The sequence below is a fragment of the Eleutherodactylus coqui genome, chromosome 1 (assembly GCF_035609145.1).
Source record: "Eleutherodactylus coqui strain aEleCoq1 chromosome 1, aEleCoq1.hap1, whole genome shotgun sequence".
In the NCBI taxonomy this organism is placed as follows: Eukaryota; Metazoa; Chordata; class Amphibia; order Anura; family Eleutherodactylidae; genus Eleutherodactylus; species Eleutherodactylus coqui.
This window is the reverse complement of record NC_089837.1, coordinates 464,630,002-464,702,090: the sequence shown is the minus strand read 5'-3', so window position 1 is coordinate 464,702,090 and position 72,089 is coordinate 464,630,002. Positions and strand designations below refer to the sequence as shown.

General features: G+C 45.2%; 1 protein-coding gene across 4 annotated transcripts; it reads right to left on the bottom strand.

Moving 5' to 3' along the window:
* Window positions 1–34,430: 34,430 nt before the first annotated feature.
* On the bottom strand, window positions 34,431–67,280 carry ENDOU (endonuclease, poly(U) specific). Of its 4 annotated transcripts, XM_066584312.1 has the most exons (13): window positions 67,152–67,280; window positions 57,672–57,791; window positions 54,060–54,104; window positions 50,386–50,535; window positions 48,763–48,807; window positions 48,147–48,296; window positions 46,546–46,587; window positions 44,461–44,605; window positions 42,946–43,145; window positions 40,650–40,763; window positions 39,592–39,698; window positions 38,737–38,879; window positions 34,431–37,628 (listed from the first exon to the last, which is right to left on the bottom strand). In XM_066584312.1, the coding sequence occupies exons 1-13, from the start codon at window positions 67,225–67,227 to the stop codon at window positions 37,517–37,519; spliced, it is 1,449 nt and encodes a 482-aa protein (XP_066440409.1). In that variant the 5' UTR covers window positions 67,228–67,280; the 3' UTR covers window positions 34,431–37,516. The 4 variants fall into 4 exon arrangements, with proteins under 4 accessions (XP_066440409.1, XP_066440410.1, XP_066440411.1 ...); XM_066584313.1 differs by lacking the exon at window positions 50,386–50,535; XM_066584314.1 differs by lacking the exons at window positions 48,147–48,296; window positions 48,763–48,807.
* Between the last annotated feature and the right edge of the window lie 4,809 nt (window positions 67,281–72,089).

Sequence of the window (72,089 nt, the reverse complement as noted above, 5' to 3'; positions counted from 1 at the left end):
CAATGCTCGCTCTAGCAATTGCCCTTAGCGAGTATGCTCGCTCATCTGTATTCATTACTAGAATTACTATAATAACACTATGATAGAGGTTTATGCAAGTCCCTAATATAAAAGTTAAAGTCCCTAATATAGAAGTAAAATAGGGTCCAAAGTAGTACTTCACTTGAAAGAGCTGCATCCAACTTTTCTTAGTCATTGACTTTAGTTTTACCTAGAACTACAGTGTAATAATCCCACACATTTAATCCTCAGCAATAGAGATGAGGGAGCTTTGGAAAGGTTTGGCTTGGCCAGTTCATCGAATTTCATAAAAAAGTTTGGTTTGGTCCAAATTAGTTTGAACCGAACTTTCACCGATAATGATGGTGGTGGTGCCTATTCTACTCTGCCTCAGTTAGCACTGTTGCCTCGTAGTGCTGAGGTTTTAGGTTACCATCTGACCAAGGGCAACATCTGCATGGCGTTTATATGTTCTTTCTATATGTTTATGTGGGTTTCTTCTTCATAATTATCACCTTTATTTATATGGTGTATACATTTTTTGAGAAGAAGCCTCTTCCTCCTCCTATTCCTGCCAGTGAGATCAAGAAGACTTTATGGCCTAAAGTTAAAAAATATGTATAATATATGTGATATCTTCATCTGGTGCCAAATTGTAAGCACTGTATAATTAGGAATATGACTAACATTAAAGACAAATTACTACGACTAGCTTCACATCAGATTTTGGGATAATCTGGAAACATAAAAAATTGATGGTAGAAAAAAGCCATCTGGTCCATGCAAATTGAGTTCCTTTAGTCTTTCCTTATAAGTTTTGTTCTTGAGACCTTCCACCGATTTTGCAGCCCGTCTTTGGATTTGTTCTATTTTGTCAATGTTTTTCTGTGGGTGAGGTCTCCAAACCTGAGCACAGTATTCCAGGTGTGGTCTAACCAGCGCTCTATACAACAGGATCACAAGCTCCTTCTTTCCACTGGTTATACCTCTAGCTAGGCAGCAGAGCCTCTTGCTTGCTTTCTTTGCTGGCTTACTAGACCAAGACTCATTCTGAGGCTGCCAGAAATCAGAACCCCTAAATCCTTCTCAAGTCTTGGATAACACAGAATAGCCATAAATCTCTTGTAATGTAACCATAAACTTCGACTAGCCAAACAATTGCTGAAAAGTATTCTTTTGGCATATGTTTAGCTAATATGACAGTATACCATTGTCTCAGTGGTCCTGAAAGTTGCAATCGACTTACCTTTTCAATGCAACTGAATAAAATGCAGTGAATATTTGTAAATGAAATTCAATGGTAGATGTATTGCTGCTGAGCAAGAGCTCCAAACCTGTTATGAATCCAATCTTAAGGGGGTTAGTCGGGCAATAAAGAAATAATTGCAAAATGTCTTGCCAAGCTGACCAAATATGAAAGAAACCATTCTCACTTTTCCCCGGCCACTCCTGTTCCAGTAGTGCACTCCAGTTCCTGCAGTAATAATGATATCACCAACACCAGGGACATGTGACTGCAGCAGCCAATCACCAGCTCACTTCTACCATTGATTGGCTGCTGTGGTCACATGTTCCTTTGTTGGAGTGTCATGACTTTAGCAGGAAGTGGAGAGCAGCAGTAGAGCGGTCAGCATTAGAATTGGAGCTGCTGGGGATAGAATGAGGTGATCATGGCTTCTTTTATGTTTGTGCTGCATGGTGAGCAGCTTTGCAAATTTTTTTTTATTGCCTGGGTAACCCCTTTAATTATTATTTTTACACTGATTCCAAAAGTTATTGATACGAAACACTACAAGTCGTCCCAGATTGTCACCTTCTGTGATTTTCTTTGTCCATACTACTAGAAACACATTGTAACTACAGGGATAGTTTTTGAATTATGGATGGAGAACAGTAATAAATTCATTATAAATTACAAGCGATTAAATGAAGCCACTAAGCATGACCCCATGTAATAAGCATTTGGAAATAAGATGTTTAGCCCCATAAATCTGTCTCTCTTCTTTAAACTTTGAGCAGATGGTTGCAACAGGTTAATTTTTCCAGCTTCACATGATGGCAACAATAGGGCAATGGAGGTGGCTATGGAGAAGAGCGGTCTGTAAGAAAACAGCCTGCAGTGTTATGACAGAGGCTTTTTCTCCCAACTGGTGGAAGAGAACATATGGAACTGCTATTACTCGTGCATTCTGTCTAACAAGTCGGCCTGTCTTCCCTTTGTCTCACTTGCCTGTGTTTCTGCTCGTGCCTCTCATCTAAGTCCTATTGTCCTAAGGCGGTCACATCTGTTCCATGGCTGTGTCTGCAGCAACCTTTCTGAATTGAGTGCCCAGTCTTTACAAGTCCTTTATCTGCAACTTCCCCTAACTCTAAATGCAGGCATGTGACACTATTTGCATTTGAACTCCCATTACAGCTCTTTGCCAACTCTGTTTCTCTCTTGGTAGAAATCAGGGCAGCTCCTTCATGTGGTTCTATCTGAAAAGACAGAAGTCAGGAACCTCCATTGACTATAATATAAATGGAAATTACAACCTTAAACCTGAGAATAAATATCTAATATAAAATCAACTATATATATATATATATATATATATATATATATATATATATATATATATATATATATATATATATATATATATATATATATATATATACAGCACTGAGCAAAAGTTTCAGGCAGGTGTGGAAAAAATGCTCTAAAGGAAGAATGCTTTCAAAAATAGTAGCGTTAATAGTTTGTTTTTGTCAATTGATAAGATAATATGTGAATGAACAAAAGAAAAATGAAAATGAAATCATTATTTGGTGTGACCACCCTTTGTCTTTACAAGAGCATCAAGTCTTCTAGGTACACTTGCACACAGTTTTTGACAGGGAGGTTATTCCAAACATCTTGGAGAACTAAGCACAGATCTTATGTGGATGTTGCTTGCTCAAATTCTTCTGTCTCTTCACGTAATCCCAGACAGACTGGAGGATGTTGAGATCAGGCCTCTGTGGGGCCAAATCCTCACTTCCAGGACTCCTTGTTCTTCTTTATGCTGCAGATAGTTCTTAAAGGGGTTGTCTAGTGTTAGATAAACATGGCTGCTTTCTTTCAAACACAGTGCCACTCTTGTTCATAGGGCTTTGTGTGGTATTGCAGCTAAGCTCCATTGAAGTGAATGGGAGTTGAGCTGCAATACCGGAGACAATCCACGGACAAGGGTGGCACTGTGTTTGGAAGCAAGCAGCCATGTTTTTCTAACCCTGGGCACCCCTTTAATGGCATTGGCTTTATGTTTGGGGCCAATCAGATGCCTTCTTTTTAAAAACATTCTTACTTTGCAGCATTTTTTCCACACCTGCCTAAAACCTTTGCACATTACTGGGTGGAAGTTGGGTGGAACAACCCTGTTCTGGTGCCTAAAAGCTTGTAAGGCTAGCCTAGAACTGTGGAGGTGGCAAAAGTGATGCAACAATACGGAAGTGCTGCCCAACCAGATCAACACCCTACTGGCAGCTCTTCCTTTAATCTTTTAATTTTGTGATATTGGTGTTTTAACGTAATATAAAAGTCACCTTCACCCAACTCTCTAGTTCTACAACTTGTACCTCCTGACTATTATGTCTGGTCATGTATCACCATCATGTGTTGGACTTTTGTACTTTGAAGATGTATTTGAATTCTTTTTGATTTTGTTTTCATTTACTTTATTTCATTTCATTCTTATGCATTTTATTTACTTTTCCCTGTTTTCTTTGTAAACCCCTTTTTTCCACATCCATTCCCCCTTCATACATCGATCCTTGCAGTACATGTTTCACCACTACCAAAAAAAAACCTCCCAAGTAAAAAGAAAAGTTGGACCATTTTCTCACCTCCTACATTTTTTTGGAAGCTTGTTCCATCCACCAGTTTTTCTCTGCTTCCTAACTGCTGCCGCTCTACTCACTTCCATTGGGCTGATGGAGATAGCCGAGTGCAGTGGATGCATGCCACTGCTACAGTGTATTCACCCGGCAAGCTTGGAGTGCTCCATTCTCATGATTCCAGCGGTCAGACCCCGCTGATCATAGATTTATTACTGGACCTACCCCATGGATAGGGTAATAATGATTTTGGTGGTATGACCCCATTAAAGAGAAGTTGTGTTGTGGAGCTACTTTAATGAGCCCTATACAATAGGATAGCAGGGGTCATTCATGCTTGTTTTGGTGTACCAATAACATCAGTTAATTCAGTAATATCAATTTATTTTGATCATCATTATATAAAAGTAACTAGGATATGCTACATAATAAATGTGTAAGCAATTAATTCATAGTGTGCAGACAGATTCACTTAAAAGGGTTGTTCAAGTTATGAAAGGGCATCTCGCCAGGCCTCCTATGCTGTAAAATAACAAAGCAGCTGATACCCGCCTCGCCACCCACCCACTAGTTGCTGCAATTCTTCCTGGTGACATCATCTTTACAGCCTGCAGTCAGCCTGAGCCGTCTCCAAACAAGCTGCTGCAGCCAATGACAGCTGCCACTGGCTGCAGCAGCAGGTTTGTAGGATGTCTGTAAACAAACGGCACAGCAGAAACCAGAGCCGCCGATGGGGGACGAGCGGGGAGGGATGAGTATCAGCAGCTTTGCTATTTACACCACGGTGGACCCGGAGAAATGCCCTTTCATAACTTGGACAACCCCTCATAAGGAACCTATCACCTCCCTACAGCAACATAAACTAAGTTATGGTTATGTTAGGGGTGATGTATTTTTTTATACTCATCCGCTCCCTCGATCCAGTGCTGTCACCCGCCAAAAATCACGCTGCGCCTGAAAATCTGACTCTTTTCAGATTTCCATGCGCACACTCTCCATAGAAGTCTATGGGAGAGCGTGTGTACCAGAACCCAAAAAAAGTCTGATTTTCAAGCACCACACAATCTTCACCGGATTGAGGGAGCGGATGAGTGTAAAAAATACATCACCCGCCTCCCTGCTACTTCCAGCACTTAGTTTATGTTGTTGTGGGGAGTTGACAGGTTCCCTTTAATAACCATGAAGTGAACCTAAACATATATATTGGGAATCCTATATACAGCACTTTCCTATTATCCCCCTTTATGAGCAGCAGTCTAAATCTGGTACTCCATAGACTGAATACAGGTTATCGAAATGGCAAGATACTTGTTTTTGTATCACTTCCTACTCATAAAGGAAGAATAGAAATGGCATTGCCGCCTATGTACATTTCAGTTCACGACGGGCGAATCAAAATGACTACAGTGAAGACATTGCAAAAGTCGAATACATAGGGAACATTTCTGCAAGCACTGCTTTGTATAAGGGGGCATACAGATACATATAATTTGTCTTATATACTATATTAGATAATTGCATGTTATTGCTTGGTGACTCAGTGTCATTATTGGTGGATACTCATGTGCGGCGCCCCTGTTGCTTTGTCACAGCCTCTTTCCCCTAGTCTGATCAGAAGGTATTGCTTTGCTAAAGGCTTCCCAGGGGGATGCAAATTGAAAGCGGCCCATCTGTCAGCTTTTAGGTTTTCAACGGTCCCTGCATCATCGCCACACTCCCTCCCTCCTTCTCCTGCCTCCCACTTCTCAATTGCTATGTTCTTCTCATTAACCTTTCCAGTTATGTGTTCCCAACAAAAGGAGGGATCCGGGGTAGTTGGCTTACGATCTGATCACCACTAGAGACTTGAATTAGATACTAAAAGGGAGAGTTCTATAGGGAACCAGCTTATTCAGCGAAGTGCGAGATATCAATGAGACTTGAGAAACAGGATGACAAATGAAATATCTGGAGCTGTGCGGCTTACATTGTCCCATGTTAGGTATGAGGTACCAGACTGGATTCACACATGCAGATTGTAGACCAATATCAATGAATGAGTTGGTCAGATATTTTACGAGTTTTTAAAGGGAAAAAAATCACTTTTTAATTGTCATAAAAAACTTTCTTGTTTAAAATTCTATTAAAATGACAGATTGCACTGTTAATCATCGAAATAATGTTGTAGTACTAAAAATGTGCAGTTCTGACCAATAAAAATCGTCTCTACTGGTCACATACTAATCATTAATGACTAAAGACATTTCTACACCTAGAAGTATACAATATGTATCGCGAGCAGGGGTGTTGCGACTCAGGATTTGAGATACAATGCAGCAGATAGAGTAACCAAAGTACAATGCAGCAGATAGAGTAACCAAAGTATACAATCGTGGCTGAAAGTTTTGAGACTGACACAAATTTCCATAAAGTTTTGTGCTTCCGCGTTTTTTACATCTTTAAAGCCTCCTTCACACGAGCGACAAAGTCGCGGGATTTTGTAGCATTGCTACAATGCTAAAAATCGCATGTATGTGAAGCCCATGCTTTTCCATGGGTTCCTTCACACATGAGATGTTTTGTAGCATGCAACAACCCAACACAAAAATCTTGCGGGTCCGGCGATATGCCTGCGACTCGAGAGGTTTTGTAGTCCATGTTTCCCTATGGAGCCTTCCTCTCTGTTGCATCGTGGTTTTCGTGTGATGCGAAGCAACTTTGACAGTAACAAATGCTACTATAAAAGCTGTAATCTAAGCCCTAACTGCAGAAAAAAAATAAATACACATACATCACCTGTCCCGCGCTGTCAGCCCACCCGCATCTTCTCCCCGGGTCCCGGCGCTGATCTTCTTCTTCTCTTCTGGCCAGCAATTCAAAAATCCCACCTCCTGGAAGCGCTGGCTGTGATTGGCTGATGCTTAGCCAATCACAGCAAGTGCTTGATGAATGGCAGTTATTGAACCAATTTTTTCAATACCCGGCTAGAAGATGAAGAAGATAATCAGAGCTGGGACCTGGGGAGAAGTTGCAGTGGCGCCCTAGACAGTGCAGGAGAGGTGATGTACACTTTTTTTTCTTTACAGCTTATTTTCGGGCTAGGGCTTATATTTAAAGCCCCCCCCCCCCCCCCGCGCAAATCCCATGATGTGATGCTACAAAGTCGCGCAACTCTGTAGCGCTACAAAATCACAGTATTGCTGTGAGAAGATGCAACATTATCGCACAGTGTAGCGATGCGATATCGCTCCGATTTTCTCGCGACAATGCCGTTTCGCTCGTGTGAATGAGGCTTTAGTCAGATGTTTCTATGGTTACGGAAGTACATTTATTCTAAGCATTTCATACATTTTTAAGCTTTTATGGACCAAAATTTAGACTCACTACAAAATTTAAGTATTCTGTTCACTGAGCCACTTAGTTATCACTTTTGCCTTGTGACATGGGGCTCCATCACGCTAGAAATAGTATTGTTCATTACTAAATTGCTCCTGGATGGTTGGAAAAAGTTGCTCTTGGATTATTATTCAGATACTATTCTTTATTCATAAAGTGTTCTTAGGCAAATTTGTGAGTGAGCCTACTCTCTTGGATGAAGAACAACCCCACACATGGATGGTCTCAGGATGCTTCACTGTTGGCATGACCCAGGACTCATGGTAGAGCTCACCTTTTCTTCTCCGGATAATCATTCTTCCAGATGTCTCAAACAGTTTCATCAGAGAAAATAACTTTACCGTCAGTCCTCTGCAGTCCAAGCCCTGTACTTCATGCAGAATATCAGTCTGTCCTGATGTTTTTGTTAGAGAGTAGTTGCCTCTTTGCTACCGTTGACACCAGGCCATCCTCCAAAGCCTTCTCCTCCCTGTGCATGCAGATACACAGAGACTTGCCTGCTGCCTTTCCTGAGCAAGCTCTGCACTGGTGTTGAACCAATCCCACAGCCCCGGTAAGAGATGATCCTGACACTTTTTGTGGCAGGGCTGAAATTCAGTAGAAATGTTTTTTTTTGTGATTAAGTTAATTTTCATGACCAGGAACAACTTTGCAATGAATTTCAATTCATCTGATCACTCTTTATAACAATCTAGAGTTAATACAAGCTGCCACCATAAAATCGGAGGAAGCAGACTTTGTGAAAACTAAAAGTTGTGTCCGTTTCAAAACTTTTGGCCACGACTGTACAATATTTATTTAAAACACAGAAATAAAAGCAAACAAAAGACTAATAATGCCAAGACAATTGAACTTTTACCTTAGGCCGAATGCACACGGCCGGGTCGGATTCCAACTGCGAGATCTCGCACCGGAATCAGACCCTGTGCCCAGGCATTGACACCCATGTACCTGTCTTGTCTTCCTCTCTCTGCTCTTGCCGACACACTTGCGCAGTGCAGAGCGTCGCACAGGTGAGGCTCGCACTAGAATAGGACATGCTGCGATTTCCCCCCACAAGCAGAAAATTGCAGTTGATTTCCGCTCGTGGGCATGGAAAAGCGTTTTGCTTAGCATGTCTATGGGCAGTATTTGCTGCAGGATCCAGAGACAAATACGCCCGTGTGCATTGGGCCTTAGAGTACCTAGGCGATATCTACTGCTAATTATAATGTAGGAATAGTAATACTTTGTGAACAATATCAATAACACTTCGCTAACAACGGTACTATTTCACAGAGATGCAGACCATAGAATACAATACACAGCTTTCCTTTGGGGTTAACACTCTGGTACAGTTAAATCAAAAGCTTCCTCACAGTATACCCTCATGATCTTTATTTAAGGTTTGCTAGATACCCCAGGCAACATTTTACTCTTCTCTTGCCAAAAAAGGACTCAGGCCATGGACAGAGGCTTGAGCACCAGAAACTTGCCAAGAGTTCAGTGTCCTTAGAGCAAACTTTATTTCCTACATCCAGCCACATCCAGTGTCCCTTATGAGGCTGGCCTCACTTACGCATTGATGTGCGGGGGTTGTAGCTTTCACTGACTCCAATTGTCAGTAGTGCTCTTCTCTGCTTCTGCTCTCAGTCATTTAGTCAGTGTCGGTCCGGTTTCCATCCTTCCACATCACAGCAATCCTATTCCTCCCTTCCTCCAGGTGATAGCTCCTGCCTACCTAAGCTCCTGCAACCTTAAGTTTTAATCCCTTTTATGTGATGTTGGTAGGGCACCGAGAATGTTTCCGGACATTCAGGGCCATGAGCGGAGCTTCTCCCTTCACCATTGAAAATTTCTGTCTTTTCTGTGCATCAGAATCCACTGCAGGTGCACGCTTTGTCTCTACTCTCCGTGCCCTGTCTGACAAGGAGGCGGAGGTTAGCTTGGCCGAAGCTGGCACTTAGCAGCTGTGAATAGGAGGAGGGGGAGCAGGGCACTGCTCACCCTTCTTACATATTACTAAACTCAGGTTCAAAGAGTAGATTCCCACCCATTATATCAATGTTTGTCAAACTTTGCTCATTCAAAATATTAGTTCTAAGTGCTTTTTTACAGCACAAATGCCCTAAATGTTTCTGGAAATCAGTCATAGTGATTTACTATGGTCCAAAAAAAAAACATACATGTAGCACAATACAAATGCATAGTATTTCTCACAATATAAATGATGTTCCTTGGGAAAAATCATGCATATCCTAAGAAATATCTTTCACGCATCTGTCCTCCTCGATGAGCATTCGGATTAAATTATTAAAAAATCTGCAAGTCTTTGCAATCAGCTCTTTACAATGATATTGGCCTCGTTGGTTAGTATTATTTATAAATCTGTGTGTGTAAATGCCCGAAGGCCGTGTTCTCATACTGTACATCCTGCAGTCCAGCTTTATTTCCCCTCTGGCATCCGTGATGCTTTTTCTTGTGAAAAATCGTGCATCACGTCACTGATACCAACGATGAAGTCACAGGATCTTATCATGAGTATGGCGGCCTGCAGACGGCCGGGTCGAATCCTGCTGCGAGAATTTTCGCAGTGGGACCCGACCCGAGCGCCTGCAGAGAGCAGCGCAGCACTCACCCGCTTCCGCAGCTCCGGCTCTTTCGTGTGCCGGCTGTCGGGCTGCAGGCGCATGCACAGAACGGAGCCTGCGGCCGGTTAGTGACATTTATTCGCGGGGCTCTGCGAGCCCCTCACAGAAATAGAGCATGCCGCGGTTTGTTTTCTGCGCGTGATTTCGCGCATACAAACCGCGGCCCTCTGCATAGGATTGCATATTGTAATGCAATCCTATGCAGGCGTGTACGGGCGGAAATTTTGCGGGGAATCCCGCCACGGAATTTCCGCCCGTGTGCAGGAGGCCTAAGGTTGCCTGTCTACGGGTGTTGCAGTATCCTATCTGACAGATAGGCTGACCGCGGAGAATGGCGGCACATCACAGAATGCTGCAATTTGCCGTCCGTGAGCGGAGAATCGCAATGGATCTCCACTCGTGGACTGGGGGGAAGCACTCCCCATAGTAATGCTATGAAGAGCTTTCACTGTGTTCCCCGCGGCCGGATTATCGCCACGGGGAACGCAATGAAAACCCACCCGTGGACAGGCAGCGTAAGTTAATAGAAGTTTCTAATGTTAAAAATGTATCGCATCGCACGAAAATTGCAAGTTCCTGCTATGCTTTGCGATATACAAGGAGGCTCCCAAGGGAAACAAAAAATAGCACATCGCAGAAAGATAGAGCATGCTGCGATTTTTTTTTCTAGCAACATAGCATCAGTGAAACCCATTGGAAAAGCAAACATGCATTTTGTAACGCAGTCGCTAGAAAATTGCACAATTTTGTAGCCCGTGAGAAAGCAGCCTACGGGGTAATTTTTTTTAAAAAGTACAATGATTTGAGATGATGTCTACTAATGTCTGAATGAAAGGGGTCACAGGAGACCTCCTATGTTTGACTATAAGAAACTTCGCTGATAACATAATTTTGAGATATTAATTTCCTGAAAGACCTGGGGATGCCCTCAATCCCTATCAGCAAAGGGGCTAAACCTGGAAGGAAACGTAATGTCCATTCCATCATTTTCTGAATTTGGTCCTAAATCATTAGGTCATAAGAGGGCATTGCCAAAACAGATGAAGAAGAGATCCACACCTCCACAAGTTTTGATCTCAAGAAGCTATTCCCAAGATGTCTGTCTAGTGCAAAAAGTGCACCAGAGAGGCAGCAGTTGTGTCCAGCTCTGGTGTGAAAACATTTGCCAGCGCAAGGGGTCTTTTACACGAGCATATATCGGCCGCTGTTTTCACGATCTGATGTATTCGATTCCAACGCATCAGATCACATGGTCGTATTCCTGCAACATAAAAGCGCCTGGCCGGCCAATATAGCGCCAGGCGTTTTTACGTCAGGCCCAAAAGATAGTGCCATGGGAGCCAATGACAGCGGCTGGAGAAGGAAGGTGGGAGGGAGTTTAGCAGTGTGACTGCTAAACTCCCTCCTTCTTCTTTCCTCCCCTCTAGGAGGGGGCATATTTAGGATTTCAGCCGCAGTTCAGCAGCGCTGCTGATTAGAGCCACCTGATTGGCTCTTCGGCACCACGTGACTACACAGCGTGCACGCGGATTGCCTTCAGCAGCCGTGCACTACACACTACACTTAAGCAGCACGGGGTTAGGGTTTAGGGTTAGGTTTAGGGTTAGGTTTAAGGTTTACGGTTAGGTTTAAGGTTAGGTTTAGGGTTTAGGGTTAGGTTTAGGGTTTAGGGTTAGGCTTAGGTAACCCTAACCCTAAACCTAACCCTAAACCTAACCCCGTGCTGCTTAAGTGTAGTGTGTAGTGCACGTCTGCTTAACTGTAGTGTGTAGTGCACGGCTGCTGAAGGCAATCCGCGTGCACGCTGTGTAGTCACGTGGTGCCGAAGAGCCAATCAGGTGGCTCTAATCAGCAGCGCTGCTGAACTGCGGCTGAAATCCTAAATATGCTAGGAGGGGACGGGACGGGGGCAGAGCTAAGTTCCCGCCCCTTGTCACAGCCAGTAATGGGAGGAGACAGGACAGGGCGGTGCTTATCTCTGCCCCGCCCCTTCCATTGCAATCAGCCGGAGGGGAGGAGAGAGGAGGTGAGTTGGCGAGGGGAAGGGAATTGGAATGGGCAACGGCATGGCGACCTCAGTGTGTATGCATCGGGGGCCCATGCCATCTGAAGAAGTGCACAAATGTTAGATTTGTGCACCCGATCATGAGTTTTTACACCTCACATCGTAGCGTATATTGGCCGGCCGTGAAAACGCTCAGGTGAAAGAGCCATAAGGGTGGTTCACAAGGGCGAGAAAATTTAGCTCAAATCCCAATTACCTAGTTAAAGGAACTATGTTGCTCTCCTGAATTTTCTCACAGTTTTTATTTATTCTTTAGCTTTATATCCTCACCCTCCCTGATCAGCTTTTTAAAATCTCATAACTACCTTACTTTAAGCATTATTTCTAATTTTACATATTTGTATTTAAAAGGGGTTGTCCAGTTGTAAAGTATTGATGGCCTATCAGCAGGATGGGTCATTAATAGTAGATTGACGGGGTTCTGTTGCCAGGGACACCCATCATTCAGCTGCTCACTGGGCTTCTGTACTTCTGCACTCAGATGCCACCCCATTGAAAACAATGGGATAAAGGCAACCCCCGCAGGGAGGATTTTCGGGGGGACAGGGGGAGGGGGCTTGAAATATAAGCCCTACCCAGAAAATCATCTCTAGCTGTAAGAAAAAAATAGTCAAAACTCACCTAGAACTGCTGTCCGTCAGCCCTGTCCTGCCGTGTCCCCGGCAGTCTTCTTCTGTATTTCTTCTGTGCGGGGATTGAAAAATCCCCACCTTCTGAAAGCGCTGCCACTGATTGGCTGAGTGCTATGACTAATCAGCGGCAGCGCTCAGCAGTCACTTAATGAATGGCTGAGCGCTTCCTCTCATTGGTCACAGTGCTCAGCCAATCAGAGACAGTGCTTTTTGGAGGCGTAGATTTTTCAATCCACTGCCACCAGAAATACAGAAGAAGACTGCTGGGGATGGAGAAAAGAGCCAGACAGTGCTTCTAAGTGAGTTTTGATTTTTCTTTCTGCAGCTGGGATGATTTTCCGGGTAAGGCCGCCTGCAGACAGGTGGAGATTCCGCGGCAGGATTTCTCACAGAATTTCCGCCCTTGGAAGCTGCCACAGGATTGCGTTAACAAACGCAATCCTAGGCAGACGGCCGCGGCATGCAGACCCCTGCACAGAAACATCAGTCCGACCCGGCTGTCTGCAGGCGGCCTAAGGCTTATATTTCAAGCTCCCCTCAATAAATAAATCAGCGCCGCAGATGTTGCCTTCAACAATAGTGACAGCTGTGGTAGGAGATTCTTTCATCCCCGTTGGGAGTTCCATCATTACTGAACACTGTGACAGCGCTGTCACAGTGTTCAGTGATGAGGGGACTGCTCGCAGGGATTAACAAAACACTTGGGGAGTCCTCTCATTTCAACAGGGACTACGGGGTTAACAGCGGGACATTTAAAAGGTGCGTCTGGCCAGAAGCACATTTTAAATGCCCTGCTGTACGCAGCGGGGAAGCTATTCCCAGCGCAGGAGTTTCCATTAATTCCTGCTCCCATAGGAGTCAGTGGACACTCCTGCAAAACACGTATCCAAAATAGTGCGTGTCCCATCTTTTTTAGGTGCGCGCTGTTTTGCGCTTCAAATTCCGCGCATATGAACGCTTCTGTAGGAACCCATTAGTTCTTTTAGAACTAATGGGAGCTGGACAAAGAAGAGAGGGGGAGGCATCTTAAGCAGTGTCCAACGCTGCGAAAAGCTGACAGCTGCCTCTATATAGGCATTGGAAGGCATCCCGAGGATTTTTGCAGAGCGAGGGTTTTCTAGGGTGCGGCGTATTTTTTTGCTAAAAACAAAAGCTCCCAGTTGTGTGAATAAGCGAGAAAAAGCTGGCAGTGATTGCGGAAAAACGTCCATTCATGCTAATAAACAGCGCGGACGAGCAAACGTAAAAGCGCCTACGCTTGTCTGAAAGAGCCCTTAGTGCTTACTTCACACGAGCGTATGTGCAAATACGCACGTTTCATTGCAACATATTTGCGCAGTGAACAAAGTTAATACGGTTGATCTGCACATGTGGCTGTGCAAAGAATTGTACTTTTTTGCGCACACAGGGCCTATTTATACGCACCCCCCCCACCACCACCACCACCACCACCACCTGGAGTTAAAAGGCTGTTTAGCCTAATGAGGTCCAGATGTGTTTTCTTTTTTGCGGAATTGCACAGCAATTCTTCTATAAATCAGTATTGCGCATGTTCTTGCATGTTGCCTGTGCATTTGTGCATCTCCCATAGACTTTTATGGGGGCCTTTGGTGCGCAAATACGCAGGAAAATAAAGTAGGCCCTATTTTTTTGTGCGCGTGATGGATGTGGATTAGAGATGAGTGAGTATACTCGCTAAGGCACATTACTCGAGCGAGTAGTGCCTTAGCCGAGTATCTCCCCGCTCGTCTCTAAAGATTCGGGGGGCGGGGAGCAGCGGGGAAGAGCGGGGAGGAACGGAGGGGAGATCTCTCTCTCCCTCTCTCCCCCCCGCTCCCCGCCACAACTCACCTGTCACCCGCGCCAGCCCCCGAATCTTTAGAGACGAGCAGGGAGATACTTGGCTAAGGCACTACTCACTCGAGTAATGTGCCTTAGCGAGAATACTCGCTCATCTCTAATGAGGATGAGAATGAACCCACTGAAATCGAAGTTTGCGGAAATATAATCATCTGAAGGCGTCCCAAGGCTGCTTTTACATGGGAGGACTGTCAGCAGTTTACAAATTCTCCATTTGGAGGTAATCCCTCTTAGGGCGGTTTCAGACGAACGTGTATTTCTCCTGTTATGCGGCCGAAATAAACGCGGCCGTATAACAAGACAAAAGGAAACCACTGATTTCATTTTCAGAGAATCACAGGGGCAGAGCTTTGTCTGACTAAATCAAATTGGAGCCCTTCACAGTGACAGACAGACTAAAATATAACTTTTATTCAAGACTAACATAAAATAATGACTTGGGCTAACAACAAGACAAACATAAAGACAGAGAATATTACAGTTAGGTGGGTATATGGAGTTATTAGGGGTGATTCTAATAACTCCATATACCCACCTAACTGTAATATTCTCTGTCTTTATGTTTGTCTTGTTGTTAGCCCAAGTCATTATTTTATGTTAGTCTTGAATAAAAGTTATATTTTAGTCTGTCTGTCACTGTGAATGATTTCATTTTCACTATCAGTATTGTCGCCCGTTTATTGTGCCGCTGAGAAAAGTCAGGACCTGCTCAATTGTTTATTGCACACGTAGTGAATACATCATGCGGGGAAGATCTGGCGGCTGCTATCTTCCTGCAGTTATTTTCAGTCTCCTGCGCTCTGGTGTGATTGAAAAGCTGGCAAAGGGGAGGAAATTTCCCTCGTTCAGGTGCAACTACACTCCATGCCGGCGAACGTAGTTGTACCTATGCTCATCTAAATCTGCCCTTACCATGGTTTATGCGATTCCCAGTACTCTGGAAATGGCTTTTAACCCCTTCACACAAGAACATGTGGATTTGCGTGAGCCCGAGCATTTCAGATTTTCAGAATCCATTATTCTTTTGTGCGCGCTCATTGGTGTATTTAAGGCTGCCTGTCCACGGGCATTTATGCATTGGGATCTCCGCTGCAAAATCCGGCATCTCGGTACGCAGTCGACGCTCTCCATAGCGTTGCTAGCGAATTGCTGTGATTCTCCGCGGTCAGCCTATCTGTCAGATAGGTTCAGTGCGGAGATACGTCAGCTGTCTCCTGCTCCCCAGCGGCGGCTCTCCGCCACGGGATATCGTAACGCCTGTGGACAGGCAGCCTTACTGTCCTTTTTGCTTCCGCAATGCATTTTCACTTGCACATGGCAAACAGACACTGCAATTGAAATAGCTAATTAGTCTGAGTTTAAAATGTGTTCTTTTTCCTGCGCAATTACGAAGTGTTTCCCGCATCTTCCAGTTTATTTTGCGTGCATTTGCGCCCCCCACCCCATTGACTTCTATGGGGACTTTGGGTGCGCACAATTTAAATAGAGCATGGTGCGGGGGGATTTTTGTGTGCCCGAAATGCACAGGAAAAATCTGTGCATGTGAACGAACCCATTGCAATCAATGGGTTCTATTCTCTGCGTATTGCATATGTTCATTTTGTGTGTGCAAATATGCCTATGTGAAGGGGCAGAAGTATGTGAAAAGTGACAAATCAGTGCTGGAGATACTTTCTGTGGTGTGCAAGAGCTGAATAGACTTGCAGCATTCTGGAACTGTCAATTCCCCAGAAGACCTTCAATTTCTTTGTTAAAAGTCAGTCAACACAGCAAAAAGTCATGTGCTGCCAGTTCATATAGTGAAGATTAGAGTCTAATGCTCTACTGGGAGCAAACATGTCTGCTTGGAGATCGCTGCACAGACTGGCCATCATCTATCAGTGTATCACACTGCCTTACTATTTGCTACTTCATGAGAACTAACTCTGTGACTCTTCCATCTAAACTTCTGTGTATGTGGTGACCTCTAGTGGTAATAATAGAGTATAACAACATTCTAATCTATACAGAATCTATCTACTATCTACATCAATCAAAACGTTACAAAGTGGAGTAGTGTGAATGGCAGTTGGATCCAAAGCCGCTCCCCTGCAATGTTAATGATGCAAAATTGGGATTCTGCATGAAAATTGATTCAGAAAACAGAACAATTCCGAGTATGGCCCATCAGATTCTTGTGTTGAATTTCAAACCACTGATCGTTTGAAGAAATGCTACATGTAAGGCTCCATTCACAAATGGCAGTTCAGTTACTATAAAAGCCACACCAAAAAGTGAATCTGCAAAACTGCGTGTGTTCTGACGCATTTTATTACAACCATGGTTTCACCAATGCACTTTTTGCTGCGTGTGTGAATGGCTAATTGAGACTTTATGATGGGTTAACACTAGAGGTGAGCGAGCATACTCATTAAGGACAAATACTCGAGCGAGTAATGTCCTTTTCGAGTATCTGCCTGCTCGTCTGCAAAGATTTGGGTGCTGGCGGGGGGCGGCCGGGGAGAGCATGGGGGAGATCTCTCTCCCCCCCTCCTCCCACCTGCTCACTCCCGCAACCCACAGTTCACCCCTGCCGACACCCGAATCCTCGCAGACGAGCAGGCAGATACTCGAAAAGGACGATACTCGCTGGAGTATTTGTCCTTAATGAGTATGCTCGCTCATCTCTAGTTAAAACGTACAGATTTCTTTCCATTCAGATCAATTGTAATACGTGCAAATCAGAGTATATTCATATACGTAAGGGCTTAAACAGACGAACGTAAAACGCCATGGTTATGTGCGCGGGAGCGATTTCAATAGGTTCTTTCTCACTTTCTTTATTTGCACCTGTTGTTTTTGTGGGCACAAAAAATAGGACCTAAACTGTCTTTCTGCTTTTTGTGCACCAAAAACCTTCACAGTGGTCTATGGGAGGTGCGAAAACACACACATCTGCCTGCATGGGGATGCACTAAACACATAACACACCCTGATCACCATCACCTCATTAGGCAAATTAGCCTTTGAAATCAGAGCTGGATGATCCCCCGCCCGTGTGAACGAGCAGTGCCTGCATAAATATGCTCCATATTTGCGCAGGCATGAGCAATAAATATACTTGCTCACTGTGGAAACAAATTGCACGCTCGCCTGTCGCGGCCCTGAAGCTGAATACTAATGTGCAAAAAAAGAGTGCACGCATGAACTCATTGACGTCAACGGGATCCATTCTCCACGTTATGCACGCAGGAATTTCCCGCGTGTCTGTTAGAGCCCTAACACTGACAATATATGTGCAACACTGACGATATACATGTGTGCAATGCTGACTATATTCAGGCATGTGAAAATCTGGGCAATTCAAGAAAGTGATGGGAACGACACAGCAACGGATAGGGCAGGCGAGGGGCTACATGTTGGGCTGCATCTCAAGTTCCCAGGTCCCACTATTAAGCCACAATAGCGGCAAGAGTGCCCCCCCCCTCCCAACAACTTTTACTTCTGAAAAGCCCTCATTAGCAATGCATACCTTAACTAAGCACCACACTACCTCCAACAAAGCACAATCACTGCCTGCATGACACTCTGCTGCCACTTCTCCTGGGTTACATGCTGCCCAAACCCCCCGCACGACCCAGTGTCCACAGCGCACACCAAAGTGTCCCTGCGCAGCCTTCAGCTGCCCTCATGCCACACGCTGCCCTCATGCCACACCACCCTCATGTCTATTTATAAGCGCGTCTGCCATGAGGAGGAACTGCAGGCACACACTGCAGAGGGTTGGCACGGCCAGGCAGCAACCCTCTTTAAAAGGGGCAGGGCGATAGCCCATAATGCTGTACAGAAGCAATGAGAAATCCAATCCTGTGCCACCTCCATCAGGAGCTGCACACATGGGCATAGCAATGGGGAACCCATGTGCCACACACTATTCATTCTGTCAAGGTGTCTGCATGCCCCAGTCAGACCGCGGTTTTTTATAAATAGTCACAGGCAGGTACAACTCCGCAATGGGAATTCCGTGTGCACCCACAGCATGGGTGGCTCCCTGGAACCCACCGGCTGTACATAAATAAATCCCATTGCATTGCCCATCACAGCTGAGGTAACGTCAGGTTTAATGCAGGTGGGCTTCGGCCCACACTGCATGCCCCAGTCAGACTGGGGTTCTTTAGAAGTGGACACATGCAGTTACAACTCCATGTGGACTGACAGCATGGGTGGGTCCCAGGAAGCCACCGGCGGTACATAAATGTATCCCATTGCAGTGCCCAGCACAGCTGAGGTAACGTCCGATTAAATGCAGGTGGTCTTCGGCCCACAGTGCATGCCCCAGTCTGACCAGGGTTTTTAATACATAGACACTGGCAGGTACAAATCCCTAATGTAAAGTCCCTGTGGACCCACAGCATGGGTGGCTCCCTGGAACCCACCGGCGGTACATAAATAAATCCCATTGCAGTGCCCATCACAGCTGAGGTAACATCAGGTTTAATGCAGGTGGTCTTCGGCCCACACTGCATGCCCCAGTCAGACTGGGGTTCTTTAGAAGTGGACACATGCAGTTACAACTCCGTGTGGACCGACAGCATGGGTGGGTGCCAGGAAGCCACCGGCGGTACATAAATATATCCCATTGCATTGCCCATCACAGCTGAGGTAACGTCCGATTAAATGCAGGTGGTCTTCGGCCCACACTGCATTCCCCAGTCAGACTGGGGTTCTTTAGAAGTGGACACAAGTAGTTACAACTCCGTGTGGACCGACAGCATGGGTGGGTCCCAGGAAGCCACCGGCGGTACAAAAATATATCCCATTGCATTGCCCATCACAGCTCAGGTAACGTCAGGTTTAATGCCGGTGGTCTTCGGCCCACACTGCATTCCCCAGTCAGACTGGGGTTCTTTAGAAGTGGACACATGCAGTTACAACTCCGTGTGGACCGACAGCATGGTTGGCTCCCTGGAACCCACCGGCGGTACATAAATATATCCCATTGCATTGCCCAGCACAGCTGAGGTAACGTCAGCTTTAATGCAGGTGGGCTAAAAATTACTAGGATTACACTGTAGGCGAGGGCCCCAAAAAATTGGTGTACCAACAGTACAAATGTACTTCAGAAAAATTGCCCATGCCCAACCAAGAGGGCAGGTGAAACCCATTAATCGCTTTGGTTAATGTGGCTTAATTTGTAACTAGGCCTGTAGGCGGCCCAGTTAAAATAAAAATTGGTTCAGGTGCAAGTTTCAACGCTTTATTGAATTGAGAATTGAAACATTGTTTACAAAAGTTATATGACTGAGCCTTGTGAGCCTCAGAAAAATTGCCTGTTCGGCGTGATTATGTGAGGTTTCAGGAGGAGGAGCAGGAGGAGGAGGATGAATATAATACACAGATTGATGAAGCTAAAAGTTTTTTATGGTGAGAGAGAACAATGCTTCCATCCGCGGGTGCAGCCTGCTGTCCGCTGGTGGAGAAGAGAAGTCTGGGGAAATCCAGGCTTTGTTCATCTTTATGATTGTAAGCCTGTCGGCACTGTCGGTTGACAGGCGGGTACGCTTATCTGTGATGATTCCCCCAGCCGCACTAAACACCCTCTCTGACAAGACGCTAGCCGCAGGACAAGCAAGCACCTCGAGGGCATACAGCGCGACTTCAGGCCACATGTCCAGCTTCGACACCCAGTAGTTGTAGGGGGCAGAGGCGTCACGGAGGACGGTCGTGCGATCGGCTACGTACTCCCTCACCATCCTTTTACAGTGCCCCCCCCCTCCCAACAACTTTTACTTCTGAAAAGCCCTCATTAGCAATGCATACCTTAACTAAGCACCACACTACCTCCAACAAAGCACAATCACTGCCTGCATGACACTCTGCTGCCACTTCTCCTGGGTTACATGCTGCCCAAACCCCCCGCACGACCCAGTGTCCACAGCGCACACCAAAGTGTCCCTGCGCAGCCTTCAGCTGCCCTCATGCCACACGCTGCCCTCATGCCACACCACCCTCATGTCTATTTATAAGCGCGTCTGCCATGAGGAGGAACTGCAGGCACACACTGCAGAGGGTTGGCACGGCCAGGCAGCAACCCTCTTTAAAAGGGGCAGGGCGATAGCCCATAATGCTGTACAGAAGCAATGAGAAATCCAATCCTGTGCCACCTCCATCAGGAGCTGCACACATGGGCATAGCAATGGGGAACCCATGTGCCACACACTATTCATTCTGTCAAGGTGTCTGCATGCCCCAGTCAGACCGCGGTTTTTTATAAATAGTCACAGGCAGGTACAACTCCGCAATGGGAATTCCGTGTGCACCCACAGCATGGGTGGCTCCCTGGAACCCACCGGCTGTACATAAATAAATCCCATTGCATTGCCCATCACAGCTGAGGTAACGTCAGGTTTAATGCAGGTGGGCTTCGGCCCACACTGCATGCCCCAGTCAGACTGGGGTTCTTTAGAAGTGGACACATGCAGTTACAACTCCATGTGGACTGACAGCATGGGTGGGTCCCAGGAAGCCACCGGCGGTACATAAATGTATCCCATTGCAGTGCCCAGCACAGCTGAGGTAACGTCCGATTAAATGCAGGTGGTCTTCGGCCCACAGTGCATGCCCCAGTCTGACCAGGGTTTTTAATACATAGACACTGGCAGGTACAAATCCCTAATGTAAAGTCCCTGTGGACCCACAGCATGGGTGGCTCCCTGGAACCCACCGGCGGTACATAAATAAATCCCATTGCAGTGCCCATCACAGCTGAGGTAACATCAGGTTTAATGCAGGTGGTCTTCGGCCCACACTGCATGCCCCAGTCAGACTGGGGTTCTTTAGAAGTGGACACATGCAGTTACAACTCCGTGTGGACCGACAGCATGGGTGGGTGCCAGGAAGCCACCGGCGGTACATAAATATATCCCATTGCATTGCCCATCACAGCTGAGGTAACGTCCGATTAAATGCAGGTGGTCTTCGGCCCACACTGCATTCCCCAGTCAGACTGGGGTTCTTTAGAAGTGGACACAAGTAGTTACAACTCCGTGTGGACCGACAGCATGGGTGGGTCCCAGGAAGCCACCGGCGGTACAAAAATATATCCCATTGCATTGCCCATCACAGCTCAGGTAACGTCAGGTTTAATGCCGGTGGTCTTCGGCCCACACTGCATTCCCCAGTCAGACTGGGGTTCTTTAGAAGTGGACACATGCAGTTACAACTCCGTGTGGACCGACAGCATGGTTGGCTCCCTGGAACCCACCGGCGGTACATAAATATATCCCATTGCATTGCCCAGCACAGCTGAGGTAACGTCAGCTTTAATGCAGGTGGGCTAAAAATTACTAGGATTACACTGTAGGCGAGGGCCCCAAAAAATTGGTGTACCAACAGTACAAATGTACTTCAGAAAAATTGCCCATGCCCAACCAAGAGGGCAGGTGAAACCCATTAATCGCTTTGGTTAATGTGGCTTAATTTGTAACTAGGCCTGTAGGCGGCCCAGTTAAAATAAAAATTGGTTCAGGTGCAAGTTTCAACGCTTTATTGAATTGAGAATTGAAACATTGTTTACAAAAGTTATATGACTGAGCCTTGTGAGCCTCAGAAAAATTGCCTGTTCGGCGTGATTATGTGAGGTTTCAGGAGGAGGAGCAGGAGGAGGAGGATGAATATAATACACAGATTGATGAAGCTAAAAGTTTTTTATGGTGAGAGAGAACAATGCTTCCATCCGCGGGTGCAGCCTGCTGTCCGCTGGTGGAGAAGAGAAGTCTGGGGAAATCCAGGCTTTGTTCATCTTTATGATTGTAAGCCTGTCGGCACTGTCGGTTGACAGGCGGGTACGCTTATCTGTGATGATTCCCCCAGCCGCACTAAACACCCTCTCTGACAAGACGCTAGCCGCAGGACAAGCAAGCACCTCGAGGGCATACAGCGCGACTTCAGGCCACATGTCCAGCTTCGACACCCAGTAGTTGTAGGGGGCAGAGGCGTCACGGAGGACGGTCGTGCGATCGGCTACGTACTCCCTCACCATCCTTTTACAGTGCTCCCGCCGACTCAGCCTTGACTGGGGAGCGGTGACACAGTCTTGCTGGGGAGTCATAAAGCTGTCAAAGGCTTTGGACAGTGTTCCCCTGCCTGTGCTGTACATGCTGCCTGATCTCCGCGCCTCCCTTGCTACCTGGCCCTCGGAACTGCGTCTTCTGCCACTAGCGCTGTCGGGTGGGAATTTTACCATCAGTTTGTCCGCCAGGGTCCTGTGGTATAGCATCACTCTCGAACCCCTTTCCTCTTCGGGTATGAGAGTGGAAAGGTTCTCCTTATACTGTGGGTCGAGCAGTGTGTACACCCAGTAATCCGTAGTGGCCAGAATGCGTGTAACGCGAGGGTCACGAGAAAGGCATCCTAACATGAAGTCAGCCATGTGTGCCAGGGTACCTGTACGCAACACATGGCTGTCCTCACTAGGAAGATCACTTTCAGGATCCTCCTCCTCCTCCTCCTCCTCCTCCTCCTCCTCAGGCCATACACGCTGAAAGGATGACAGGCAAGCAGCATGGGTACCCTCAGCAGTGGGCCAAGCTGTCACTTCCCCCTCCTCCTCATGCTTCTCCACCTCCTCCTCCTCAACGCGCTGGGATATAGACAGGAGGGTGCTCTGACTATCCAGCGACATACTGTCTTCCCCCGGCTCTGTTTCCGAGCGCAAAGCGTCTGCCTTTATGCTTTGCAGGGAACTTCTCAAGAGGCATAGCAGAGGAATGGTGACGCTAATGATTGCAGCATCGCCGCTCACTATCTGAGTAGACTCCTAAAAGTTTCCAAGGACCTGGCAGATGTCTGCCAACCAGGCCCACTCTTCTGTAAAGAATTGAGGAGGCTGACTCCCACTACGCCGCCCATGTTGGAGTTGGTATTCCACTATAGCTCTACGCTGCTCATAGAGCCTGGCCAACATGTGGAGCGTAGAGTTCCACCGTGTGGGCACGTCGCACAGCAGTCGGTGCACTGGCAGATTAAACCGATGTTGCAGGGTGCGCAGGGTGGCAGCGCCCGTCTTGGACTTGCGGAAATATGCGCTGAGCCGGCGCACCTTTCCGAGCAGGTCTGACAAGCGTGGGTAGCTTTAGAGAAAGCGCTGAACCACCAAATTAAAGATGTGGGCCAGGCATGACATGTGCGTGAGGCTGCCGAGCTGCAGAGCCGCCACCAGGTTACGGCCGTTGTCACACACGACCATGTCCGGTTGGAGGCTCAGCGGCGAAAGCCAGAGGTCCGTGTGCTCTGTCAGACCCTGCAGCAGTTCGTGGGCCGTGTGCCTCTTCTCTCCTAAGCTGAGTAGTTTCAGCACGGCCTGCTGACGCTTGGCCACCGCTGTGCTGCCACGCCGTGCGACACCGACTGCTGGCGACGTGCTGCTGCTGACACATCTTGATTGCGAGACAGAGGTTGCGTAGGAGGAGGAGGGTGGTTTAGTGGAGGAAGCGTACACCGCTGCAGACACCAGCACCGAGCTGGGGCCCGCAATTCTGGGGGTGGGTAGGACGTGAGCGGTCCCAGGCTCTGACTCGGTCCCAGCCTCCACTAAATTCACCCAATGTGCCGTCAGGGAGATATAGTGGTCCTGCCCGTCTGTGCTTGTCCACATGTCCGTTGTTAAGTGGACCTTGGCAGTAACCGCGTTGGTGAGGGCGCGTACAATGTTGCGGGAGACGTGGTCGTGCAGGGCTGGGACGGCACATCGGGAAAAGTAGTGGCGACTGAGAACCGAATAGCGCGGGGCCGCCGCCGCCATCATGTTTTTGAAAGCCTCCGTTTCCACAAGCCTATACGGCAGCATCTCCAGGCTGATCAATTTGGCTATGTGCACATTTAACGCTTGAGCGTGCGGGTGCGTGGCGGCGTACTTGCGCTTGCGCTCAAACACTTGCGCTAGCGACGGCTGGACGGTGCGCTGAGAGACATTGCTGGATGGGGCCGAGGACAGCGGAGATGAGGGTGTGGGTGCAGGCCGGGAGACGCTCGTGCCTGTGTCCTGAGAGGGGGGTTGGATCTCAGTGGCAGGTTGGGGCACAAGGGGAGAGTCAGTGGTGCAAACCGGAGGCGGTGAACGGCCTTCGTCCCACCTTGTGGGGTGCTTGGCCATCATATGCCTGTGCATGCTGGTGATGGTGAGGCTGGCGGTGGTGGCTCCCCGGCTGATCTTGGCGCGACAAAGGTTGCACACCACTGTTCGTCGGTCGTCTGCACTCTCAGTGAAAAACTGCCAGACCTTTGAGCACCTCGGCCTCTGCAGGATGGCATGGCGCGAGGGGGCGCTTTGGGAAACAGTTGGTGGATTATTCGGTCTGGCCCTGCCTCTACCCCTGGCCACCGCACTGCCTCTTCCAACCTGCCCTGCTGCTGCACTTGCCTCCCCCTCTGAAGACCTGTCCTCAGTAGGCGTAGCAAACCAGGTGGGGTCAGTCACCTCATCGTCCTTCTGCTCTTCCTCCGAATCCTCTGTGCGCTCCTCCCTCGGACTTACTGCAATTACCACTACCTGAGTGATAGACAACTGTGTCTCATCGCCGTCGTCCTCCTCACCCACTGAAAGCTCTTGAGACAGTTGCCGGAAGTCCCCAGCCTCATCCCCCGGACCCCGGGAACTTTCCAAAGGTTGGGCATCGGTCACGACAAACTCCTCCGGTGGGAGAGGAACCATTGCTGCCCATTCTAGGTAGGGGCCCGAGAACAGTTCCTGGGAGTCTGCCTGCTCCTCAGAATGTGTCATTGTAATGGAGTGAGGAGGCTGGGAGAAAGGAGGAGCAGCAGCCAGAGAATTCAGAGTTGCAGCAGTGGATGGCGCAGAACTCTGGGTGGTCGATAGATTGCTGGATGCACTTTCTGCCATCCACGACAGGACCTGCTCACACTGCTCATTTTCTAATAAAGGTCTACCGCGTGGACCCATTAATTGTGAGATTAATCTTGGGACGCCAGAAACGTGCCTCTCTTGTAATCCCGCAGCAGTCGGCTGCGATACACCTGGATCAGGAGCTCGGCCTGTGCCCACACCCTGACTTGGGCCTCCGCGTCCTCACCCGCGTCCACGTCCTTTAGGCCTACCCCTACCCCTCAGCATGGTGTATTACCAGTAGTGCAGAAACAGAACACTGTAATTAAATGTGCCGCTTATTGGCCTGTGGTTGGAGGCTGACTTCGCTTACGGAACGCACAGCAGAGCCAGGAAAGAATTTTGCGCAAGCCTGTAGTGACTGAGCTAGTGGAATTCACAGCGCAGAAGCAGTCAAGTGCCCAAAGGCCACTAGTAGGCCTTAAGTGTTTTGCTTCTATTTTTTTAAAGGCTGAGCTGAGACAGCAGACAGATACTGTAGGCAGCGTATATATGTATACTGTTTCCCTCTGGACGGGATGACGGCGGTGATGTAACGGGCAACGCAGAGCCAGGAAAGAATTTTGCGCAAGCCTGCTGTAACACTTAGCTGCGTATTAATTAGGACTACTACCCCCAGCAGAGACGCAGTACACTCAAGACGGTCACAGGCAGCCCAAAGATAGTATTTTTCCCAAATTTTTTTGAAAAAGCCCACTGCCTATATAGACAGTATATCTCTTTCACCTTTCCCACTGTCCCTGCCTCACCACTACTGGCCCTATACTATGTAAAATTACTGCAGACTGTTTCCCTCTGGACGGGATGACGGCGGTGATGTAACGGGCAATGCAGAGCCAGAAAACACTTTTGCGCAAGCCTGCTGTAACACTTAGCTGCGTATTAATTAGGACTACTACCCCCAGCAGAGACGCAGTACACGGTCACAGGCAGCCCAAATATTTATTTTTTTCTCAAATTTGTTTGAAAAAGCCCACTGCCTGTATAGACAGTACAATGACTGCAGACTGAGGACGCAATGCTCTGCACGGCCGATATACAAAAAAAAAAAAAAAAGTGCAACACTGCTAAAAGCAGCCTCAACAGTACTGCACACGGTCAGATGTGGCCCTAAGAAGGACAGTTAGGGTTCTTCAAGCCTAAAATAACTCCTAATGCTCTCCCTATAGCAGCAGCAGCATCAGCAGCACTGTCCCTGATCTCTGTCATAATGCATCTGTGGCGAGCTGCGGGAGGGGCCGATTTAAATACTCGGGTGACACCTGATCTCGCCAGCCACTCACTGCCGGGGGGTGGTATAGGGCTTGAACGTCGCAGGGGGAAGTTGTAATGCCTTCCCTGTCTTTCTATTGGCCAGAAAAGCGCGCTAACGTCTCAGAGATGAAAGTGAAAGTAACTCGAACATCGCGTGGTACTCGCCTCGAGTAACGAGCATCTCGAACACGCTAATACTCGAACGAGTATCAAGCTCGGACGAGTACATTCTCTCATCTCTAATTATCACCAAAAACCTATGTTTCCAGTGATTATTTGGGCGATGATCGCCTCTTGTAAAGGTACCTTAAGGGCTTCTTCACACAACTGTATTTTAGCGCAGTTCTCATGGGCACAAAAAAAAATAGGACCAGCTCTATTTTGTACTCATTTGTGCACCAAAGAGCCCCATAAAGGTCTATGGGAGGTGAACAAATGCCTACATATATACGTGCGGGTATGTGCACATACCCGCACCTCGTTTGTCTTAATAGCCATTTGAATCAGTGTGGGGGTGATTCCCTTACCCATGTGAACTAGCAGTCTCTGCACACATACATGCAGTATTATTTGAAGGCACTCGTGCAAAGTACACTAATTGCGTAGGAGCGAGCAATTAGTGTACTTTTGCAATACGCTCGTGTGAAGCGGAGCTTTCACACGACAGTTTTTATGTTCAGTTTCTAGTGAGCCAAAACCAGCAGCGGGTCCAAAATATGGAAGACATGCAAATCTTTCCATTATACTTTCTCTCCATTCCTCGTTTTGGCTGAAAGCACCCTTAAACTATATACATTTTAGTACATAAAGATAAGAATCCGACTGATTACCAATTAGTTAACGATATATCTTTGCATGCATTGGAGCGGAGCCCACCGCTTCTGATGGAGCTGTGGGTCATGTGTTCCCAGGGCAGATTTTTGCAGCAGAATTTGACATTGATTCCCCATCAAAGTCTGCATTAATCTGCGCCATAGTCTAAGTAGTCTAGATTTCAAATCTACAGGTGCAGAGAAAAAAATGGCGCGTCACTTCTCGAGGGCTCCATAACACTGGTACTCACAATTTTGCCTCAAGAAAATTGATTTTTGAGCGTCACTGCTGTTTTTTCTCGCAAAAACACTGCTGCCGCTTGTGATTTTATCACACGATTTTCTTGCAAGAAAAACAATAGGAGTTTCTAATGTTAGAAACGCATCGCACGAAAATCGCAAATTTGTGCTTTGCGATGCGATAAAAAGGAGACTGTATAGGGAAACATGGGAGATTTTTTTTTAAAAAGGCAAAACACAGATAGATAGGACAGCCGTGATTTTATTTCCAGTCCACATTGCAGGAGTGAAAACATCGCAAATGGGAAGGAAACCATTGAAAATCATTGGTTTCATAATTTTGCAATTTCACTCGCTCTCGCATCGCAAGTGTGAAGGTGCCCTGAAGCAGAAGTGGATTGGAATTTGCCCATTGACAGGGCTAAATCCACATGGCAAAATCCACGGCAGAAAGATATGGATTTTGAATTGCCAGCAGAATTAAGCCAATTTCCAATTCCCATCATAATCGGCATGTTAGACACTTTTCCGCATGGCAGAATATTCCACAGCGTATTGCAAATTATTCTGTTAACTCCTGCTTCAAATTTTGGTGCTGATTTGGCCACCGTGGATTTAAAGCAGAATTGCTGCGGGTACTCCGTTATGTAAACCCTTCAGTGTTTACGGCCCATGTGAAGGTGCCTTTGTGTACCGTTACACCCTATATATACAGTAAACCCTTGAGTAGCGTTGCTCTTAAGTAACACTGTTTTCAACTTAAGTCGATGTCTCAGGGCAGCGGCGGTTCCTCAAATAAAGTTGCATTTCTCAGATAAGAGCGACGACCGCTCCATGACCCTGGGCGCCGCTCAGTGAGCCGGTGCACAGCTAATGCCGGTCACTTCCTGCTTCTCCTGCATCAGCGATCGCCTACTCCTCCCCCTCCCCTCTCCACAGTGCACAGTGGCGGCTGAACGTTGCTGTGTCTGCCTGCCTCCTGATACAGTACAGCAGCTGAATCCCCAAAGTGCCGGCTGAACGCTGCCTGCCTCCTGAATTCCCACTGTACTGCAAAATGAGTACAGTAAAGAAATGTTTGCAAATAAATACTGCAGTCCTATGTAAAACCTCAGATAACACAGTGATACCTACTGCTATAATGATGTCCCTGCTGTCCTATGTCAAACCACAGATAACACAGTGATACGTACTGCTATAATGATGTCCCTGCAATGTTAATTTATTCTTTACAGTTGTGTTTTATATTCATTCAGTATTATTATTGTTATTGCTTTTGGTATTAAAGACCAGAGTCAGGCCGCCTGCAGATGACTGGGTCGGATCTCACTGCGAGAATTCTTGCAGCGGGACCTCACCCGAGCTCCTGCAGGGACCAGTGCAGTGCTCACCTCTCTGCGGCTTCAGCTCTTTGATGTGCTGGCTGCCTGCACAGAAATAGAGCATGCCGTGATTTGTTTTCCACGTGTATTTTCACGCGGACAAATCGCGGCCGTCTGCAAAGGATTGCGTTTTGCAATGTACAGTGTGCTGCTGCCTGTGTGTGCTGCGGGTTGGCCGTCATTTCAGCCATGCTTACCCTCCCGGGCAGCGGCTGAAGACTCCCTGGCATCCGTCCTCTGACTCCTCCGTACGGGCAGCCGGCTGCGTGCTCTCTGCCGGAGGCCGACTGACTGGTTTGTCTTGCGCAGGGTGGCTCTCTGCTGGGTGATGGACACTCTCCCGGTGGCAGCTCAGAATACTGCGTCCCCCTCCCTGGTGGGTAAGGGCGGCCGGCTATGTGCAAGGGGCGACTGAGTGCTGTCTTGCGCCGACTGGCTCTCTACTGGCTGACGGAAGCTCCCCAAGTGACAGCTCACAATGCGGCAGACACCTCTCTGGTGGGTGAGGGCGGCCGCCTCTGTGACCCCGGACGGCCGCTCCACTGAAGAAACATCATAAGACGGCGGCTGCAGGTTATATTGCCCTCCCTGCTGGGGCTCAGCATAGTGGGCAAGGCAGTGCTCTATTAAGGAGGCTCCCCTGCTGACAGCTGCAAAGCTAAGTTCTATCCCTTTAGTGGGCCAGCCGTGGAACGCAGTAGCACCAGGGGCTGTGCAGAAGGTGCGCTTGCACCCCTTGTATGCGTTCTGTGATTAATTTTAGTGTCCTTGCAAAACCCAAGGAATAACAACCACTGCAGCCAATCAGGTACAGGGGGCATCACCCCCTTGTCAATCTTGACTCTACCAGGAATTCCTGGTGGCGTCAAGATGCACTAATACCGCAAAGATGAACTTGAGTGTGATAACTCTCTGTAACAAATTATCTTATCTTCAGCCATTGAACAGCCATAGTGAGCATAACTTAACGCAGGAAAAACCATTAAAAAAACATTGAAAGGGCAATTAAAGTGTTGCACAGAACTTTTTACTAATGTGTTAAGTTTCAAGTTAAGTTTGCTACATCTGTATATTCATAAAACTTAATATCACATACTGTACATAAACATAGCTTTTTCAATAGTCCATTACTGCAGAGAGCAGCAGATCCATAGTGTCACAGCGCCAATTTAAGTATACCTGAGAACTCCCAGGGCCTGAAGGAATCATTAACATGGAGGAAGGCCTCACTTCGTAAGAGAGGTTAATATGGAATATAGGATTGCAGTCTATTTTACTATCTGTGTAACCTGTATTCTCAAACATGCCCTGGATGTAGCAGCACCCCCCATGACCCAAGCCATTCGATGCAGACCACGGCAACCCTGGCTTACGCCTCAAATGTGCTTCATCTGGCAGTGCTCTTGAAGTGCTGATCGGCTGTGGAGGAAGTCGCAAACGTCCGCGGACTTTCTCCACTACAAATTCATGCTCAGAACTTACAATCTCACCCTCCACCACACCAAACAAGTCTACTTCACCTCTCTCGTCTCTTCACTATCGCACAACCCTAAACGACTCTTTGACACTTTTCATACCCTTCTCAGCCCTAAACCGCAGCCCCCTGTGACAGATCTCAGTGCTGTAGAGTCAGCTGCCTACTTCAAAAAGAAAATTAATGACATCCGTCAGGAAATAACTTCCCAATCCCAGACTAGCCCTGACCCTAGTCTTGTCAGCACTGCATCTCGCTCCTGCTCACTGCCTGTACTCAGACCAACGACAGAGGAAGAAGTCTCCAAATTGCTCTTCTCTGCTTGCCCCACCACCTGCGCTAGTGACCCTCTCCCCTCATACCGCCTCCGAACCCTCTCTGCAGTGGTCATCTCCCATCTCACCACTATATTCAACCTCTCTCTGACCTCTGGCATCTTTCCCTCTTCTTTCAAACATGCCATCATATCCCCACTGCTAAAGAAGCCGACTCTTGATGCGACTGATGCTGCCAACTACCGACCCATCTCTAATCTCCCCTTCATCTCGAAACTACTCGAACGCCTAGTTTACTACCGCTTGTAAGCTATCTATCAGAGAACTCTCTCTCGACCTCCTACAGTCTGGCTTTCGACCCCAACACTCGACAGAAACTGCCCTTACAAGGGTATCCAATGACCTACTGACAGCCAAATCGAGGGGCAATTACTCCCTATTGATCCTCCTCGACCTCTCCGCAGCATTTGACACTGTTGACCACAAACTCCTTCTCAGTATGCTTCGCTCCATGGGCCTAAAGGACATTGCTCTCTCCTGGTTCTCCTCCTACCTATCTGACCGCTCTTTCAGTATCTCCTTTGCTGGCTCTTCCTCCCCTCCTCTTCCCCTTGTTGTTGGGGTCCCGCAGGGCTCGGTCCTCGGCCCCCTCCTTTTCTCTATCTACACAGCCCCTATTGGACAAACCATCAGGAGATTTGGCCTCCAATACCACCTCTATGCTGATGACACCCAGCTGTACACCTCTGCCCGTGACATCTCTGCACCTTTCCTCCAAAACATCACCGACTGTCTGTCCGCTGTCTCTAACACTATGTCCTCTCTCTACCTAAAACTAAACCTCTCTAAAACTGACTTATTGGTATTTCCACCCTCGACTAACTGACCTCATCCTGACATCTCCATCTCAGTGTGTGGCGCAACCAAAACTCCCAGACAGCATGCCCGCTGCCTTGGGGTCGTATTCAGCTCTGATCTATCATTTACTCCCTACATCCAATGTCTCGGCCGAACCTGTCAGCTGCACCTCAAGAACATCGCAAGAATATGCTCTTTTCTCACCGTGGACTCGCTAAAAGCGCTTACTGTTGCGCTCATCCACTCACGGCTCGATTATTGCAACTCGTTGCTGATGGGCCTTCCCTGCTCCAGACTCTACCCCCTCCAATCCATCCTGAATGTGGCAGCCAGACTCATCTTTCTGTCCAGCCGCTACTCGGACGCCTGTACCATGTGCCAGTCAGTGCACTGGCTGTCCGTTAAATACAGAATTCAATTTAAGCTCGCTACCTTCATCCACAAAGCCCTCCACAGCGCAACGCCCCCCTATATTGCAGAGCAGTACCGATCCTCTGGAACGCACTACCCGGGCAATCCAGGACTCGCAGAACTTCAGGTGTGCTCTAAAACGCACCTCTTCAGGGAGGCATGCCACATACCCTAAACAAACCCCTCTGTACTCCGCCTGATAACATGCTCCCTGACCTACTGACTGCAATCCCTGCTAGCCATAATAAACTGCTCCTGCAGTCATACCGATTCTGCCGTCACATGGCTAAATGTCTGACCATTGTCTATATGTATAGCATCCCTCACTCTCCACCTCGCCATACCGTGCACATCTCCAGCCCCTTTACCTTCTGTATCACCCCATTACTTGTAGTATGTAAGCTCGTTGGAGCAGGACCCTCACCCCTATTGTTTCCATCAACTGATTACTATGTAACCGTGGTTCTGTAATGTTTGTACTTTTGTCTTTCTGTATTCCCCCTGTCTATGTAAGCGCTGCAGAATATGTTGGCGCTATACAAATAAAGATTATTATTATTATTCTGCAGTATTATGTACAGAGGTCCCTCAACATAAAATAATAATTGGTTCTAGGACAACATTATATGTTGCAAATATTGTATGTTGAAATCATGACTGTATGCAGAACAGGTAATCGCTTCTGAAGCACCAATATGTCATCCAAAAGTATCACAAACTGAGAATTAAAGAAAACTGAGCAGATAACTAATACATATAAAACGAGTCTTAACATATAATAGTCAGGAAGAGCTGCTGGAGGCTGGAAATCACTTTCTATGATGAGGACCGCAGCTTCTTCAGGGTCTATACAAGACCAGAAAATAACATGGTGCCACCCTCTCCTGGTGTCCAAACGAGCAGCTCGTCATGGTGAGGGCGCATTTACACGGGCAAATACAATATCAGCCTGAGTAACTCCAACTGATATCACACTCGGGTTTTATGCATGTTGTGAGCATTGCTACATTTGCAATTTTCACATGTATGAAAATTGCCTATTATTCCATATTGGAGAAAATCAAGAAGCACTTGCATGAAACTCGCATGTACATGCAAGCACAATACATTTTTTTTTCTACTTCCTTTGGGAGGATTGGGCAAAAAATAGGACATGCTGCAATTTTTCTTTTGCTTAAGTGAATGCACCTATTGAAAATAATGCTTTTTTTCCCCGTGCGACTTCTGTGCATCTCAACCAATAGTATAGGCACTTCAATAATACAGGGGTTTTACCTGTGAAAAGCCTCTACTGATTGGCCGGTCTGTGACATTATATGATGATTCAAGTCCAAATGTCCGGGAAAAGGCCATTGTTTGTTGAAAATCTTTTAACCTGAAGGTCGTTGTAACTTGGGGGATCAATAAATATACTAATAAGTGATAAATGTGATGTACTGAGCATGCCCAGACTGCCTGGGTGACTACTAGAGCTGTCCATCAAAACTGTGTAGGACCTCAATGGACACAGCAGAGGACACTTTAAGAAGAATGCCCGCCCTCATGGCACTTACACCGGTGGCATAATGGTAATAAAAATTCTGTACTGTCAGTGACGCTGATACTAAAAATCTGGCCAAACTTCTGATTGCACCCTGCTCCCCTGCAACTACCTAGCTCTGTATGCTGAAAGACTCTTTTTAAAGGGGTTGTCCATGACCATAGTCCATGCAGGCTGTGGAAACCAACCCTAGAACAGGAGAATGCACCTCTAGACTGGAAGGGAAAGGTGGCAGGCAATTGGGATTGGGGGAGGAGCCTAATGCCACATTGTTCATATCGGTAAGGCTAACCATTCGACAGAACAATCCCTTCTGAGTAGGGATTCTTCAGGACACAGCAACAACAAGACTTTACAAAATTCTATGCATCCCTGCCAACAAAGAAAAGTAAATGGCCGCCCTCCCTCCTTTAAAGAGAATGAAATGTCATTATTGTCATCTCCTCTCTTGGTGAGTCCCCGGGTTCGGACTGGGTGGACATTAAATATATTTTTTGGTTATTGCTATGTGGATCTAATGCATAAAAAAGCATAAAACGCTGCAGCCTGTTTTTTTTTTTTAAATCCTTTATTTTCAAGTAATACAGCCATAAAGTAATACAGTCAGCAAGGTGCTTTTTTCCTTGTAACCACTTCGGTTGCACATTCTAACAATATTACATGGATTTACACAACATTAAGTGCTCTGAATGCACATCCAGAAGTCTATGTGACAAAGCGCTGTAGTAAATCTTATTTACGTGGACTTCTGTTATGTCAAACCATGTATGAACAACCAAGAACTTTAAACTTAATGTGGAAATGGCCTACAAAAAGGAGGATGGTAGTATGGGAAGGGGAACGGCAGGAAAGGAGAAAGGGGAAGAGGAGAGAATCTTTTAATATTTAGGTGAATTGGAGGGAGAGATAAGCTGAATTGTATCGGGGTTAGCGGTTGAGCAAGGTTCTAAATTCTGGGGAGTTTTGGAATTCCATCCAATAAGAACATATTTTGGAGAATTTTGCCTGTGTTTCTTTAATACATGCAATATGATCCTCCATCTCTATAATCTCCTGGATTGTGTTGAACCCCAACGAAATTAAGGGCGCGGAGGTTTGACCCCATTCTTTCGGAATACAGCTTCTTGCTGCGTTAACCAGTGGGATACAGATATTGGGATATCACTGAGATGCAGAAGAAAGAATGCGGGTGATTTGGGAAGGACAAGGTCAGTAAATTTAGATGTAATACGCCAAACCTCCGACCACAAACCGCCAACACTGGACCCTCCCAGAATATATGGAGTAAGGTACCCTGCTCCAACCCACATCTCCATCATAGTGGAGACATGGAGGGTATCATTTTATGCAAGCGGGAGCGCACCTTATATTATTGGGAGGGCACCCTGTACCATCTACAGATGAAAGATGTGTGAGTGAGGTTGTATATTTCTTTCTGTTCTAATGTAAGTGGCTGTACAAGTCTATTTCCCAACTCTGGGGGTAGATGGGATCTGGCGCTTCGCATTGGGAGATCAGAATTTTGTAGATACGTGAGAGGGTGTACCGGGAGGGCCTTCTGCACTGCAGAGTTTTTGACCATGAAAAGTCTGACGTGTTAGGTAGGGATGTAAGGAAGTGTCGGAGTTGGAAGATGTGCCAGGGGGACAGGGGAATCTGGTCAGATATTCCTGCCAATATGTCAGACAGACCCCATTGACTATAATGGGGTCCGTTCAGTTTCCGCCCAGCTAGCCAGATTTGGGATGGAAGAAAAAGTGCTGCATGCAATGCTTTTTCTTCCGGTATTCTCAGACGGATCTGCGACGAAACCTCCGGCTCCGATGCAGATGTGAAAACTGCTTTATTTATTCATATGATTATACTTCAGCCTATAATTCCATGCATTACCTGCCCGCACGCCAGGCTTCTTTGAGGCAAGAATGGTGGCATTAGGGGTTCCCTAAGAGTGAAAATATTTTCCAGGAGTTCACCAACAGTAATATGTTTGGGATTCACTTCTGTAGAGAATGGAGAGAAATCCTGAGAGGAGAGACTGCAAAGAAAACAGCATCTGGAGAGCAGTGCAGACAGGTACAGCAGAGGAGCTGAGAACTGCTGGGACTGTTGTGTGGTAGGCTGGAGCTAAGGAGGTCGGTGCCTGTGATTTGTGGATTTCTGAAGACTGATCTTCTATGACTCATTTCATTGTATCACCTCATTTCATTGCTGAGCAGCTTCCATATCCAGGGGTGCCGAAAGCCTTTCTGCTGCCTGAGGTGAAGTGGTAAATGCCCCCACTCGCACAAAACCCTACTTATTTTACAGGTATTGGGAGCATCAGTACACGAGATACCTGACACATATTTAAACCAAGGCTTGTCTGAAGTGACAAAGTTATAGTGCCCCTGATAATAAGCCTCCCCCTTAGCAGTCCCAATAGTAATTGTGATACAGTTAGTGGCTTCAGTAGTAATACTAGCCCCATTAGTGGCCCAGTAGTAATAGTGATCCCCATAGTGGTCCCTATAGTAATAGTGTCTCCCATAGTGGCCCTAGTAGAAACAATGTCTCCCCATAGTGGCCCCAGTAGTAACTGTATCCCCCATAGTAGCCCTAGTAGTATTAGTGCCCTCCATTATGGCCCCAGTAGTAATAGTGACCCTCATTAGTGGCCCTAGTAGTAATAATTCCCCCCCCCCCATTAGGGCCCCAATAGTAACAGTGGGCCCAGTATTAATAGTGTCCCCCATAGTGGCTCCAGTAGTAATAGTGACTCCATTTAGTAGCCGCAGTAGTAATAGTGACCCCCAGCTGAGCAGCAACACGATAACCATTTAACTCAATTGGTCTGCAGTTCTATCGTTGGGGTCAGATTGGGACATCCCCATCCGGCATTTGAGCTGACTACAGGCTGGTGTCTGTCTGGAGAAATGCATATGTCCGAGGAGAGTTCAGAGGTCTGATTACACCAGTGGTGACCCCCTTCTGCCACCGGTCTTGAGCTACAGACGAAGTGACTTAAATGCTTGTTGGGTTGCTTCACGGCTATCTCACAGGTGGCAATTATTTTTTACCGGCCATTGATATGGCCAGTAAAAAAATAAGTACCAGCCAGGCAGCAGCTCGCCACCCCTTTGAGATTTTGCAGACTGCTGCCTGACGCAGCAGTCACAGGTCATCTCATGGTGGGGGTGCCCCTGTCCATCAGGGCAGACATGTGTGGTCCCTTTAATTACAGGTTGGCTATTCATTTCCATCTTGTAATACTACATTTTCCCTGCAGTGACCGCTGAAGAAAAAATATCTTGCTGGCCACAGCTTTCCCTTGTAAAAACAGCTGTCTGCCAGGGCTGCTGGAAGTGAAACCCAGGGTGATCATCCTGGGACCTGCAATCTGAAAAAGGTTGTACATGTTAGCACAACCCCTTTAAGGAACAGTCCTAGTAAAACTACTACACTAACTTATGCCTAACCCAGGGCTAAAAGGCAGGGGCATTATTTCTATTTCTCGGATCCCTGAGTCATGCACCCCTCACATCCTCCAATAGGCATAACTCAGTGTACCAGTTTTACTAGGAATGTTCCTATAAAAGGGTATTCCCATCTCAGCTTTTCATAGTCGAGATTGGAAACCACTGTTACAGTTATTGGCCACCCGTCCGGTAACATCAAGAACAGGTGAGCGCTTCAGCCCAGTGCTATTTCCATAGGTTTCATTGAAATTAATGAGAGCGCTGTGCTACACTGTTTCAATTAGAAGTAGGGAAACAGCGCTGAGCTAAAGAGCTCCTCTGCTTCCGACAGGGGAACTGAAACAGAGGGCTGGGTTTTCCCATCTCAGCCATGAGAAGCCAAGATGGTAACAACCCTTTAAGGTACCAGGGAATATTTTTCATGTTTTTTGTCCTATAAAGAATTGATAAATTAAAAGCTCTAACCATAAAATTGGGGAAGGGGGAAAAGTTGTAAGATTGTAATTGGCCATTCTAAGATATAGGATAGGCTGTAGCAATGTACTTCTTGTTATTGTCATAGAAGTTCTTGGTCCATTCATACGTTTGTATAGCCATGTCATGTCCTCCAATGCTGACAGTACATCTGCAGATGAGATGAAGAAATGTTAGTTGTTTCAGGTCTTTCTTATGTTGTGTTCTATCTTAAAAACATTTTCCTTTTTCAAAAAAATGTCAAACTGCAAATAACTAAGCGGCACAAAAATCACATAGGTTAGAGGCCATCCATATTTCATTTTTTATTACGCTTCCAGGTGCTGTCCAGAGTTACATCTGAATCCCCGAAAACCCTGGAATGAAATCATAAGCTTCTATTGCCCAACTGGAGACCAATAAACTCTCGGTTTGAGCAGCTTTGTGTTCACTTCTGGCATCTGTGCTGTAAAGAATAACGTGGCCCCCAAAAAACGAATTGTGAATAGCCTTCTACCTATGGGTTTCCTTTACACATACATTTTTGAAAAAAATGTCATAACTAGAGTATTCAAGCTTTTTGAAAAAACACCATTGACCCAACAGCAAACCAAAAGGTAAATAGAAAATTGTTCTTGCGGCTTGGTGCCACAGAGCCATAGGTACTTGATGTGCTCTCATATAGAGCTCCTCATGACATTGTGATATTACTCTATTCTTCTATAGGAGAACTGCTTCATACTATTGCATCTGATTGAGTATTTCACAATTTCTCTGTTTGATTTAGTATGAAATCCTATTAATAAATGCTTACAGCAAATCCTCTTGGTGGCTAATATGGCACCATAAAACATGAAGGTTGTACAAAACCATACTATGGCATCAGGGGCGTAGCTAAAGGATCATGGGCCTGGGTGCAAAAGTTTATCTTGGGCCCCCCAACTTCTCTTAACCCTTAACGCAGAGGCGTAACTTGAAGTTCCTGGGCCCCAATGCAAAACCTGTAACAGGGCTCTCAACTATAATGCTTTAGTCATAGTACTGGGTCCCTATATAGAGAAGAGAGACCTTATGGGCCCCCTAAGTCCCCTCGGCCCGGGTGCATCCGCTATAGTTATGCCAGTGGGGCTCCCTATATGATGAAGAGAGGCCTTATAGGCCCCCTTAGGCTCCTGGGCCCGGGTGCAACCGCATCCCCGCATTCCCTATAGTTGCACCAGTGTATGGCATTGTGCTTGAGGCCATATAAACATAGCTGGAACATTTAAAACAAGACTTACGTTTTACCAGGGCGGCTGACGAAGCACAGAGTATATAATGAAAAGTCAAATTCAGGACTTGAGCCAATTATCTGACTGCCAACTTGTTTGTTGAAGCCATCCCACATGAATTGCTTCCCCAGCACATCGGGGTAAGATGTCCACTGTCAAGATAAAACAACTTATTGGTTATTTTCCTAGAACTTCTTGCTTGCACTAAAAGGTAGAAGCCAATCAATCAAACTTGACCCTCTTGGATCACATGGGTTAAATATATATTGAATGAAAGACTGGTGGCCGACCACGGAGGGATACAGAAGGGGGAGGATTTCTTTGATGACCCCCATTTCAGCCACCTGCAGCTGGCCAAGAGTATTGTCTTATGAACATAGTCAACGTAACCTAATTTGTCCTCCCAAGTAACATTATCTGAAGTGTCAACAAGGCAAGTTGCTGATGGTTCATAATTAAATTGCGTTCCCAACATTCGGGACTAAATTCAATTGTCCTGTTTGCTCTGCTGCCATTCTCATGGATGTCTGCGGTGTGAAGAATTTGTAATGGTTAATGTCATTAGGCATTGTGAAGAAGGCTGCGGGTTCTTTGTGTGAACAGAATACAACCATCGTCTGAGTAAGACATCCACACGATGGACTGGAAGCACAAGCTGAAATGTATCTTATAATTGTCGGAGCAAACACAATAGATTCTCGATGCCAGTGGCCGTTCCTTTACAATGTCAGCCCAAGTGCCCAATTACATGCCCTCCCGGGATGGATGATCGGTATCTCTTGTCTTGTGTTTATCCTACTAGGACTATATTAGTATTCCCTTTCCTGGACCACATATATAAATCAGTGTAGGGATAGAACTCACCGGACCATCATAGTTATGACTGCAGTAATCGACCAGTCCTTTCCTTTCTAAGAGATAGAACCGGATCCAACTGTGGAAGCCAGATACTTTGCCTTTCTTCACTTCACCTGTGTCAAAAAAAAATCAAAGCATGTTTATTTTATTTATAAGTTTTTATGTAATATTATATTATGGCAACAATGTGCCTATAGTACTTCTATACTACACACAGTACATGGACAAGACTATCGCTTCTTTAGGAAAACCAGCAAACCTTATTTTCTTATCTCAGACAATCTCTTTAAAGGCTTATTCACACAGGTGACAGTCTTGGCCTAACTAGAGCCAGCTGTAAGCTTTTCCCAGCGTTAGACGCCAGAAAACTCCCTCCCCCTCCCTTTTTTTCAGCTCCCATAGAAGTCTATGGGAGCTTCCAGCATATCTCCGGAAAACATAGGACAATACCTATCTTTTCACACGCCATATAAAATCAGTCGCCGTCTTCAGTCACGGATGTCCTATTATTCCCGGCGCAATGTTCTTATGCACCTAAAAATCTCTTATCTGAATGAATACATTGGAAACCAGTGCTTCAGATGGTCGCAATTTTTGGACACGGCTAAATTAGCTGCGTATGTACAATCATGTGAATAAGGCCTCAATTATATATATTGCAAGTGTTAACCTGAACTCAAAACTGATCCGTGGGCATGTGTGTGTCACAGGTTGTATATGTGTGTTTTTGTGTATGTTCATATTCATGGCTGTTCCCTCTTTACAGAATCCTACATTCGCCTCTGTGCCATATAATACTAGATTTGCGATAATCTGATCATGGCGGTGGCTGTTTTTATGGACGCTGTTGTCTTGAGTCAATCCCTAAAAAGAACAGTGAACGATAACTAAAGACTCAAGAGACACCATTTCTGTTGTTGGAGATCAACATTACTTTGCTTTCATATGGGAACCGTATCACTGAATGTCTCTACATATCCTTACCCCCTATACACTATGTACAGTATATACAGTATACATGTTCCTTCTCTTATAAGACAGAGCTGGTAATGAAGCATACGTACCCACAAACACATGTTCAAAGCCACTTGAGTCTTTTTCCCCCGAGGACCGAGAGTAAAGTCCAAACCACATTTTCTGCACGTCATCAACAAACTGCTGTTCATTTTCGTACAGACCTAAAGGTATCACAAGGTATATAAGTAGCTATATGTCAAATAAAATATATAAAATATTCAAAACTTTTTGGACAGGTATACAAAACTTATTTGTATAGGTAACGAATTCCAAGAACTGTACCCTTCATTTTTTTATTTTGATTTTTTCATCTCCCCCTTCCAAGAGCCATACATTTTTTATTTTTCAAATGACATATGAGGGCTGTTTTTTTTTGCTGGGCGAGTTGTATTTTTAATGGTACCATTTGATATACCATATAATGTATGGAAAAATTAGTTTAAGTGGGGAGAAATGAAAAGATGCAATTGCGTCGTTTTTACAGTGTTCACAGTGTAGTACAAAAGGATGCATGAACTGTGTTCTATGGGTCGGTACGACTACGGTGATACCAAATGTATATGTTTTTTGGATGTGGCATAAACTCTTTAAAGAAACCCCCTTACTCAGGAAAAGGGTGCTCCTACCCAAATTCCCTGAGCGTTCGTGTTACATTAGCCCAGTCATAGAGAGAGCTCTTTGGGCATAGAGTTATAGCTGCACAGTCCTCTTTACCCCTTCCTTGCACTCATCTTTATGTTCAATGCACGGAGAGAGTAGGAAGCTGAACAATCAGTGCCCAGTCTTCTGATACTAAGACTGGAGAGATCCTAACCCATTGGACTAAGTATAAAAAATTGACCCCTACACTTTCCTAGACTACCAAGGATTTAGACGTTCATCATTTTTTTCTATCCTAGACCACCATGGATACTGGCATTCACCCAAACTCTGACCTAAACCATCCTAAATTTTGACATTAACCTTTTCTCTATCCTAGACCACCAGGGATTTTAACATTAGCCTTTTCTATGCCCTAATACACAATGATTTGGCATTAACCTTTTTTGTACCCCAGACAATTAAAGATAATAACATTAGCCCCTTTCTCTACATTTAGACCACCACAGATGCAGAAATCAACCCTTCCATATCCCTAGATCTAAAGGGATGATTTAACCTGTTCACCATTAGTCATAAAAACATTAACCCTTTAACCACCCTAGACTACAGGGAATGGTATATTTATCTCTCTATATTACCTAGACAATCAGGGATGCTAATAGCCCCTTTCTCTAAGCTAGACCATCCAGGATCCTGACAGTAACCCCTTCAATAGCCTAGATCACCAAAGTTGCAGACATTACCCCTTCTCTGCCCTAGGACTCAGGGATATTACTATAAACCTATAAATTACCCTAGATAAACTTGGAAAATTATTTGGTGCTATAAGGAAATATTTTTTCACTGTTATTTTAAGTCGCCCAGAAAAAGTTCCCCGGTCCATGACTACTATGCTCACTACTAGCTACAAAGGCTTAGAGGGAATATTGGCTCCAAGGAAAACAGTTCAAAATGAAATTCTAATACAAAATATGTCACTATTTTTTTTTTAATCAGAAAAGTCTGATTCATTCTTGAAATTCAAGAGTATCATACAGTACGGAATGTATGGATTATTGGATGCCTGATTAAAGAACTGACACTGTATACAGTTTTATAGAATTGCTTCCATAATGTTGAACTTTCACTGAGGTGAGATGAACTTATCAGTCTTATAAAGGGTTCAATAAACAAGGGACATTAAGGCCCCCTGCACACGAGCGGTAATTCCACGGCGGGATTTCCCGTGGAATTTCCGCTGCTGGAAGCCTGCATAGGATTGCGTTAACAAACGCAATCCTATGAAGACGGCCGCGATTTGGCCGTGCGAAATATCGCGCGGCAAACAAATCGTGGCATGCTCTATTTCTGTGCGGGGCTCGCAGAGCCTCGCACAGAAATGTCTCTCACCCGCCGCCAGCTTCGGTCTGCGCATGCTTCGGCTGCCCGGCAAGCCGGCACATCAAGCAGCCGGAGCCGGCGGGCGCGGGTGAGTACGCGCTGGTCCCTGTAGGCGATTGGGTTGGGTCCCGCGGCCAGAATTCTCGCCGCCGGATCTGACCCGCCTGTCTGCAGGCGGCCTATAGCTGTCAAAAAAAGGCGCCAGAGTTGAATCCCTCCAGATGCCAGCAGTTAAATCATTCCAATTTCTTTCATTTTCTGAATACTCCTTTTTCAATATAAATATATTAATCTTACAAAAATTAACACTTTTTATTACTGTGAAATTTCCCTAGAAATATTTAAAACATGGGAATTTACCTTTATTGTGGAAAAACTTAAAAAGTTCCTTCATAATTTTTGTTTTCATGATTTCCTGCAAGAACATCTTCTGCTCCTCAAGTTCCCCTTTTGTGGCGGTCTCATCTGTTCCAGTCTTTCTGTCGTAATTGTCCAGCAGAGCGATAAATGCCTTATAGGTTGGCTTTTTAAACAGGTCTTCATTCACATACTCGTATAACCTGTTAAAATGAAAGAGTCCATCTTATGTATCATCAACGATCACTCTTGCCACACATTAGGGGATTGTGGTACAGTGGTAGCAATTGCACAAGTACCATCATGGAGCCCAATAGCCTATAAAAGGCGTTGGTACATATTAGGCGAGAGCCCTGTCAGGTTGGGTTTACTTCTATCCATTATTTTGGTAAGTGTTTTACTCCTGAGTCAGGGTTTATTCAGATGATCTTATGCACAAATGCGTTTGCGCCGTGAATGAGGTAGATTTGTGCGCGTGTTGGAACATAGTACTGTACTTTTGCACACGCAGGGCCTGTTCACATGCACGTGCCACACACCCCTGCTGTGATTTAAAGGACTATTTAGCCTCATGAGGTCCAGATGTATTCTTTCTTTCACGGAAATGCGTGTTTGTGCACCTTCCATATGGACTTCGATGGGACCTTTGTTGCACAAATACGCAAAAAAAGATAGAGCAGGTCCTATTTTTTTGCATGCATATATTTTATGTGCACAAAAATGCGTGCAAATACATCCGTCTGAAAAAGCCCTCAGAATCAACAGATTTAAATTTTGTGCACACAATATCATTATCATCACATGATAATAAGACAACTACCGTGTTTCCCCTGAACATAAGACACTGTCTTATATTAATTTTTGCCCCAAAAGAGAGGGTGATTGGGTCGAGCGCCAGCCAATCAGCACCGGCGCTCGATGAACCAATCACAGCCATTCAGTGATGTCATGATCCAGCACCAGCTCTGATTGGCTAGTGGTCGATCCAATCACAGCGCTCGTTTTGGGGGAAAACCGGTAGTTTGATATCTCTTTTTGCGGCTTCTAATCTAATTGGGACGAAACAAAACTATTGATTTCGATTTTTGTCCATTAATAGTGCGGGCAAGAAAAGAAAGGACTTACCCTATCTTTCTCACACGTAGTTAATATTACATGTGAGAAAGATAGGGCAGGACCTATCCTCCCACTTTTTTTTTTAACCTTTCGCACCATGGTGCGGAGTTTGAATGGCCCGGAAAAAAAAAAAACACAATTCACGTGCTACTACGCTCTGTAGCGGCGATCATAGCTCTGCATATGCCTGTGCGTTTTTTGCCCTGAGAATGTAATTATCACTATTTTATTTTAAATGTGAAGAATATTATTTTTACCCATTCCTAAGGCTCTTTCACATCGGCGAGGGCGATATCAGGCTGTGATTCACGGCTCAATATCGCCCTCACAATCCTTCTGAAAACCCCTGGATTACTCCCCAACTGCTGTGATAATGACAGGAAAACCTGTGCCAGAACTTACGGATCCTCAGACAGATCTTGTTTTCGCTTGTTTTCCGACTTTTCCTGTTTGTTCAGTTTAATATCTGATTCGACTGCTTTGTTGACGTCTGACTGGTATAAGATCTCAGACAAAGTTTTCAGCTCATCGCTGCTGATAGTAGCTCCTATAAAGAAAAAATAACTAATGTAAAATATCTGTAAGCATGCTGATCATTTTATAGAACTTTATCTGCCACTTGAGTCAACAGCTGTTGAGAGGCTCTAAAGCTGTCTAAACACCTTAGATGTATATATCAGTGAGCTAGAGTAGTGTTACCGTAGCTAGTTATTCCTTTCTGTCTGGAACTCCTGGCCTATTTTTCCTCAGATGGTCATGTGATGTCAATTTCAACTAGCTGAGATTTACTTGGGGTTATGCTGTCTGAAACTAATGAGTTTCTTGATCTGTGTGATACTATTACATGGACCATACCACAGAGGGGGGCACAGACACTCCTATCACAGCTACTGATAATGATCACACAGCTCCTGTCATACAGTTATAATAAAGGAGATCACAGCTCATTCTCCTGACTATATACTTATGGTCTGTAGCTTATTTAGGTGGATACAGAATACAGATGGTAATAGCAGTGTTGCAGAGATGGTACAGGCTGTAGCTGATCATGTAATGCTGTCCTGAAGCATCATGGGATTGATGTGAAAGTGAAAGCAACATCAAGATGGTGCCTGATAAGCATCAGAATGGAGGCTGCACAGAAGTGACTGTAATATACATAGGAGACATCCATAGTGTGACAGGCAATGAAGTGAGGGGTGTAAAAAAAACCATGTTTTAGTCAGAGTGCCCCTGCAAGGTAAAAAGGATGACTTCTCAATGTGAAAAATAATAAAGTACTTAAAGGGGTTTTTTTCCAGGCAAAATACTATTATACCATTGATTTCAATGAAAACTGTGCCTGCAGATACTAGTGTTGGTCACTACACCAGCATCTGAGCAACAGCTTTCACTCTGACCCGTGTGCAATGGCCACCACATTGGGCTTCTGCTCAGCTGATTGGCCAGGATCCCAAGCGGCAGAACCTGCCGATCAACTATTGATGACCTATGCTGAGGATAGGTCATCAATAGTATTTTGCCTGGAAAACTCCCTTAAATGGGACAATTTACTAGGAAATATGTATATAAGGTAATACTGTCCCAGATGAGTTTAGAATGTGTGCACATTGAGGGCTATTCACAAATCAGAAATGAATTCTACATGTGGTGCCAATATCGAGTCATTGAACATCCCACTCTCTCTGGATGGTTAGATGGGTGCCTGTCTTTTGAAATAGATGGGGCCCTGGAGGAAGGGGCAGTGGAAAGCCTTGCAGTCCATCAACGGGAGCATTCTCAGCATTGTTTTCAGACATCCTCTGCTTCTCCTATGATCCAAAAAGTCTTGGGGCACCATTTTCAGGATACACTTTCAAGGAAGCTGAGTAGTGAAGTTGAAAGCATACTTTATGACTGTAGAATGTTGAGCAGATCTTGCCAAAAGCTTTTCTTCTGTTGGCTATCGTGGCTGAAAAGTCCTCAAAAAGGAAGGACTTTATTATACCAAAAATGTAACAGTTGTGTTCCTTTGAAGTAGATTTCAGTCTGGCACGAAGTGTTTCAATCTCATCTTCTAAAAGGGTCAGTCTTTGCTGACGCCTAGTAGAGCACACCTAGATTTCAGCTTGGAGTTTCTTCAGAGATGCCTGCACTGTGTGATCCAGTGTCCTCTGAATGTCACGAGCTATCTGCTAGGCAACTTCAATTGCCAGTGGTTTCAAATCCAAGAAAGGGAATGTTTCCCATCATGAATCTGAATTCTCCACTTCACCTCCTCTCTCTTTAGACAGGAGCTCATCATTGAGCGGGGCAGAAGCAGCAGTTGCCATGTTTTCTGCCTTATGCACTTCCTTATCAGCTAGACGACCTTCACTTTCTGGTCACTACTGATCAGGTACCTTTCCACAGAGATAGAGAGCAGCTCTGTCCAGGAGACACCAAGTCCCTGTGGAGAAACAATACAGACAAATGTGTTTGTTATCAGATTTAGGAGTAGAGCATTACCTGACTTGTGATCATAAGTAACTTCATTCTCGGCATCAGTGTCTATTAAAAGAAAAAAAGCAAGAAATCAGTAAATACATTATTATGTGTACATTATACTTTTAATTTCAATGAGAGCCGTGCCTGCAAATACAAATGTCGGTCACTACACCGGCATCTTTGCCACATAGGTCAGAGTGGAAGCTGTTGCTATCACATTGGGTGCCTGCTCAGATGATTGGCCAGGATCCCAAGTGGCGGACCCCTGACAATCCTGAGGATATTTCATTAATAGTATTTTGTCTTTAAATGGGACAATTATCAAGGAAATATGGTTATTCATAAATCAGACATAAATTCTACAAGTGGTGCCAATACAGACTCATTGAAGATCCCACTCTCTCTTGGCAGCTAGATGGGCGCTTGTCCTTTGAAATAGATGAGGCCCTGGAGGAAGGGGCAGTGGAAAGCCTTGCGGTCCATCAACAGGAGCATTCTCAGCTTTGTTTTAAAGGCATCCTCTGCTTCTTCCATGAACCAAAAAGTCTTGTGGCACCATTTTCAGGATACACTTTCAAGAAAGCCGAGTACTGAAGTTGGAAGTGTATTTTGTGACTGTAGAACATTGAGAAGATCATTCTGAAGGACTTTGCTACACCAAAAATGTAACAGTTGTCTTCCTTCAAAATAGATTTTAGTCTGGCATGAAATATTTAATTCTCATCTTCTAAAAAGGTCAGTCTTTGTGGCAGCCTGGTAGAGCACACCTGGATTTCAGCTTGGAGTTTCTCCAGAGATGGCTGCACTGTGTGATCGAGTGTCCTCTGAATGTCAGGAGCTATCTGCTAGGTAACTTCAATAGCCAGTAATTTCTAATCCAAGAAAGGGAATGATTCCCAGCAGAGGCGTAACTTGAAGCTTCGTGATGCCAATGCAAAACCTGTAACAGGGCCTTCAACTATAATGTTTTATTCATAGTACTGGGCCCCCGATGTGAAGAAGAGAGGCCTTATGGGCCCCCTAAGCCTCCTAGTCCGGGTGCAACTGCATCCTCTGCATCCCCTATAGTTACACCCCTGATTCCCGCCATGAATCTGAATTCAGCACCTCCTCTCTCTTCAGACAGGAGCTCATCATTGAGTGAGGCAGAAGTAGTAGATACCATATTTCCTGCCTCATGCACTTCCTTATCAGCTGGACGACTTTCACTTTCTGGCCACTATTAATCAGGTCCCTTTCCACAGATATAGGGAGCTGCTCTGTCCAGGAGACACCAAATCTCTGTGGAGCAAAAATAAAGTTCTGAATGTGGGAACTCCATGCCTCCATGCTAGCGCCAGAACCAGAAAGCCAACATGCAATATGTTTGATGCTAAGGGAATATTCCCTTAGTTCCAAGTATTTATCCAGTCATGTATTGGAACTCAACTGATATCTGTATAATAGTTCAGCTTATGACCCATGGCTTATGCTTATGACAAAACATCATATCTACCGGTACCTACAGCTGGAGAAGACCCAACATGAATTAATAAATGAGCCCATATTAGTTTAGTAAGTGATGATACACAATCACACATCTGCCATATGCATTGCCTCCCATCTATGGTAATTGAATTCACCATGGTCTTTTCCTTTCTTCTTATTGGCTTCTCCACCGCACAGATTCTTGTAGTCACTGCAGCAATTGTTGTATTTGGTGCACTTTTTGTTACAGTGACAGCTATTTTTCTTGTTATACTTTTCTCCACATCTTCCTTGACAGGAGGATTCTTCACATAATAGAAAGAGAGAAAGAATTCAATATTTTATATAAAGACTTACAACTACACAAGACTATACGTAAATGTGGATTATCATGTTTCCATCAGCGCCACAAACTTTGAATGGAGTGGCAGGGTGCTCCATACAAACTCTTCCCTGCTATGGTGTTGCTACTAGGGACATGGAGGATCAGTGGTCAGTGTGGTTCCCAGTGGTCAGACACCACTGATCCAGAAATTATCACCTATCCAGTAGATAGGTGATAAATTCTTCCCGTTGGAATACCCCTTTAAAACCACCTGACCAAAATTGTGTTTTTTACCGTTATACCACAAAAATAGCTCTGAAGATCCCCGTTGTGAACGCACCCTTACCTGGCAATAGCCATGTAAAGAAGAATATGTAGAAAGGCACAATTTACTGCAAAAATATAGAGAAATGTGTTTGTCCTCAGATTTAGGAGTAGAGCATTACCTGACTTGTGATCATAATTAACTTCATTCACGGCGGGATCAGTGTCTATTAAAAGTAAAAAAGCAAGAAATCAGTAAATACATTATTATGAGTACATTATACCTTTGATTTCAATGAGAGCCGGACCTGCAAATACAAATGTCGGTCACTACACCAGCATCTTAGCAACAGCTTCCACCCCGACCCATGTGCAGTGGCGATCACATTGGGTGCCTACTCAGCTGACTGACCAGGATCCCAAGTGATGGACCACTGAGGATAGGTCTTCAATAGTATTTTGTCTTTAAATGGGACAATTAACTAGGAAGTATGCATGCACATTGAAGGTTATTCATAAATCAGACATGAATTCTACAAGTGGTGCCAATGCAAAGTCATTGAAGATGCCAGTTTGTCTTGGCGACTAGATTGGCGATTGTCTTTTGGAATAGATGAGGCCCTGGAGGAAGGGGTGGTGGAAAGCCTTTCAGTCCAACGTGGTCTGCATTTGCTTAATGGAAGCATTGTCAGCATTGTTTTCAAGACATCCTCTGCTTCTCCCATGATCCAAAATGTCTTGGAGCACCATTTTCAGGATACACATTCAAGGAAGCCGAGTACTGAAGTTGGAAGGTACTTTATGACTGTAGAACGTTGAGTAGAACTTGCCGAAGGACTTTGTTACACCAAAAAAATGTAACAGTTGTGTTCCTTCAAAATAGATTTTAGTCTGGAATTAAATATTTAATTCTCATCTTCTAAAAGTGTCAGTCTTTGTGGAAGCCTGGTAGAGCACACCTGGATTTCAGCTTGAAGTTTCCCCAGAGATGCCTGCACTGTGTGATCCAGTGTCCTCTGAATGTCAAGAGCTATCTGCTAAGCAACTTCAATAGCCAGTCATTTCTAATCCAAGAAAGGGAATGAGTCCCACCAGAGGTGTAACTTGAAGTTACGGGGACACAATGCAAAATCTTTAACAAGGCCCTCAACAATAATGCTTTATTCATAGTACTGGGCTCCCTATGCGAAGAAGAGAGGACTTACGGGCCCCCTAAGGCTCCTGGGCCCGGGTGCAACCGCATCCCCTATAGTTACGCCCCTGATTCCCACCATGAATCTGAATTCTCCACTTCACCTCCTCTCTCTTCAGACAGGAGCTCATCATTGAGTGAGGCAGAAGTAGCAGGTGCCATGTTTTCTGCCTCATGCACTTCCTCATCATCTGGACGACCTTCACTTTCCGGTCACTATTAATCAGGTTCAGGTACCTTTCCACAGACATAGGGAGCTGCTCTGTCCAGGAGACATCAAGTCTCTGTAGAGCAAAAAAATGTTCTGGATGTGGAAACTTTCCCTACTGCCTCCATGCTAGCGCCAGAACCAGAAAGCCAACATGCAACATGTTTGATGCTAAGGGAATATTCCCTTAAGTCCAAATATTTATCCAATCATGTATTGGAACTCAACTGATAACTATATAATAGTTCAGCTAATTGCCCATGACTTATGCAGATGACAAAACATCATATCTACGGGTACCTGCAGCTGGAGAATATTATAAGTCCATATTAGTTTAGTGAGTGATGATACACAGTCACACATCTGCCATATGCATTGCCTCCCATCTATGGTAATTAAATTCACCATGGTTTTTTTCTTTCTTCTTATTGGCTCCTCCACCGCACAGATTCTTGTAGTCACTGCAGCAATTGTTGTGTTGGGTGCACTTTCTGGTACAGTGACAGCTATTTTTCTTGTTATACTTTTCTCCACATCTTCCTTGACAGGAGGATTCTTCACATAATGGAAAGAGAGGAAGTATTCGTTATTTTATATAAAGCCTTACAACTACACAAGACTATACGTGAATGTGGATTATCGTGTTCCTGTCAGCGCCACAAACTTTGAATGGAGTGGCAGGGTGCTCCATACAAATTCCTGCCTGCTATGGTCTTGATACTAGGGACATGGAAGGTCAGTGGGGTTCCCAGTGGTCAGACACCACTGATCCAGCAATTGATCCAGAAAGCGCCTTGCTTCACTCATCAGAAGAGCTTTAAACTAGAACAATATGGGAAGGGAAAGGCCAAGTAAAAATATACAGCTAATTAAAACATTTGAGACCCTCGCTATTAGAAGTGGAAAGAAAGAACAAAGACAAAAAAAACAGAAGGCAAGTAGAGGAGCAAGAGACACCGATCACAAACTAAAATGTTTCTACACAAATGCACAGAGCATGGGAAACAAACAAGGGGAATTGGAGCTCCTAACACAGGAAGAGCAATATGATGTCATAGGCATCACGGAAACTTGGTGGAATGATAAACATGATTGGAATACAAAGCTCTAGGCTGGGTTCACACAGGGCGGATTTGCCGTGGAAATTCTGCGCGGAACTTCGCCGCGGCGAATCCGCCCGCGGCCGCTAATCTCGGGATTAGTCAGCCATGTGGACGAGATTTCTCAAAAAATCTCATCCACACGGGACGGCCAATCCGCTGTGGTAAGCCCAGCTGAAACCACGGCTGCGGCCGCCGCAGCCGCGGTTTCAGAATATGCAGCATGTCTGTTTACCTTTTCTTTCCGCCGCGGGCGCGCTCTCCTCTATGGGAGCGCTGGCCGCAGCGGAAGAGCGAGCGGCTGGGCCGCTTCAGAGCCGCCACGGCGGTTCTCCCGTCGGAAATCTCGCGGTTTGGGCTGCGGTCAAACCGCGGGATTTCCGACGGGAATGCGCCCCGTGTGAACCCAGCCTAAAGGATGCAACTTATTTATAAGATACAGACCTAAAACAAGGGGGAGGAGGTATTGCATTGTATATTAGGAAAACATTAATCTTCACAGAGATTCAAGCTTCAGAACATGGGAGTTCTGTAGAAAATGTTTGGGTAAGAATACAAGGAGAGAACAACAGAAAGGACACCATTGTAGGCATTTACTATAGGCCGCCTGGACAAGCAGAAGATATTGAGGAACTCTTTCTACATCAGATGGCCAAGCTCTCAAACAAGCATGATATAGTGATTATGGGAGATTTTAACTATCCAACATTTGTTGGGAATCTCTCTCAGGTAAAAGTAATGGATTCAACAAATTCTTATCCGCTCTTGCCGACAACTTTATCTTCCAAAAGGTAAAAGAGAAAACAAGGATTTCTGCTATCTTCGACCTAATTCTTACCAACAGGGAGAGAATGGTTGAGGAAGTAAGGGTGGCTGGGACCTTAGGAGGCAGTGATCATGCTATCCTTGAATTTTGGATGAATAGAGGAGGAAGACCTGAGAAAACTCAGACCTCAAGGTTGGATTTCAGAAAGGCAGATATTAATGAACTCAGAAAGACGGTAGGAGGAATCCAATGGCTGGATGTTCAAAGAAAAATATGTTTATCAAATGGAAAGAGGGGGGATATCTAAAGAAGAATATAATGCGGTCTGCAGAGACTGTAGGCCAAGTGTCAGAAAAGCTAAAGCTAATAATGAATTGAGGATTGCAATAGAGGCCAAAAACAATAAAAAAGGATTTTGGAGGTATGTCAAAAGCAAAAGATGCTATTGGATGCTTACAAGATGAAAATGGTGAATTGGTTAAGAATGATGTTGAGAAGGCCAAACTTTAAAATTCCTATTTTGTTTCTGTTTTCTCTCAGAAAGTAGATGGGACATCAACTGATCTTACCTGTGCTATTGGGGGAATAAAATGATGCTGGCTATCTATAAGCAGAGAGATGGTGAGGGAACACATAGCAAACAAATGAATTCAAGTCTCAAGGTCTAGATGAATTACATCCTAGGATACTAAAGCAAGCAGCGGAGGTAATTGCTGAGCCACTCGTCATAATCTTTGAAACTTCTTGAAGAACAGGAGAAGTCTCAGGAGACTGCAAAAGGGCAAATTTTGTCCCTATCTTCAAAAAAGGGAAGAAGGTGGATCCAGAAAACTACAGGCCTGTGAGCCTGACTTCTATACCGGGAAAGATCTTTGAACAAATTATTAAACAACATGTATGCAAGTACTTGGATAAAAATGGAGTAATTAAGCAGAGCCAGCATGGGTTTGTAACAAACAAGTCATGCCAGACTATTCTAATTTCCTTCTATGACAGTATTACTGACTGGGTTGATCAGGGAAATGTGGTGGCTATAGTTTTTCTTGACCTAAGTAAAGCATTTGACAAAGTATCTCATACCATACTTATTGAAAAAACGACCAAATATGGGATTGACAAGGCAACTGTTAAGTGGATTCACACCTAGATGAGTGATCGTACTCAAAGAGTGGTCATAAATGGCTGCACATCCAAGTGGAAGAATGTATCAAGTTGGGTACCACAAAGCTCTATCCTAGGCCCAGTGTTGCTCAACATTTTTATAAATGATCTGGAGGAGGGAATTGATGGGAAACTGATCAAATTTGTTGACAACACAAAGCTAGGAGAGATAGTTAACACTAGGGAAGAGAGAGAGAGTATTCAAAAAGAACGGCATTCAGCAAGGAGAAATTCAAGGTTCTACATGTGGGCAAGAAAAATTTAAAAAGCACATACAGAATGGGAGAAATTGGGCTACGCCGCAGCACACGTGAAAAAGACTTGGATATACTAATCGATCATAGACTCAACATGAGTCAACAATGAGATGCAGCAGCAAAAAAAGGCTTTTTTAATTTTTCCTGCCCACATGTAGGATCTTGAATTTTTCCTTGCTGAATGCCGTTCTGTTAGTCGCCGCCCACTGTTCAAGATTGTCTAGATCTTTTTGAATCCTCTCTTTCGCTATCCCTTCTAGCTTTGTGTGATCTGTGACTTTAGCCAGTTTCCCCTCAATTCCCTTTTCTAAATAATTTATAAAAATGTTGAATAACACTGGGCCCATGACAGATCCTTGTGGTACCCTACTTAAGACATTCTTCCACTTGGATGTGCAGCCATTTATGACCACTCTTTGAGTACGATCACTCAACCAGTTGTGAATCCACCAAACAGTTGCTTTGTCGATCCCATATTTAGAATACAGTGACAAAAAATAATATTCTGCACTCCAAATATAACAGAACTGAACGGAATCCTTATAAAACTGACAACAAAGTGGTGCCTGTTTCACTAAGGCAAGTGAATGGTTCAGTTCAGGGGTTCCATCACAATGTTCTTTTGGCAGCTGGGAAGGAACCGCATGACGCAATCACACAGTATAGTAAATAACGATATATGAACGCTCCTTTACCTGGCAGTAGTCACATAATGCTGAATATGAAGAAAGGCACAATTTACTGCAAAAATATAAACAAATATGTTTGCAATCAGATTTAGGAGTAGAGCATTACCTGAGTTGTGATCATGAGTAACTTCATTCAGAGCAGGATCGATATCTGTTAAAAACAAAAAAGCAAGAAATCAAGACAACATGTATTACGTATACATTCATGTAAAACAATTTCACAAAATATTCATGCCACTGCTCTACAAAAATAAAAAAAAGTTTGGTACTCAGAATGTGGAGATAAAAAACAAAAAGAAATGGGGGAGTTCTTGAAGAGGTCTTCTGGGGCCCAAAGAATTTTTTTTTACAGCAGTGTAAAGTAAGGAAAAAAGACATACCTCCTTTAATGGCTCCCCATCCATTGCTGGAGCCTGGTTTATTCGGGGTTGATTTCTAATGTTCCTATTAGCTAACTCTGCATGATTCAGCAGAAAGTCCACTAACTCTCTCTCACTCCCATCAATCATGTTTAAGTGGCTTGGGTATTGGACAGTTAGTTGGGCCCTCGCTCAGGATTGGGAGAGCCAGAGAGTATAAAAGAAAGAGAGAGGGCGGAGTTAGGGGGCTGCAGGGCTTAGGTCTGAGTATAAGGAAAGAGAGGAGAGAGTGCCATGTGGAGGCTAGCCAGAAATGAAAGCGGAAGAAGACCAACGAGAGAAGGAGGTGATCTACTCTAAACCAGTGGGGGAAAGAATAATGCAAAGTGTGAGTAGCTATTCAAGAAAATGAGAAAAAGAGAGAGACAAAGGCTGGAAATGAAAGGAACAGAAATGGAGTACAGCGATCAGAGGAGTGAGAAACAGGAGACAGGCGAATCAAGAGAATGGGATGGAGACCGGGATGTGTTTACTAAAGATTAACCAAAGCCAGGGATGAAAGCTGGAAGTGTTTTACTGCAATGTGTTGCCACAGCCCCCCTGAGAATCTATTTCTACGCAATGTCTACTAATGGGATTCCAAGTGCTCCATTGCTCCAAATCAATGTGATGCAAGGGTTACTGCAAATGAATCTGAACTGTGATTGTCTGCTGCAAAGTTGCACTATTCCTTCTCTCTTCTGCAATAAAGAGGTGAAAATTGCTTTTATCTAAAGTCTAACTATAGAGGATGCAGGGGATGCGGTTGCACCTGGGCCCAGGAGCCTTAGGGGGCCCATAAGGCCTCTCTTCTCCGTATAGGGAGAATAAAGCATTACATTTGGGGGCACCTTTTACAAATTATGCATTGGTGTCCAGAAGCTTCAAGTTATGCCTCTGCGGGATCTGACACGATTGAGGATGATAATGATTATCATCATTATTGAGGATAATGACAGACCGACTGAAAAAAAAAGGATACAAACTTACAGCAATTTGAGAAAGAAATACTTTTAATGCAGCCTAAGCCACTAAGTTTAATTAAAATGATTAATGCTCAATATCTATATATTTAAGAAGACGTGAAAAAAGTAATCCGGCCACTTGCAGTCCTGAGAGAACGTAATTATCAGTGTATAACATTCAAACCTACAGGGGGTGTAGTAACTGCTGCAGCCCACTAGAGGGAGGGAGAGTCCTGGTACTGCAAGATACTATCTCTGCACAAGCACAAGGTGGATGCAGGAAACAATCAGCAAACCTTCCCTCCATGTACAGACATGGAACTTTTCAGCTCTGGGGCGCTAAAGTAAGTGATGGCACCTGCTGCACTGGATGAAAGTGTTAGAGTGCAGTTGTTTAGCCGGCAGTCCCATGTAAACCCAGTATTAGCTGTACAATATATAGACCGTATTCATAATGTCAGCTGCATAGCATTTAGGATTGTAGTTAAACAGGGGGTGTTTCTAAGGCCCGGCTCACACGGAGGCTGATGTGCAGCAGATATCCGCAGCAGGTCAGCAGCCTGCGCACCCTCATCATTTAGTGCGGATTTGGAAGCTGGTTTTATCACACGTTTCTGCGCGGAATTCACTTCCTTATTGACAAGAGGCGAATTCTGCATCGGAAACGGCGATAAGATTGCCATGTCAATTTCCGCAGGGGTGTTGTGTGGGTTATTTTTGCAGCTTGTGGAGGAGATTTTCAAAATCTCCACTTGGCTGCTACTGTAGATGCCACAGAATTTCCATTGTGCAGCAATTCCACTCCGTCTGATTCCTCCTAAGGCCGCCTGCAGACGGGCGGGTTTGATCCGGCGGCGAGAATTCTTGCCACGGGACCCGACCCGAGCGCCTGCAGGGACCAGCACGTACTCACCCGCGCCCGCCGGCTCCGGCTGTTTGATGTGCCGGTTTGCCGCACAGCCAGCGCTTGCGCAGACCGGAGCCGGGTGAGTGACATTTCTGTGCGGCGCTTGCAGAAATAGAGCATGCCGCGATTTGTTTGCCACGCAATATTTCGCGCGGCCAAATCGCTACCGTCTGCATAGGATTGCGTTTGTTAACGCAATCCTATGCAGGCTTCCAGCAGCGGAAATTCCACTCGTGTGCAGGCGGCCTAAGGCTGGGGTCACACGGGACTGAAATCTTGCGGAAATCTCGCAGAATGACTGCACAGAAATACCGCAGGATTTCCCCGGGGGAAATGCAGCTTCAAAACCCACAGCCTTTCACCGCGGAGTTTGGAGTGGTTTCACCGCCTACATTCCACTGCGGCCATCTCTCCCCATAGAGAAGGGAGTGGCCACCGTGGAAACGGGGAAAGAATTGACCTGCTGGGTCTTTGCATGTCAATTTCAGCGCAGTTTAGCCGCAATGGAATAGCTGTAAAGATTTTTGAAAATCTCGTCCAGTTTGCTGGCTAATCCTGGGATAAAAAGCTGCAGGTGGAATTTCTGCACCAAAGAGACCCATAGAGGTCTATGGAAGGTGCATAAATGCAGATATATTTACACACCAGTATGCGCGAAATGCTGCGCATACCCGTGAACACCAGAACATCATTTGGCTTAATAGCCATTTAAATCAGGGTGGGGGTGATTCCCCCTACCCCCAGGTAAATTAGCGGTGCCTGTGGAAATACGCACAGTATTTGTGTAGGCAGACGTGCAAAGTATATAGTTGTCCTTTGCGCAAGAGCGACTGTATCTTGCAATACGCTTGTGTATCTCTGCCCACAGGCTGCTTTCACATGGCAGGGGGGGAGGATGGAAGAGCCAGGAGCAGGAGCTGAGCTCCCGCCCCCTCTCTGCCTCCTCTCCGCCCCTCTGCACTATTTGCAATTGGGAGAGTCGGGGTGGGGGCGGGGCTAATTTGCGCCATTTAGCCCCGCCCCCGCCCTATTTCATTGCAAATAGTGCAGAGGGGCGGAGAGGAGGCAGAGAGGGGGCAGGAGCTCAGTTCCTGCTCCTGGCTCTTCCATCCTCCCCCCACCCCCTACAGATGAGGACGACGTATATCGGCTCGGCGTAAAAACCGAGCCGATATAGGTTCGTGTGAATGCACCCATAAACACTAATGCACACGCAACACATGGCTCTTTAAACATCGATCATGTGCAAATACGCTGCGATGAGTTGATTTGCGCTAGCGCTCGTCTGAATGCTGTACTTCCTGCCCTGCGAACTGATAAGATGTGGGAAGTCTGAGCAGAACAGCCTGTAGATTATGAATCAGTATATCCGACACTTTGTTGCACTGCAGATATGGATACTTTATGTGGCTTTGTTTGTTACATTGTAGTAAAGCGTTTCCTCTTACAGGAGCAGATGGAATAGTCCGCGCAGCAGTCTCCGAAGCGTTCGCAGTGGGCGTTGCACTGACAGCTGTAGGACTTGTCTAGTTTGTCTCCGCAGCGATTCTTACACGAATCCTCGCATTCTACAAGGGGAAACAAAAGTACAAGAATGAAACAATAGTTACAGTTCAGCAACATAAATGATCTTTTCTGTAAAGCCAGTAGATATAAAACCATTGGGGGGAGATGTACTAAGACTGGCGCACTGTGCGAGGGGTGCGGTAGACCTGTATGTGTCCCCCATGTTATGCAGCAGGTCTACCAACAGGGCAAATGTTTGGGATAGACTGACAGCAAGGAACCAGATGTTACCAGAAGTGCAGCGGAAACTGTTAGTAAACGAGTAGTGCTCAGCGTATGGGGGGGGGGGTGTCTCACACGGGCAGATCCTAATTGTGGAATCCGCGATCGCTGTCCGCACGAAAGATCTGCAGCAAACGGAAGGCGTTGAAAGGCATGAACGTTTGCTTTTACTTTCACATTTGCGGATACGAATTGCGTATTCTGCAAGAGGAAGAAAAACCACAGCATGCTGTATTCTGCCCGCAGCTCATAAGCAATTACCACTGCGTATGGGCTGCAGGTACCCACGTCATTGCTAAGCGATGGCATGGGAAATACAAACATTGGGAAAAAACTGTACCGCACATGACCGATGGCGAGCTACCGCGGTCAAGCGCAGTACAGTAAGAGCAGGTACATAGGGTTGCCGGCCGTGCTCACAACCGTAATTCACTGCGGGCCCCCGCATGCGGAAAGCAGTCTACCCTTAGGCTGTGTTCACACTGGCACTGTGGCTTCTAATTTTACAGGATCTGTGACAGATTCTACAGACGGATCCATTATAATTAGAGATGAGCGAGCGTACTCGGAAAAGCACTACTCGCTCGAGTAATTTGCTTTATCCCAGTATCGCTGTGCTCGTCCCTGAAGATTCGGGTGCCGCTGCGGCTGACAGGTGAGTCGCAGCGGGGAGCGGGGGGGGAGCGGGCGGGAGAGAGGGAGAGAGAGATCTTACCTCCGTTCCTCCCCGCTCTCCCCTGCAGCTCCCCGCTCCGTGCCGGCACCCGAATCTTCAGGGACGAGCACAGCGATACTCGGATAAAGCAAATTACTCGAGCGAGTAGTGCTTATCTGAGTACGCTCGCTCATCTCTAATAATAATCCATCGTGATCTGTCTAATTGTACATCACAGTTCGCTATAAGCACTGAACCATTATGGCTTCTGCAGATGGGCGATTTTGCACGCATTTTCACTGTAGAGAGTAGAACCCATTGGTTTCAATGGGTAGCCGGTCATTCAGCATTTTGCGCTATATTTTCATGTGTACCCAATCCTCACAAGATCGCGCACTGAACTGCATGATTTCACAGTGTTAATCAATAATTAGGCTGCTCAGCCTGTTTAATCCGGCACGGGTGTGAATGGGCCTGGCAGCATAGAAAAGTACAGTAGAACGTGCAGATACACGCATGATAGCTGGTGAGAGCGCGCACTTCGTCATGCTATCGCGAGCATATCTATGCATACATTCATCTACAGGAGCTCCTAGGGCTCTTACACATGGGAGTATTTTCACGCGTATTTGCACGTGCAATGCGCACAAAATAGAACCCATTGATATCAAATGGTTTTGTTAATAAGCGCATCCTTGCGTGCACAAAAATGCTCTACTTTTCTGGGGACTATGTGCGCAAAAAGTATAGTAAAAAGTGCAGTTGCGCACACAAATACCCAAGTTTTAGGGCTTCTCCAGACAGATCTATTTGGCCCGTGCATTGCATTGATGTCAATGGGTTTGTTCTCATTAAGGCCTCTTTCAGACGGGCGTTGTTTTAACGCTCAGATAGTCGCGCTGAAACATCATGGCTAACTGAGTGTTAAATCGAGTGACCAAATAGCAGCTGCGAGCACATCGCGGTTAGTATTCGCGAGTATGCCACCCCCCTACCCTTTGTCGACCGGGTCCCATAGGAGTCTATGGGAGCCGCCGGCGTTGTGCCGTCCAAAGATAGGGCTTGTCCTATTTTTTAACGGAGAGAAATCTTGGCGTCAAAAAATCGTTCGTCTGAAAGAACCCCCAAGAAACCAAAGGTTCTTTAAGATGTGATTTTTTTTTTACGTGCCTACTGCGCGTCAAAATACTGATTTTATGCGCATTTAGTGTGTGTGCAAAAAAAATAGAAACTTCTCTATCGTTCTGCGTATTTGTGCAGCACCGCTCCCCATAGAAAAGGGATGTGCACAAATGCACGTTACACTGCGCAATTTCATGAGACAATAGAACACATCTGGAACTCTTTAAGTTAAATAGCCCTTTAAATCAGGGTGGGGGGGGGGTCGTGGGCGCATATGAACAGGCCTGTGTGCACAAAAAAAGTACAGTACAATGTGCCAGTACGCAGGCAAATCAATCTCGTTCACTGCGCCGATCTGAGGCGAGCGTATTTGAGCATACGCTCGTCTGAAGAAGCCCTTGTTCCGCAAAAACATGTGCAAATACACTTAAGGGGCCCTTATTGTATCAGCGCACATCTTGACTTGTCCTAATATAATTCTGGAAATCAGCTGATGGCCGGTGCAGTCTATTACGGCAGCGCAGACCGCCACGGATAGGGAGATGGTAGACACTGCTACCTAAACCAAAGGGAGAGTAGTCTTCTGTGAGACCCCAGCCCCATCTGCCGCAACAGCTGGACGGACGCTTCTGGGGATCTATATAGGGCAGAGTAAGTAAGTTGGCTGGCAGCCCTTACATGAGACGTGCCGACGGTCTACCTGGGATTAGAGCCCGGCCGCTACAGATTGCTGCTTCCACTACATTCTCTCTAAGGAAGCACAATTAGTTAATGAACATGCAGCGACATCTCTCTAGTGTTCCAGGCATAATTATAGTCTTGGTTTGGCAATAAACAATAGTAGATCCAGTTCAGCGAGGTTTGTCATACTTTTAACACTCCCATAAAAGTATGGCCTACTTTTTGAAGGGACACGATGAAATAGTTTGACCCGCATTCTGTGCCTTTAAAACTCAGGCGTCATATTAAATAGAATTAGCTTACATGATGGATAAGGAAATATTACACCCACGTGTGCGCGATACTACTATATCACATGCATATGGGTATATTTTCTGAATGCGGTCTCTAATAGGTCTTTCGAATAAAAGGAACTATAGAATGTGCCCATAAAATGAATGTAGCCTTGCGAAATTCTCTAATCTAGTACAGCATGTTAGGACTAGAGATGAGCGAACTTACTCGGTTCGGGTGTTTTTGGACCCGAGCACCGCTTTTTCCGAGTAACTGACTACTCGGACAAAAAGATTCGGGGGGCGCCGGGGGTGCGCGGGGGGGGGGGGGGGGGGGGGTTGCAGAGGGGAGTGGGGGGGGGGGGGGGAGAGCTCCCCCATGTTCCCCACTGCTACCCCCTACTCCACAACACCCCCCCTCCCCCGAATCTTTTCGTCCGAGTAGTCAGTTACTCGGAAAAAGCGGTGCTCGGGTCCAAAAACACCCGAACCGAGTAGGTTCGCTCATCTCTAGTTAGGACTCATTTACATGGGGGGACTTGTGTAGGTGCAGATACCCGACAGTCGTCCCAGCAATGATCTTTCTGCTTCCATTCACCAACATGTGGATTGGAACGAGGATCGTTCTGGACCGATCGCCGCCATTCACAATAAACAGGCAGTCGTTCATAAGGGACATGGGTATGCTGGTACTGTATATGGGTATTCTGGTTAGGCTTACATCCCTAGTTATGTTACAAGAACTGATTAAAGGTCATATATTGACTAATGGGTAGCTGTCTTCCAATAAGTGGCACTGTGAAAGATTGTTCTATCACTCATTTGCACAGATTTTTCCCAGGGAGCATTGCATGGCACAAAGACTCCATATGCCTGCTTGCCGCTCTCCACAAGGAGAAACATTAGAGACCTTATTCCATTACTCATTTGCATTGCTGACCATTCAAAATAAATATACAATAATGTAAAATGTGGACAGCCTGGTCTCCCAGAGAGGAAGCGGGTCTTAGTCAGCAGTTCTCCAATCTGACCCATGGAGGGAGTCCCGAGGCTGAACTTCCCCATGACACCATATACCCTTATATGGCATTTGAACAGTTGTCTTTATAAGATAACTCCTTTAACAAAAAGATGACAAATTGAGGCTGGTTTCACATCTGCGTTGGAACCCCCGACATTCATCACTTTTTCTTCCATCCAATAGCCGATCAGCTGGGCAGAAGTTGGACAGACCCCATTATAGTCAATAGGGTCCATCTGGCATCATTCGGTTTCGACGGAGATGGGGCTTTCAGCCACAGGGATTCCCCTTTCCTGCTCCCTAAACGGAGCAAGAAATTGGAACCCCGAGTGCAGATGTGAAACCACCCTATGCATGGCAAGAAGTCATAATTGGGCATGTTGGATTACAGTCCTTTGATGCCATGGGAAATAAGCTGCTGCGAGACGCATGTCTTCCCCTATACCGCACCTCTCCTTCTCACCATTAAAATACCTTTTTTTTCTTTTGCTATAAGACACAGTTTTCAGCAAGATAAAATCTTACTGAAAAGTGGCTGCACCTTATCCAGAGGCAGGGGGGTCTGACAGATGCAGAGACCCTTGACCGCTGATTCGGCAGTGTGCTGATCGATCATCAGGAGAACTCTGCAGCCATACATACCGCGGCTGCACAGTCCTTCCTCTCGCTGCCTCGATCCCCTCCAGCAGATAACGCAGGACACCACTCACATATCTCCCCTAGGGTGCAGGACCTCTTCTGTACACACCGAGACAAAGATCAAAGGTCTTTCAGTAGCAGCAGGACCATAGATGAAGTCATGACCATATCAGCAGGGAGCAGCTAGAGGGGGTCATGTATTACTACACGTGTATGTGTGGTAATGAAATCAGTGTTTAACATGCCAGCTGCAGGTGTGTGCATGTAGCAGAGCTGTATGTGTGTATGTATGTATATGTGAATGCTGCAGAAGACTGAAGAAACATCGAATTGCTCGTATTTAACCCTTTAAATGCCAAGGTCAGTGCGACTGCAGCATGTAAAATATGGTAAAAAGGCATGCTTGGCTCATTTAACATGTTAATATCATGCATAAGAGGAGCGTATCAAATTACTAGTATCAGGTAATGGGAAAGCTTTAAGGCCGGAAGGCAGACGGCCAGGTCGGATTCCAACTGCAAGATTCTCGTAGCGGAATGTGACCTGTGACCCGTGGCGTACCTGTCCGGCATCTTCTCTCTGCCCTGCGAATGTGCCGGCTGCCACATGCACAGTGCAGAGCTGCACGTCAGTGGTAATGCGGCAGTACGAGCCTCTGCGAGGCTTGCACTGAAATAGGACATGCCTTGAATTTGTTACCGCGCGAGTCTTCCGCGATCAAAATCATGACTGTCTGCATAGGATTACATTAAACAAATGAAATCCTATGGCAGCGTGCTATGGCGGAAATTCCACGTAGTAGCTAATATCTATCAATCTCATATCTATCTATCTATCTATTTATCTATCAACTATCTATCTATTTCATATAGCTCTATTTCTATATCTATCTATCTATCTATCTATCTATCTCTCTCATATCTACCTATCTCTATATCTATCTCATATCTATTTATCTATCTATCTACTATCTATCTATCTCATATCTATCTCTGCATCTAGCTAATATCTATCTCTCTATCTACTATCTATCCATCTCATATCTATCTATCTACTATCTATCCATTTCATATCTATCTATCTATCTCATATCTATCTATGCATCTAGCTAATATCTATCTATTTATCTATCTCTCTCATATCTACCTATCTCTTTATCTATCTCCTATCTATCTATCCAGCTAATATCTATCTATTTATCTATCTATCCAGCTAATATCTATCTATCTATCTCATATCTATCTCTATATCTATCTCTGCATCTAGCTAATATCTATCTGTCTATCTATCTATCTCTTATCTATCTAATATAATAATCTTTATATAGTGCCAACATATTCTGCAGCGCTTACAAAAACAGGGGGATACTGAAAGACAAAAATACAAAAACCACGGTTACATAGTAATCAGTTGATGGAAACAATAGGGGTGAGGGTCCTGCTCCAACAAGCTTACATACTACAAGTAATGGGGTGATACAGAAGGTAAAGGGCTGGAGATGTGCACGGTATGGTGGGGTGGAGTGTGAGGGATACTATACACATAAACAATGGTCAGACATAAGCCGTGTGACTGCAGGAGGCGGGTGATGGCGGCTAGCAGGGTTGCAGTCACTTGGACAGGGAGCACGTTATCAGGCGGAGTACAGAGGGGTTTGGTTTGGGAGATATGGTATGCCTCCCTGAAGAGGTGCATTTTTAGAGCACGCCTAAAGTTTTGTGAGTCAGGGATTGCCCGGATAGTTTTGGGTAGCGCATTCCAGAGGACTGATGCTGCTCTGGAAAAGTCTGGATATTAGTCTGCTCTGGATATTAGCTAGATGGATAGGTAGTAATAATAATCTTTATGTAGCACCAACATATTCTGCAGCTCTTACAAGACAGGGGAAATAAAACAAGACCACAGTTACATGAAGTAATCAATTGATGGAAACAGTAGGGGTGAGGGTCCTGCTCCAACGAGCTTTCATACTACAAATAATGGTGTGATGCAGAAGGTAAAGGGGCTGGAGATGTGCACAGTATAGCAAGATGGAGAGTGTGGGATGCTATACACATAGACAATGGTCAGACTTGAGCCGTATGGTGGTGGAATCAGTAAGACTGCAGGTGCCAGCTGATTATGGCTAGCAGGAACTGCAGTCGGTAGGGCAGGGAGCATGTTATCAAGTGGAGTACAGAGGGGTTTGGTTTAGGGAATATGGTATACCTCCCTGAAGAGGTGCGCTTTTAGAGCATGCCTGAAGTTTATCAGTGATTGCCCGGATATTTTTTGGTAGTGCGTTCGAGAGGACTGGTGCTGCTCTGGAGAAGTCTTGCAGGCGGGAATGAGAGGTTCGAATTAGAGGGGCACTTAGTCTGATTTCGTTAGCAGAGCAAAGGGCGCCGGCTGGGTGGTGAATTGAGATGAGGGAAGCAATCTAGGTAGCGCTGTGCTGTGGAGAACTTTATGGATGAGGGTAGTGAGTTTAACCCTTTCCAATGCAATTTGTATCCTGGTTTTCCAAGTGGACGTACTCTTTTTCTGCCATTATACACTGGCGCTATCTGCTGGCTAAAGCCAGTACTGCATGAGGTGACACATTTGATAGGCTCCGAAAGCAGAGAGGCTGGCAATATACAGTAGAAGAACCCCGACGGACGTCTTCCAACATCGGAGCTGTACAGCCTTAAATCATAATGTCTTCAGATGTCAGACAGTGGATTGGAAAGGGTTAAATTGTATTCTGTATTTAATGGGCAGCCAGTGCAGTGACCGGCACAGGGCAGAGGCGTCCGAGTAGCGGCTGGACAGGAAGATGACCCTGGCTGCCACATTCAGGATAGATTGGAGCAGGGCAGGCCTAGCAGCTGCGAGTTGCAATAATTGAGCCAAGAGTGGATGAGGGCAACAGTGAGCGTTTTTAGTGTGTCTACGGTGAGAAAAAGCATTGCTGCACAACAAAAGGAAGACGAGCAGCGTTTTGATAGTGGATGACAAGACTGTTCCAGCCCTCCTGAGCCTGAGATGTACTAGGATGCGTATTATAAAGTAGGGTGTGACATCTATGCTAATTTATTAAGGTGGAGACGCTGCAACAGGTATTGCTTCAGAGCTAAGATTTCTTCATATCTTCTGACATATAGTTTCCTTAGGATACCTTTAAACAGGGCAATTATCGGCCGAACGGTCATTTATAGATCTTAGATTACCAAATGCATCTAACCCTCCTCCCTCACACTGCCCAGAATTGGACATTTTTGAAAAATTAGTCTTCAAAGACTTTGAAAAATGTAAAAAATACCAAAAAAAATCATCAAATATGTCACAATTAGAATCGGACTCGCTGAGAACCCTGTAATCCAATGATGAGATCATTATAAAACCTTCAGATAAGGGAAGCGTTGTAGTGGTGATGGACAGAGAACAGTATGTCGCTATGTGCAAGCATCTGCTTGATGATAAATCAACAATGGTGACCCTGGGTAATGGCCCTACGCTGCCCTTCCTGGGTAACTAGGAAAACTACTGGCCACAGCAGTTGAGGTGGGGTGTATTACTGAGGTAGAGTATAAATATATCCTCCCCAAGTATCCAAAGATTAACACATTTAATGCACTTCCCAAAATCCTAAAAATGGAAGAGATCCACTACTAGGGAGACCAATCCTATCAGATCCTAAGACCATTTGTGATATCACTTCCCTCCTACATGCGCGACACCATGAATGTCCTCAGACACCTTGAGGGCACCTCTGTGTGTCTAGACACTGTTTTGGCAACATTGGATATAGAGGCCTTATACAGCTCAATCCCCCATGCAGAATGCATCAGAGCGCTTAACTACTTCCTAACCCAAATATCTATCTATCTATCTATCTCATATCTATCTCATATCTATCTCATATCTATCTCATATCTATCTCATGTCTATCTATCTCATGTCTATCTATCTCATGTCTATCTATCTATCTATCTCATGTCTATCTATCTCATGTCTATCTATCTCATGTCTATCTATCTCATATCTATTAATAATACTTTTTTTTAAAATTATTAGGACACTCTTGCCCATAATGGTTTTATTTAAAGCATCTGGGCCCAAAGCAAAATTTGGAAAACAGTGCCCCACTTTTTATGTGGCAGGGGAGGAGTGTAACTATTTCCTCTGCATCTTTCATATATATACGCTCCTCCCCATTTGACTAGTTGGTGTCATTTTAATAGTATCAGCAACCTTGCCTACATGAATAAGTCACATAATAAATTATATAAAGTTAATACAAAATGTAGTAATAAAACACCTGCAAATGTTATTCTTTGTTAAGCATTCTAGCCATTGCTAATGAGGATGATAATGTCTTGGAGTAGGGATAGTGCTATCACAATGCTCGGGTTGTCTGTTTTCTGCGGTCTACAAAGCCCTATAGTTTGGTAAAAAATGCAATACAATTTGCAGTAGAATGTGACTGTTCCCAGCAAGAGAAACAACATAATCTTGTAGATATGATACCTTTTAATAGCTAACAAAAAGACATGATGTTAATGCGAGCTTCCCAACCAACGCAGGGTTCTGCTTCAGGCTTAAATGGAATAGATCTGAAGAGGCAAGGATATTTATACACACTTATGACAAGGCTCAGACTTTGCAGGAGTCAACAGCTATTCTTCGTACTATACATTGTCACACAGAGTATACATGCCAGTCTTGTAAGGCAGATGACAGTCAGACAAAGAACATGCTGGGTAATACTGTTATAGTATCAACTTACTGTCGCTGTTGCAGGTGTCAAAGGCCCATATGGCGGCATTGCCAGACAGCAAAAGGAAGACAAGCAGCGTTTTCATAGTGGATGACAAGACTGTTCCAGTCCTCCTGAACCTGAGATGTACTAGAATGCGTATTATAAAGTAGGGTGTGACATCTATGCTAATTTCTTAAGGAGGAAACGCTGCAACAGGTATTGCTTCATAGCTAGGATTTCTTCATATCTTCTGACATATAGTTTCCTTAGGATACCTTTAAACAGGGCAATGATCACCCGATACAACGAATTTGGATAATAGTCGTCCCATGTACACATGGCCACTGACAGGGCACTGAGTGAGAATCACTCACTTGTCAGAGTCGCTCAGTTTTTAGCTCAAATAAAAACTGAGCGACTATCGGTCCGTGTCATCTATGAGCAACTGACTGTTTGCAGTGAAGGGAGGTAAGCAAGCGGAAGAGATCTCTGGCCTGCTCCACCGCTATTCTCTGAATGACTGTCGCTCCTGTGTGAAAGCACGGGAATGTAGTCTGTGGAATAGCTGTTGGTGCACTGATGTGCCCGACAGTCGTCCTGCGCAAAAGTACCACATTATTGCTGATAGTAAGTACAGATGTAGCAGAGTTTAAGTTAACTTTGTATGCGATAAGATAACTTTTGCTTTACCCTTTCAGTTGCTTTACAAGGGGTTTTGTTGTGTTTTGATGATAATAGCTTTTAATAGTTTAAGATAAGACAACTTAAATCACAGTTGCAAGGGAGTAGAAAAATCTGGCAAACTCCTTAAAACGTAACCTTTATTTAAATATTTATAAAAACTGAGGCGGCGCGGCTTTCAAACAAAGACAACACAACACAAACATGTATAATGCAGAGACAGGCACTCTGCGTGGTATCTAATTCAATAATTGGTTACAAATTGCAAACGCAACTAGTATAATACCGATTACTGAAATAAATAATACTAAAAAGGGGGTGGTCTTTAAAATAGAGATGGGAAGGAAGAAACCAATGTTTAAATTCCCTGACCACTACAATCCCGCCTGTTCGCCCATAACTAACGTAAATTTAGGCCCGTCCACAATAATTAAGGACCAACAAAAATAAAGATGAATGATGTAGAAATAGACGGTGAAGCTGATCCGCCAAAGGGATGCACCAGAAATGGGAATATAGGATGGTTATAAGGCCCGGAAGAAATTCCTGTTTTCTGCGTAACCCTTCAGTTCAAGTATCTCATTCACCATAAACCGGGTATGTAATAACTCATCTGGTGTAAAGCACAAGTCAGACCCAGGATGACTTATAGGCCCAGTGTGATTTGCTTTCTAACTGATCCGTCAATGCGGATTTCTGATGCACCAGAAGACTTCAGTCGTTCCGATGCACCCAAAGACAGATAAGTAGTGGCTCGATGCGTTTCTGTCGTCGACACGACTCATCAGGAGCCTCAGTTTTTGGAATGCTATTATAGAGTAGGGGAAGTGATGATGTCCATAACTACCATAAAGTTATTGTCACAGGTGAGGACAGAACCTAATAGTGAGGTTTTTGATATTTATTTATTTCAACTGCCTGGTGTATAAAGTAGGTTGGTAGTTCCTAGAAATAGCCTAGGAAAAAAAGTAAACGTAAAGGGCGATACCCTATACTGCAGTCAAGTTAATCTTTTGCTACTTCTTCTTCTGTAGAACGTTATATCACACATACAATATGACAAATACATATTTTTGCATCACTTTCAGAGGCTCTCTAAGCCCAAATTTATAATATGCTGATTTCAGCTATAATCGGACTGGAAATGACTTGTAACTGTAAGGAAGAAGCGCAGCCCTGCTCTCCTACTTACGGAAAGCATAGAATCATAGAATGCTAGAGTTGGAAGGGACCTCCAGAGTCATCGGGTCCAACTCCCAGCTCAGTGCAGGATTCAGTAAATCAGCGCTGCAAATACACGGATGTCAGAGTGGAAGCCTCCGCAACGACCTCTATATAGCGTCCGGCACTTGTAACTGCAGGCATGGCTCCCATTGATTTCAGTGAGAACCGTGACTGCACTTACAAGCACCTAATCAAATTTGCTGATGACACAATGCTAGGAGGGAGAGCGAACACTAAGCAAAAGAGACAGAGAGTATTCAAAAAGATGTAGAAAAGTTTACACAGTGGGCGGCGACTAACAGAATGGTATTCAACAAGGAGAAATGCAAAGTCCTACATCTGCGCAAGAAAAATGAAGAAAGCACATACAGAATGGGAGGAATTGAGCTAAGCAGCACATGTGAAAAAGACTTGGGTATACTAATAGATCGCAGACTGAGCATGCGTCAACAGTGTGATGCAGTAGCAAAAAAGGCAAACACAATTATGGGATGTATTAAGAGAAGCATAGAGTCTAGATCATGTGGGTAATTATTCCCCTCTACTCTTCCTTAGTCAGACCCCATCTGGAATACCGTGTCCAGTTCTGGGTACCCCACTTTAAAAAAGACAGAGACAAACTTGAGCAAGTTCAGAGAAGAGTTACCAAGATGGTGAGCGGTTTGCAAATCATGTCCTATGAGGAACGGTTAAAGGATCTGGGAATGTTTAGCTTGCAAAAAAGAAGGCTGAGAGGAGACTTAATAGCTGCCTACAAATATCTGAAGGGCTGTCACAGTGCAGAGGGATCAGCCCTATTCTCATTTGTACAAGGAAAGACTAGAAGCAATGGGATGAAACTGAAAGGGAGGAGACACAGATGAGATATTAGCAAAAACTTTCTGACAGTGAGGGTGATCAATGAGTGGAACAGGTTACCACAGGAGGTGGTGAGTTCTGCATCAATGGAAGTCTTCAAACAGAGGCTGGACAGACATCTGTCTGGGGTGATTTAGTGAATCCTGCATTGAGCAGGGGGTTGGGCCCGATGACCCTGGAGGTCCTTTCCAACTCTACCATTCTATGATTCTATGTAATGGAAAACATACTAATTTAAGCTGTTATTCGTAGTCACACCATTGTATATAGCCCACAATTTCTCATGCCCGACATTGCCTGGCTTGTATTGGTTGCATTTGCTATGCTTTTAATGTTTTGCTAATGCAGGACAATCCCTTTAATTTGCTGTATAGTAAAAGCTGTTTCAAGAATAGAACTTTTAAGAGCCCTTGTTAATAGTGATGACACCTTTCGTTTTAGCTACACCCGAAATATGACTTATATATTAGTCAGGTGCTACAGCTGCTGTATTTTGCAAGTCCTCCGCCTCTATCAGACACTCCTACTTGTTCACAAAGGCTTGCTGTTTTTACACTCATCTAATATCAATTATAGAACAGTGTGTCATTGTCTTACCGATGTAGCAAAGTTCAACTTGTGAGTGCTAGCATTCTGCAACATGTTATATTATTTCTAAGCCATTGAAAAGCTACTGTTATCTCCTCTTACCATGAAATAAATAAAAGGGTAAACAAACTGCGGGGCGGAAAGTTATATTGTGTTAAATCTTGCCACATCTACATCTGTACCTCAGCCTCACTACATACCTGTTTCCCCCAAAATAAGACAGGGTCTTATATTAATTTTTGCTCCAAAAGATTTTACTTCTTCACATGCATAGCTGCCTGGATACTATTTAAATTATTTTAACCCCTTCCCGCTCCACGACGTACCGGTACGTCATGGAGCGGCGGGGTATGTATGAAGAGAGGTTGCGTGGCAACCTCTCTTCATACAGTGCGGGCATCAGCCGTTCGGCCGATCGCGGCTATTAACCATTTAAATGCCACTGTCAATTCTGACAGCGGCATTTAAATCAGCACGCCCCTCCCCCCCCCCCCCGCGGTGAGATCGGGGGAGCCGTGCAGGCCCCAGGGCTGCCTTACCAGACTGCCTATCAAGCCATCCCCGCGTGGTGGCTTGATAGACTGGCTGTTAAATTGCAGTATGACGTAATGCTATACTGCAGGAGCGATCAAAGCATCGCATTTTAAAGTCCCCCAGGGGGACTTCAAAGTAAAGTAAAAAAAAATCAATAAAGTTTTTTTTAATTGTAAAAAAAAAAAATTGTAAAAGTTTAAATCACCCCCCTTTTGCCATATCTATTATTAAAAAATATAAATTATAAAATAAAAATATGTATTTGGTATCGCCGCGTCTGTAAAAGTCTGATCTATCAAAGTAGTGCATTATTTTTCCTGCATGGTGAACGTCGTCTGAAAAAAAAATAAAGAACGCCAGAAATGCACTTTTTTAGTTACCCTGTCTCCCAGAAAAAACGCAATAAAAAGCGATCAAAAAGTCGTATGTATTCCAAATTGATACTATCCGAAACTTCAGGACATCCCGCAAAAAATGAGCCCTTGCTTAACTATGTCGACGGAAAATTAAAAAAGTTATTGCGCGCACAAGATGACCGCAGAAAATAATTGAAAAAAATGAAATGTCTTTGAAAAAAAAAAAAAGAGTACTATAGTAAGAAAAAACCTATACAAGTTTGGTATCGTAGTAATCGTACTCACCCATAGAGTGAAGTTATCATGTTGTTTTTGTTGCCGTTTGTGTGTCGTAGAAACAAGACGCACTAAAAGATGGCGGAATGTCGTTTTTTTTCCCCATTATACTCCACTTAGACTTCAGTACATTATATGGTACTTTAAATAGCAGCATTGAAAACTACAACTCGTCCTGCAAAAAACAAGCCCTCATACAGTCACGTCGATGGATAAATAAAGGAGTTACGAATTTTTTGAAGGGGGGAGGAAAAAACGAAAATGGGAAAAGAAAAAGAGGCCGCGTCATTAAGGGGTTAATGATTTGTAATTAGTGCTTATTTTTGGAGTAGGGTTGATATTTCAAGCATCCTGAAAAATTGAGAAAAATCATAATGCATCATCAAAAATACTGAAAAATCCTGCTAGGGCTTATTTTTGGGGTAGGGAAACAGGGTAAAACTTACTC

Excerpts from the sequence above, each read along its gene's own strand:
- ENDOU (XM_066584312.1), bottom strand. The coding sequence starts at position 67,227 with ATGAAAACGCTGCTTGTCTTCCTTTTGCTGTCTGGCAATGCCGCCATA. Across the intron at positions 50,536-54,059 it reads TACTCATGATCACAACTCAG|AATCCTCCTGTCAAGGAAGA; the intron begins GTAATGCTCTAC and ends CATTATGTGAAG. Across the intron at positions 38,880-39,591 it reads GTCATAACTATGATGGTCCG|TGGACATCTTACCCCGATGT; the intron begins GTGAGTTCTATC and ends TTATCTTGACAG.